Source organism: Gracilinanus agilis, chromosome 2, assembly GCF_016433145.1.
Source record: "Gracilinanus agilis isolate LMUSP501 chromosome 2, AgileGrace, whole genome shotgun sequence".
Lineage (NCBI taxonomy): Eukaryota > Metazoa > Chordata > Mammalia > Didelphimorphia > Didelphidae > Gracilinanus > Gracilinanus agilis.
In genome coordinates, this window is record NC_058131.1 from 183,339,426 (window position 1) to 183,411,514 (window position 72,089).

At 38.0% G+C, this 72,089-nt stretch overlaps 2 protein-coding genes across 4 annotated transcripts in view; one reads left to right on the plus strand and one right to left on the minus strand.

Moving 5' to 3' along the window:
• Window positions 1–12,572: 12,572 nt before the first annotated feature.
• On the plus strand, window positions 12,573–53,349 carry FDFT1 (farnesyl-diphosphate farnesyltransferase 1). Of its 2 annotated transcripts, XM_044663593.1 has the most exons (8): window positions 12,573–12,671; window positions 23,398–23,495; window positions 29,637–29,820; window positions 37,791–37,919; window positions 39,924–40,115; window positions 43,808–43,984; window positions 45,671–45,823; window positions 52,473–53,349. In XM_044663593.1, exons 1-8 carry the CDS (start codon window positions 12,573–12,575, stop codon window positions 52,692–52,694), a joined length of 1,254 nt encoding a protein of 417 aa, XP_044519528.1. In that variant the 3' UTR covers window positions 52,695–53,349. The 2 variants fall into 2 exon arrangements, with proteins under 2 accessions (XP_044519528.1, XP_044519527.1); XM_044663592.1 differs by lacking the exon at window positions 12,573–12,671 and having other exon boundaries at window positions 23,123–23,495.
• An 18,437-nt stretch (window positions 53,350–71,786) lies between these two features.
• The window catches only part of CTSB (cathepsin B), a 26,319-nt gene continuing 26,016 nt past the window's right edge, over window positions 71,787–72,089 (minus strand). For both annotated transcript variants that reach the window (XM_044663595.1, XM_044663594.1), the window contains one exon: window positions 71,787–72,089. This exon is cut by the window's right edge and continues 928 nt beyond it. The gene's annotated coding sequence lies outside the window, so the exon portion shown is untranslated.

The window sequence follows — 72,089 nt, forward strand, 5'->3', positions numbered from 1 at the left end:
TTCGAAGTTTCATTATATTGTATCCTACACATTGTATTCATCAGATTAGGAATAATGTAGCACAGGGCAGATAGAACAGTTCAGGGGGCTGCATCTGGCCCATGGGCAATAGTTTGCCCATCACTGGTCTAGGCAATGAGGGTTAAGTGACTTGCCCAGGGTCACATGACTAGGAAGTGTCTGAGGCCAGATTTGAACGTAGGACCTCCCATCTCTCCTGGCTCTCAATCCACTGAGCCAGCCAGCTGCCCCCATATGACTTGTATTCTGAAGTGACTTGTGTTCTAGTCTTGTAGCTTTGAGGTCCCTTATTCTGGAAGCCCTTTTCCTCATTTTACAATTTAATTTAATCTATATACTACTTTCTCAGAATTCTTGAATAAATGGGACAATGCATGCGAGAAGGTGAATTCTAACTAGAAGTATAATTTAACCAAGAATATATTATAAAGATTTCTTCTTGGGGCTTGCTTAGGTGGGATAAAGAAGCCTAAATAAATCTAAGCCTAAATTACTTTTTCCTGTTAGTAAGTACATAGGGCTTGGTCTTTCCAAGAATGAGAGTAAGTCTGGTTATTAAACTATACTTCCAGATGAGGCGAGAGACAGAAACAAACCAGCTCCTCTTATTAAAGATCTATTTGATAAAAAAGGTAAAGTACTGCTTAAAATCTCTGAATTCCTCATATTAATATCTGATTGTTGTCAATGAGTAATATAAATCCTTTCAATTCTTATTAAGGATATAAATGCCTTTTGAGGGATCCTACTTAAGCTTCCTAATACTGTCCTTGACAGGGGTTTACAAACCCCTAAATAATCGAGGTTTCCTTAGCTCATGCATCTGATTGTTCATCAAAACCTTTTATGAGTCCTGTATGAGAACCCTAGTTTAGGCCCTTTTCTTGCCTGTGCTATTGCAATAGTTTATCTGGTCTCTCAGCCTCAAGTCTCCACCTTTTTCAGCTGATCTTCCACTCAGCTTTCAAAGTGACTTTTCCTGAATTGTGAGTCTGACCATGCCACTCCCATTCTCAGTGAGCTCCAGTGACTCCCTGTTACTTCCAGGATCAATCATAAAGTTTTCTGTTTAGTTTTAAAGCTCTTCATAATCTGGCCTCTTTCTAGAAACCATTTCAGGCTTCTTAGATTTTACTTCTCCATAAACAACAGTCTAGTGGTCCTGGCCTAGCTTGCTATTCCTTGGACATCCCCCTCTATTTCTCATCTCATCTTTAGGCCTTTGAACCATCTGTCCCCCAGGCCAGGGATGGGCCTCTTAGTTTCCCTGATTTCCTTGAAGACTTGACTCAAATCCCACCTTCTGTAGTTGGTCTTCCCCTGCCTCCCCTCCCCCATGCTAATGCTTTCCCTCTGAGGTAATATCTTCCATCTACTCTATATACTCTATGCATCTTCATATGCATCTTCCCTATTAGAATGAGCTTTTTGAGGGAAGAGTTTTTGCCTTTGTTTCCAGCACAGTGCCATATTCCTGACTCTCTGCCACAAGACTTTGTCAAACATGCCATTGAAACCTCTTCATGGAAGTGCACTCCACTTTGACACTTCTTATATTGAAAGTTCTCTCAAAAAAAAAAAAAGAAAAAGAAAAAGATCTTCCACCCTGATTTCTTCCTCTGATTATCTGGTTCTTCCCAGGACCGTGTTTTATTTCTGGTCTCTACTACCAACTCTATTCACAATGGGTACCTAAAATTCTTTTCCCTCTCATCTTTTAAGTGTCTTCCATCATTAAAATGTACAGAGCACCAGCTTTCTACCTGTATTTGTATTCTCTGTGGTTTCCACAGATCCTGGCACATAGTAAGCATTTAATAAGTGTTTGTTCACTGACTGTGCCTGCTTTGCTGGTTACCCTGTCAGTCTCTCCATTTACTTGTTCTTTTTGGATGATAACCTATAGCACTGGGCCAATTTCCTGCTTTGTTCATATTTCCAATGTGATAGTTGTAGCTTAGGATTATTTATATACATACATATAATAAAAGGTTCATATTGATATACATATATTAAATCTCCCTTTTATAAAAGCTTTTCTTCACAATAGCCCTGTGAGGTAGTCATAGCACCCTCATTTTATAGGTGATGAACTGAGGCTACATAATTTCAACCAGTAAATGGCTGAACCTTTCCAGAATTCCTTCCACTAAATTACACTGCCTGTCCAAGTTCTCAGTTATGAAGTTATAAGTAACCTGAGTCCTTTGTGTTTTAAGTTAAAGTTTGTTAGCCTTTGTGCAATATGCTTAAAGCCCTTTAAATTGGACTCTTAGAATTTTAAAAGTCTAAAAATAGCTTTTCCTTGATCTTTCTTTGAGACCTTTTTTTCTTAACCCTTGAGGTGAGGCCACTTTCCGATGAATGTTCTCCAGATTTTCCCAAATTCAGTTACTTGGTCAACAAGCATTTTGTTAAGACCTTGATGTATTCTAGGCACTGTGCTCAGTGTTGGAGATACAAGGAAAGACAAAAACACTGTTCTTGCTCATGAGCTCATATGTAGTGGGGGAATCAATCTGTAAAAATTTGGTAAATTCAGAATATACATGGCTGTGGACTCAAATGGACATAGTGTATTCCAGGAAATATTTTTAACAAGTTCCAAAAAAAATTACCTAATTCCTGAATGTACATAAGACCACTCTTGGTTTCCATTTTGAGGTCAGGGCATAAGGCAGCATATTTGATCTGTGAAACTTGTAAAACAATATACTAACTACATTCTTTAAAAGAATTGTTACCCTCCAACCCCCTTATATCCTTTAAGGATTAGCCAACAAAATCGCCACCACATCATTGATCTTGTTAAATGCCATATATTTGAACCCCAATCACATTTTTATCTCCTTATGATTTGGAATGTTGCCCTTCCCAGGTAACAATGACAACTTTTTTATCCTTTAAAAAAACTAATTCAAAAACTCAACAGTAATTATCAGAAACATTTATACTAAGGAAACAAAAGAGCACTTATTAACTAAGTATTTGAGATACACATAGAAAGGAGATAGTTACATACTGTAAGGAACCCATTCTAATGAAGAAGTCATGTTCATGAAACTAAATTTTTTGAATAAGTAATTAACACGGGACTATGCCTTTCCCTGATATTTATACACACACACATATTAGCTAAAGAAAACAGACTAAAAAACCATGCTTCAGTCTGCATTCATATTCCTTCAGTTCTTTCTCTAGAGGTGGGTAGCTTTTTTCATCCTAAGTCCTTATAAATTGTCTTGATCATTGTATTGCTGGGAATAGTTAAGTCATTCACAGCCAATCACTTTATAATACTGCTGTTACTGGTACAGTTCTAGAGGACTTATGTCAAAGAATGCTATCCACCTCCAGAGAAGGAACTGTTGGCGTTGGAATGCAGATCAAAGCATACTCTCCTTCACATTAGTTTATTTACGGTTTTGTTTTGGGGTTTTGATTTCATATAAGTATGAAACCAAATTACAATAATGACCAATATGGAAGTATGTTTTCTTATAGTATATGAATAACACAGATCAAATTACTTACCATCTCTGAAAGGGGTGAGAGAAGGGAGGGAGGAAGACAATTTAGATCTTATGATTTTGGAAAATATGTTAAAAGTTGTTATGTGTAATTGGGAAAGTAAAATATTTTTAATAAAAAATCAAAGGTGAGATTATTAAAATTGAATGTAAGAAAACTATTGAATTAATAGGTAGGAGTTTATGGAAAAACCAACAAAACAAATTACAGGTTAATATTTTTTTAAAAGAGAAGGAAACTAAATCACTAGCATAAAAATAAAGAGGGTGAATATATCACTAATGAAGATAAAATCAAAGCAATTATTAGGAGTATTTTGCCCAATTATATGCCAACAAATTTAACAATTTGAAATGGAAGAAAACTTAAATATAAACTTGGGGGCAGCTAGATGGCTCAAAGGATTGAGAGCCAGGCCTAAAGATAGGAGGTCCTGGGTTTAAATCTGACTTCAGACACTTCCTAGGTATGTGACCTTGGGCACACACAAGTCACTTAACTCTCATTGCCTATTCCTTACCACTCTTCCTCCAAGACAGAAGAATGATAAGGAATAGGTTCCAAATTGGAATTGTTTGGTTCCAAGACAGAAGGTAAGGGTTTAATATATATAAATATATAATGCTTTATATACATATATAAACTGCCAAACTAACAGAGGAAGAAATAGAATATCTATATAAACCTATTTCAGGAAAAGAAATTGAATAGGCCATAAGTGAACTTCTAAAAAAAAAAAAAAAGCATAAAGACCAGATGGATTTACAAATTAATTCTAACAAACATTTAAAGATCAATGAATTTTATTAATTAAGTTATTTGAAATTATAGTTATAGAAGAAATCCTACCAAACTCAACAAATGTGATGTTGATACTTAAACCAAGGAAGAACAAAAACAGAAAGAAAATAATAAACTAATTTTATTAATGAAGATGGATGCAAAAATCCTAAATAAAATACCAGGTAGGAGATTATGCTATATCACAAAGATTATATATTGTGACCAGATAGGATTTATATCAGAAATGGAGGGGGGTTAATATAAGGAAAACAACATAATTGACAATAAGAAAAGTAACAAAAATCATCTGATTATATTAATTGATGCAAAAAAAGCTTTTGAGAAAATGCAACTCATTCCTTTTTAAAGCACTTGAAAGCATAGATATAAATGAATTTTTCCTAAAATGATAATCTACCTAAAATTATCAGCAAAGATTATTTATTAACAGGGATAAGCTAGAAACCTTTCCAATAAGATCAGGAGTAAAACAAGAATGTCCATTATCACCAATATTATTCAATATTATAGTAGAAATGCTAACAACAAAAAGAAATAGAGGAATCAGAATGGGTAAAGAGGTAACTATCTCTTTATAGATGATATGATGGTGTGTGTGTGTAAAACCTTAGAAATTCAACTGAAAAGTTAGTTGAAACAACAATTTTAGCAAAGTAGCAAGATATAATCCCCCCCCCCCATAAATCATTAGCATTTCTACATTTTACTAAAAAAGCCATGTAAAAGATAGTAAGAGATAACCCATTCAAAACAACTATAGGGGGTAGCTGGGTAGCTCAGAGGATTGAGAGCCAGGCCTAGAGTCAGAGGTCCTGGGTTCAAATCTGACCTCAGACACCTCCCAGCTGTGTGACCCTGGACAAGTCACTTGACCCCCATTGCCTGACCTTACCACTCTTCTGCCTTGGAGCCAATACACAGATGGAAGATAAGGGTTTTAATTTAAATACTACTACAACAACAACAACACCTATAGACAGAATAAAATACCTGGAAGTGCACTTGCCAAAACAAACCCAGGACAGAAGGTAGTTCTTGAGAGTGGTAGATAAAGTGTGTAGATGTATTTGATGTCTCGGAGATTTGCTGGAGCTAGTATATTTGACTTCTGGCTTGAGAAGGTACTCATCGTGGGTAATTCCTAGCCTGCTGATTCCTAGGCTTAACTAATAAATAATATACAGGACCAGGGACCATACAAATACTTGTACAACAAGGCTCTACTTATTCCTCAAGAATGTCCTGGGGGTTTTAGTTAATGTAGAAAGATGGGTCTGTTTAGGTTTCTGAAGCCTATGAACTTGCATCATGTGAGGAAGGGTAGATTGTGACAAACAAAGGGATTTTATTTATAATGCCTCCTTATACATTTTTTCCTTTCAGGAACTCTGGGTTCCAGCCAAACTGGCCTTGCTGTTCCTTACCAATGACATTCCTGCTTTGGCTCAAGGCCTTTGCATAAGCTGTTTCCATACTGGAATGCACTCCCTTTCAAACTCCCCTTAAGTATCTCATAGTTTCCTTCAAAGCTCTGCTCAAACATCTCCTATATGGCCTTTCCTCATCCATCTCTCAGCTAAAGGTGCCTTTCCTCCTCTCCCATTTACAAGTATTTATTTTGTGTCAGATCCATAGTAAAGCTAAAAAATGCCTAAAAAATGTTTTCTCTACATATTTGTATGTATGTATGTACAAAACTCAGCATTGGCCACTGGACTGAGAAAGATAAGTTTACATTCCAATCCTAAAGTAGGACAATGCCAAAGAATGTTCAAATTATGAACAACTGCATTCATGTCACCCACACCAGCAAGGTTATGCTTAAAATACTACAAGCAAGCTAGGCATCAGCAATATGTGAACTGAGAATTACTAGAAGAGCAGGCTGATTTTTGAAGAGGCAGAAGAACTAGAGACCAAATTGCCAACATTCGATGGAGTATGGAGAAAGTAAAGAAGTTCCAGAAAAATATCTACTTCTGCTTCATTGACTACACTAAAGCATTTGACTGTGTGAATCAACAAAATATGGCAAGTCTTTAAAGATCATCTTACTTGTCTCCTGAGGAACCTGTTATGTGGGTCAAAAAGAACTGAACATGAAATAATTAATGGGTTTTAACTTGTGAAAAGAGAAGAGGCTGTATATTGTCACCTTATTTAACTTGTATACAGAGTATGTTATTTGAAATGGCAGGCTGAATGAATCAAAAGCCAAAATTAAGGTTGTTGGAGAAATATTAACAATCTCAGATATGCAGATGATACCACACTGATGGCAAAAAGTGGAGAAGAATTAAGCCTCTTGATGAAGATGAAAGAGGAGAATGTAAAAGCTGGCTTGAAGCCTAACATTGAAAAAAACTAAAACCCTAAGATCTTAGCAACTGGTTCCACTACTTCCTGGCACATAGAGGGAGAAAAAATGGAACCAGTGTAAGGTTTTATATTTTTGGACCCAAAGATCACTGTAAATAGCAAATGCAGTCATGAAATTTAAAAAAAATAATTGCTCAAAATTGGAAAACAGAATGGGAGAGATTAGGTTTTGTTATCAAGAAGTAGGTAGTCTCTTTTAGTCTTTGGTTAAAGGGAGGATAAAGGTGAGGTATTAGGAGAAATGAAAGGGATGGCTGAATGTAGGGAAGGAATGAATGAGGTGGTATATTGGATGGTGAGGGAATAGGTGGGGTATTCAGGAGAGGCAGCTTCAAACAGGCTAGTCGCAAGAGGCTAGAGACTGAGGATATTGGGAAATAGGCTGGATCCTTCATGGCAGGAAAGGTATCTCTATGGACACAAAGAAGTTGGGCCAGTCAGAAGTGTTTGAATCTGCCTTGAGGGCTTTCTCTTGTCAGTTTCTTAAGTCTCTCAGGGAGGAGTTGAAGGGCTCCTCCCTGTCAGTGAAACTTTTAGTAGGAGGAAGTCTCCCGTAAGGACTTCCTCCCAAGATGGAGGCCCGCAGCTCCGTCAGGAAATAAAGAAGTAATTCCTTCCCTCTTCAACCCTTGCTTAAATTTTCGATACAGTGATTCACCAGAGGCTTTGAATTGGTAACAAAGGGGGGTTATTAATCTCAGGTTAATCAGAGAGAAAGAGTTCAGGATTTTCTAACTGCTGCTAGGGAGAGGGGTGATGGTGGAGGATGGGTTACAGAGAGGTTTAGACTGAGAGAGCTTGCCCTCCCAGTCGAGAGATTTGACTGCCTTTTAAGTAAAGTCTTTATCAAATCACTAAAACTAAGGGTAACTTATTTGAGGATACTCTACTTGTCTATAGAAACTAAACCCACAATGTCCAATCACTAAGCCCTCCCTTCCACCCAGGGCCCAAATGAAATTCAAAGGAAGGGGAGGGATGTAGATGGAGAGATCAGGGAGAGGTCCAGAGAAATGAGATAGGTCTAAATTTCCCCAAGAGAAGTAAGCACAGGCCAAGCCAAAAGGCCAAAGCCAACAGACTAAGCCAAAGCAAAAGCCTTCAGCCACAGCGAAAGCCAGAAGGCAAAAGCCTCATCAGTTGGAACTTCACCTCTATTTATAGCTTCAAGTTCTAAATGACTTTTTGAAGATTCTAAGACTTCTAACTGACTTTTTGTGACCATTAGAAATTACAGAAGCAAAAAGTTTCTGTTAACCACCTTGCATTACAATTTAGATCAACATCTCACACCCTACACTAAGATAAATTCAGAATGGGTGAATAACTTAAATATAAAGAAGGAAATGATAAGTAAATTAGGTGAAAATAGACTAGTATACCTGTCAGATCCATGGGAAAGGAAAGACTTTAAGACCAAGCAAGAGATAAAGAATGTTACAAGATGTAAAATGAATAATTTTGATTACATTATATTAAAAAGGTTTTGTACAAACAAAACCAGTGCAACCAAAATTAGAAGGAAAGCAACAAATTAGGAAAAAATCTTTATAACAAACCCCTGACAAAGGATTGTCAAATTTATAAGGAGCTAATTCAATTGTACAAAAAAAAAATCAAGCCATTCCCCAATTGATAAATGGCTAAAGGACATGAATAGGCAATTTTCAGATAAATCAATAAGTACATGAAAAAGTGTTCTAAATCTCTTAAAATTAGAGAAAATCAAAAACAACTTTGAGGTACCACTTCACACCTAGCAGACTGGCCAAAATGACAACAAAGGAAAGTAATAAATGTTGGAGGGGATGTGGCAAAATTGAGACATTAATGCATTGCTGGTGGAGTTGTGAATTGATTCAACCATTCCGGATGGCAATTTGGAACTATGCCCAAAGGGCTTTAAAAGACTATGCCTTTTGCTCCAGCCATATCACAGCTGGGGTTATACCCCAAAGAGAAAGTAAGGGAAGACTTGTACAAAAATATTTATAGCTGTGCTACAAAGCAAAAAATTGGAAAATGAGGGGATGCCCTTTGGGGAATGGCTGAACAATTGTGGTATCTTGTTGGTGATGGAATACTATTGTGCTCAAAGGAATAATGAACTGGAGGAATTCCATGTGAACTGGAATGACTTCCAGGAATTGATTCAATGAAAGGAGCAGAACCAGAACAACATTGTACACAGAGACTGATACACTATGGCACAATTGAACGTAATGGACTTCTCTACTAGCAGCAATGCAATAATCCAGGACAATTATGAGGGATTTATGAGAAAGAACACTATTCACATCCAGAGAAAGAACTATGGGAGTAGAAACACAGAAGAAAAACAACTGCTTGATCACATAGGTAGATGGGGACATGATTGGGAATGTAGACTCTAAGCAATCACTCTAATGCAAATATGGAAATATGTCCATATATATGCAATATATTTGCAAATATGGAAAGAGGTCTTGATCAATAACATATGTGAAACCCAGTAGAATTACTCGTTGGCTGGGGGAGGGGGAGGTGTTTGGGGGAGGAGTGGAGGGAAAGAACATGAATCATGTAACCATGGAAAAATATCCTAAATCAATTAAATAAAAATTTTTCAAAAACAAAACAAAACACTTGCTTCTTGGAAGGAAAACTATAGAAATCTGGACAACATACTCAAAAACAGATATCATCTTGCTGACAAAGGTCTATGTGGTCAAAGCTATGGTTTTTCCAGTAGCAAAGATTGGCTGTGAGAACTGGACTATAAAGAAACCTCAGTGCTGCAGAACTAAAGTTTTCAAATTATGTTGTTGGAGAAGACTTCTGAGAGTTCTTTGGGCAGGAAGGAGTTCAAATAAGTAAATACTTTAAAAAAAATTAATTCAATGCTGTCTGCCTCCAGAGAAATAACTATTAGAGTCAGAATGCAGATCAAAACATATGATTTTTCACTTTATTTAGGTTTTTATTTGGGGGTTTTGGTTTTATGAGTATTCTCTTACAAAAACAAGCAATATGGAAATGTTTTGCATGATAATACACGTATAACCCAGATCAAATGCTTAGCTGCTTTGGGAAAGGGGAGGTGAGAGAGAGGGAGACAATTTAGATCATCTAACTTCAGAAAACTTATGTGGAAAATTGTTATTATGTGTAATTGGAAAAATAAAATATTTTTACCAAAAATAATTAATTCAGACTATATAGATTGGAAGGTCAAATATTGAAGCTAAAACTGAAATACTCTGTCTACATAATGAGAAGATAGGACTCACTGGAAAAGATTCTGATGTTTGGAAAGACTGAAGGCAAGAGGATAAGGAGATGGTAGAAAATGAAATGGATAGTGTCACGGAAGCTATGAACATGAGTCTTGAACAGATTCCAGGAGATACTGAAGGATAGAAGGGCCTTAGAATGCTATGGTTCATGGAATCATTAAGACAGATATGACTGAATGGCCAAACTCAAATATATGCATGTGTAGGTACATATATACAAATTTTATTCATATATACAATTACAGATTTTAGTGTTCAAGTTGTATATGAATTTCTATATACAAATGTTTGAATGCAGATGTATATAAAATACATGTATATATAAATATATTTATAAATATGTGAAAGTGCCTTGAGGGCTAGTCTTGGAGTAAGAAAATATCTGGGTTCAAACCCTACTTCTTTTGGCAAATCACAATCTTTCTGAGTACTAGGGAACTAAGATTAGAAATTTGACCACAGTCCCTCAGTTGGGGAATGACTGAACAAATTGTGGTATATGATGGTGATAGAATATTATTGTGCTATAAGGAATGATGAACAGGATTTCAGAAAGAACTGGAAAGACCTATGTAAACTGATGCAAAGTGGAACCAGGAAAACGTATACAGTAATAGCAATATTGTGGAATGATCAAATGTGATAGACTGCTACTCTCAGCAATACTATGATCCAGAACAATTCTGAGGGACTTGGGGAAAAAAAATGCTGTCCACCTCCAGAGAAAGAAATATTGAAGTAGGAATGCAGAGGAAAGCATATGGTTTATCACTTGCTTATTTGGGTATGTTTTGGGGTTTTGGTTTTATAAGATTATTCACTTACAAAAACGAATAATATGGAAATGTATTTTGCATGATAATACAAATATAACCTGGATTGAATTGCTTGCCAGCTACAAGAGGGAGTAGAAGGTAGAGAGACAATTTAGATTATATAACTTCAGAAAACTCATGTAGAAATTTGTTATTAAAATAATTAATTTTAAAAATGAAGGGCAGGGCAGCTGGGTAGCTCAGTGGATTGAGAGTCAGGCCTAGAGTTGGGAGGTCCTAGGTTCAAATCTGGCCTCAGCCACTTCCCAGCTGTGTGACCCTGGGCAAGTCACTTGACCCCCATTGCCCACCCTTACCAATCTTCCACCTATGAGACAATACACCAAAGTACAAGGGTTTTAAAAAAAAAATGAAAGGCAAAAAAAACCCCAAAAAAGACATTTGGCAGCAGTTGACAGTGTTCACTGACAGAGGTGATATCATTTGCTGGGGATTTTCATTAAAACAAAAAATACCAAAGAACTAGGGGAAAAAAAGTGGATGTTCCTCAATTGGAGAATGATTAAATTGTGGTACATGAATGCAATGCAATTTTCTATGCTATTAGAATTGAGAGGGGCAACTAGGTGGTGTAATGTTAAGAGTGCCAGGCCTGGTGTCAGGAAGACCCGAGTTCAAATTAAGTCTCAGACACTAGCTGTGTAACCCTGGGCAAGTCACTTAATTCTTGTTTGCCTCAGTTTCCTCATCTGTATAATGAGCCCAAAAAATGGCAAACCACTCCAATATCTTTGCCAAGAAAACCCAGAATGAAGTCATAGTCAAGATATCACTGAAAGAACTGAACAAAAGAAATGTGATGAATACAGAGAGACATGTAAAGATCTCTATGAACTGATGCACAGTGAAGTAAACATAACCAAGAACACAATTAGTAACTACAACAAAAATGAAAATGCTGGTTGCTGGACCGATGGATTACGTAGAGAGTCGAGTGCTAGTGAAGCATCGTCATAGAGCAGATGCCGACGTGGGAAATCACTTCAGTGTTGGTACCTAAGCTCATCTCAGAGCGACTTTGACGAGGCCCTCTCCCGCCTTCGACCAGGGAAGAGAAGATAGTATTGGGCACTAGCTGACTCCCAACCTAAGGAGTGGAGACCTCTTTCTCCCTGTTCCTCGGGCAGCAGGGGCCAGCGATTTGCCGGGAAGAACCAAGGTACTGCTGAGGCGGGGCGAAGGAGAAGGTGTCGGAACCTAGGGCGGTGTCTCAAGTCTCAAGGCGGAATCGTCGTTACTCGCCATCCTTCATCCTGGATAGCGCTACAGTTCCAAGTACATATCGGATTCCTGCCAGTATCCCCCGCCCTCCCTTCGCCAGTCTGCGTCACGCGAGCTCGCAAACCAGAGCCCAGAGGCCAAGCCAACAGTCCAATGGGCTTCGGAAAGGCGTCCGTCACACCAGACTCTATCGGCTTGCCTATTGGCTAGCGTCTTCCTGGTCCGAGGAGCATAAGCCAATAAATACGCGTTATTCCATATGACACTCTCGGGAGGGGGTGGGACTTCGAACTTCAGGCACCGGTTGTTGGTGGTGAGATGGAAGGGGCGTGACTAACGGCTTCGAACCTCCTCCGCCCGCGGTTCCTTCCTCGGGCTCCGCCCCTTTGGCTTCACTGTATTAGTGATCCTTCAGTCGCCGAGCCGGCGTAACTAAGGAAGGCTGGGAAGCCGGCTGCTAAGCTGACTGACTGACTTGGGCAAGGAACCATTCTACATCCCCGGCATGGAATTCGTGGAGCTGCTCGGGCACCCAGAGGAGCTCTATAACCTTCTGTGGTACAAGATGGGAGGTGCCAGGAAGGTGATACCCAAGTTAGACCAGGTGAGTGGGGCGTTGCCCCTGCCCCCCACCCCACCCAGCCGACCGGGTCCGAGTCGCCCCTCCTCTCCCGCCCCCTTTCCCCCAGGTCCGGAGCTCCTCTCTGCTCTCAGGCCCGCCCCCACCTCGGAACAGGTGAATTATCAATTTCTGCTCCTCCCGAGATGCTTATTGTGTACAACCAGCAGTGCTAAAGGACAGTGTCTGCGTACACTCCCTCTCCATTCCCCACCCCCCTCCCCATCAGTCATTGTGCCTGGTGCTTAATAAATACTGATTATAGCGGAACCTAGCTTTTGTAGTTTGAAAAGAGCTTGGAGAATCATTTGACTCCAGCCCCTTCCCCCCCCCCCCAATTCCCCCACCCCATTTTGCCCAGAAAGGAAACAGGTCAACATCGTAGAGCTGGAAGGGGTTTTCAGAAATCATCTAGTCATAGGATCATAGGCCTAGAACTAGAAGGGACCCCATAATCAAGAGCCTCCAAGGTCAACCACTCTCATTTTACAGGTGAAATCACGGTCTCTAGATGTTAAGGGTCTTGACCAAGGTCACAGGGTTTGAAGCCAGGTCCTGATTTCAAGTCCAGAACTCTGGCTCTGGGTCACAGTACTAGAGGCAAAATTTATAAAGTGAAATTGGAAAAAAAAAATCAGAAGTCAAGACCTGTTTTTCTAATATAAGCTCTGAATATTAACCCTAAACCATTATTTCCTCCTCTCCAAAATAAATGGGGTGAGCCAGTTAATTTCTAAATCTTTTCTACCTCTAAATACTGTATCAGGTTCTAAACATTGTACCAGAAGGTACCAGGTTCAGTGCACTTGTCCTAATCTGGGGTAAAAAAGAATTAGAAGAAGAATTGGATCACCAGCTGTGTGATCTTGGGCAAAATCCTTTTCTCTGGGCCTTAGTTTCCTCCATGCCCCCTAAAGAAAAAGGGCACTAGATGGATATTAAAGTCTATTCCAGGTCTGACCTTCTGTGGCTTAAAACATAGTCAGATTTGAGGATGTCTAAAACTTGTCATTTGAGAGAACTTACTTTTGATGGTTAAACTTTTTTTTTTTTTAACCCTTAACTTCTGCGTATTGGCTCTAGGTGGAAGAGTGGTAAGGGTGGGCAATGGGGGTCAAGTGACTTGCCCAGGGTCACACAGCTGGGAAGTGTCTGAGGTCAGATTCGAAACTAGGACCTCCAGTCTCTAGACCTGACTCTCAATCCACTGAGCTACCCAGCTGCCCCAGAACTTACTTTTGAAAGGCAAGTGAGTCCTTTGAGCCAAGATACATTAGCTTAAATTTTTATAGGAATTTTTTTGAAAGTCTGCCATAAGTCAAATGAGCTTTAGCAGAAGATTGTTCAGAACAACCTTAGCTTTGTGAAAGAAACAAAGGAAGATACTTGCCCATTAAGACTTACCTTTTATTTGGAAAGACTGACTTACACACCAGAAACAGCCATTTGTTATTAAGACACAAGATAAGAAATTGTAAGGTTGAGTAGTAAAGATTTTATTTTGATTACTAAATTAATTAAAAGTGAAGGAAATACTGAGCTAGTTTTAGAGAGCTGAGTTTTTAGTTAGCCTTTGAAAATTGAGCAAAATTTGGACTGTTGGAGAGGAAGGCAAAGGGCATTCCATTAAGAGCATGAGAAAAGACATGGAGGTGGAATTGAACATAATCTATTTGTGGAAAGCTGTGGAGGCGCCACCTTGATTTGTGAGGAACTGGTCTTGGACCCCTGAGAAGGCTCATAGTAAGTAAAAACGTGAATGGAAGGTGAAGGATTTTGAACTTGATGAGGTAAGCAAAGCAACAAGAAGTTGCCAGCCAGGGAGTGATAGAATGAAAGCAAACTTGTCAGGTGTTAAGCACTTACTGTATACCAGGCATTGTGCAAGAATAATTTTTGTTTTTGAGGAGCTTTCGTGTTAATGGGGAAGACCACATATATAAAATATAACCCATAAGATAAATGCAGGGAGTGTGGCATGGCCAGCTGGGCACCTCCTGAAACAAGATGAGCTTGAGATGAGTCTTAAAAGAAGCCAATGATCTAAGAGTGGAAGGAGTGCATCCCCAGGCACAGGGAACAAACTGTGAAAAGTCACTGAGATAGAATTTAGAATATTATGTTCAAGGAGCTGCAAGTAGCCAAGATCAAAAGTGGAGAATGTAAGAAGATAGGAAAGATAGAGGCTGGGTAATGAAGAACTTCATGTGAGATGATCATAACTAAACTTGAGGAAATTTACTTTGGCAACTAAATGGAAAATGAATTGGAAAGGGGAAGGGACCTGAGGTAAGGATATCAATTAGCAAACTATTGTATTAGTATAGATAAAATGTATAAGAGCTTAGTCTATAGTACTAGCTTTATGAGAGGACATGGCAGAGATGTAGTGAAAGTAGAAACAAGATTTGGCAACAGATTAGGTAAATGGAGTGACTGAGAGAGGAGATGCAGATTACTAGAAACTGTGATGACCAGAAGGATGGTATTCCCTTAAATTAGTAATAGGACCGTTCAGAAGAAGAATAAAGTTTGGGATAAAAACTACTGAGTTCTGTTTTGGGACATGTTGATTTTGGGATAAAAGGCAAGAATTGAGAGTTAGTGATATTGAACTTTTTTAATGCTTTAAAAAGGAGTGCTTGTCAAGGAATCTTTGAGAAATGCTTACCTCTGGAGAGAAGTGCTAGAGAAAGGAAGATTGCAATATAAGCATTATTTCCATTGGATGATGTGTCAAAATTCTACACCTAAAAAGATTTTAGGAAATTTTTACTTTAATTACAAAAATCCTTTTCTCCAAAAGAAAAGTTTCACTTGCTGCAAAAGTCTATTAAATCATGACCACAGTTAGGCTGTTTCTTACTTTTATGCTCTCTGGATTATTGGCATAGCTAACTCATTCCACTTATGTAGTTCCAAGTGCTTCTATTTCTTCTCATCTTTTGTGGTCTTGCCCTTTTCTTCCATTTATTCAAGGTCCTGAAGGCTTTCTATTAAGTCTTAATATTTTGAAGATACTGGCGCATTATTGCCTCTAACTCTGACACTAGGAACAGGACTGCCCACCTCCTTTTCTAGTCATGATGTAGTGAAGTTTTTCATACAACTTCTTTGATGCTCTTCATTGCTATTTGGATGACCTCTTGCTTTGATTTTTCAAAAGTCTTGGTGTTTCTTGATTTTCAGCTAATTCATCACTGGGAGGATTATTGGAATTAGAAAGATAAGCTTTGGTGGCCACAATGGTATCCTTGAGTATATTTCACAGTTTCCAAATGCAGGCCAACTTGTTCTTCTCTGGTTCATTAAGGGCCTATTTGCAATCCCTGCCCAAAGATAAATATATTGTTGTTTTCCTATCCAATATGTCATCATCTGGGCAGTATCTATTTCTTTTGCACTTTGTTTTTTATATGTGGATTACCATGCCAACTTCTTGAATGGTTGTGGATCCCATTGAAGAATCTCCCTAATGTTCTGGGACTCTGGTGCAATCAATATAGTATTGTCTTTTAAAAGGAGCATGTTATTCATCCCTATTGGATTTTAAATATCCTCTTCATACAAAATTTTTAGAATTACGTTCAGCGTGCCATCTACATATTTAAGCAGGAACTCTTAATAAGAGGGGTCTTTTGCTTTTTATTTTCTGATAGATTACAGAAATCTTGTCTGACAATGTATACACTATTTGGGCCTACATAAGTTCCCCGTCTCTCTGCACTGAAGTTGTAGATTTGTTTTATTATCTGTAATAGGATCTACCTCAGAGTTGTGAGGATCAACTTAGATAACATGTTAAGTATTTTGTAAATTTTAACATCCTCTGTTAATTCTAGCTGCTATCTTCAGCTTCTGTTTTCAGGGACCTACTGTTTTGCCACATACTCAATCCTAATTTTCTTTTAGTGATTTTTTTATATTGTTGTAGCTATTCTATATATTGGTGGGGTTTTTGGGTACTCCTTATTTTGCTCTTTGTTGTTTCTTACAGATCTTTTCATGTTTCTTTAAATTTCTCACATTTGTCATTTCTTGATGTACAAATATATTCATTTATATTCGTATATGTCCTCCTTTTGTTAGCTATTCCTTAGGCAATGAGCACTTTTAGGGGTGTTTTTTTTTCAGTTGTCTAAAAAACTGCTTTTATGATTATTTTAGCATATCAAGTACTTTTCTCTTTGACTTTGATCCTTTTGGGAGTATGTGCTCTGTAGTGGAATCACTAGGTAAAAGGGTCGGAATGGTTTAGTGATTTTTCTCTCATAGTTTTGGTTTTTCTTTCTAGAATGTTTAGACTTATTTCACAGCTCCACCAACAGTGCATTAATATAACTGTTTTGCTGTGGTCCCTCCAAGACACATCATTTTTCATTTTTATCAGCTTTGCTGATCTCATGTGTAATAAATGGAACCTCAGAGTTGCATTAATTTTTATTTTTTAATTGCTTATGATTTGGAGCATTTTTATTGCATGTCTTCTGAAAGTTGCCTGTCCATTTATCAATTAGAAAATGTCTCTTATACATTTGAATCAGTTCCCCATATATTTTGGAAATAAGATTTTATCAGAGAAAATTGCTGCAGAGGTTTTTTCTGTTAACTTATTTTCTTTTCTAATATTAGCTACATTGGATTTGTTTTTATTCTTATCCAGCCCTAATAACTTCTCTTCTAACCTCTGCTCTTGCATCTCTCCGCTGTTTGTTTGACATCTTGAACTAGATGTTCCATAGACAGCTTAAACTCAGCATGTTTAAAATTGAACTCACTTTTTGTCTCAAACCTTCTCTACAAAGCTTTGTTATTACTGTTAAAGGTACCATCACTTTCCTAATAACCCAGCCTCGAAATGTGTTATCCTTGACTCTCTTTTATCCCCCATATCCAATGTGTTACCAAAGGCCTGTCATTTTTTTTTTTTTAATTTTTTTTTTAAGCCCTTAACTTCTGTGTATTGGCTTATAGGTGGAAGAGTGGTAAGGGTGGGCAATGGGGGTCAAGTGACTTGCCCAGGGTCACACAGCTGGGAAGTGTCTGAGGCCAGATTTGAACCTAGGACCTCCTATCTCTAGGCCCGACTCTCAATCCACTGAGCTACCCAGCTGGCCCCAGGCCTGTCAATTTTATCTTTGAAACTTCTCTTCTATATACTCTCTCCTCTCCTCTGACATTGCCACTATCTAGTTCAGGCCCTCATCATCTTGTACCTATACTATTAAAATAGCTTTCTGATTGATCTTTGTGCTTCAATTCTCTTCCTATTCCAGGCCATCCATCATTTAGCTACCCAAGAAATCCTCCTTACCATGTCACTCCCTTTCCTTCCATTACTCAGTAAATTCTTTTGGCTCCCTATCACCACTAGATATCAAATCAAAAGGATCAAATAGAAAATCTTCCATTTGGAGTTCACAGCACTTTATAACCTCTCCACTTTTCTAATCTTCTTATACTTTACTCTTGACATACTCTAAAATCCAGTGACATTGATGTCCTTCCTTGCTGTTTCTCTCATAAAACACTCCATATCCCAACTCTGGGCATTTTTCACTCCTGTCTTTTCCTTCTCCCCAAACACCTGGGAATCTCTCCCTCCTCATCTCCCGGCTTCCTATGACTCTAAGACCTAGCTAAAATCCTACCTTTTGCAAAAACCCTTTCCTGACCTCTTCTAATACTAGTGCCTTTCCTTTGTTGATTATCTTTTTTTTTTGCCTCTTTTTGCAACCCCAGCCCTTAACACAGTGGACAATAACAGGAACTTAAATGTATATTGACTGACTATTCAAATATTAAAAAATTTTATACTATTGGAATAGTCCATTTTATTTTTGTGATCTATCAGTTACTTAATTATGAACTTTCCCTTTTCCCACAGATCCAAAAGGTAATTTTCTTCCTTGCTCCTTTAGTTTATTTATGTTAGGATCTTTTATATTTGTCATGTATCCCTTTGGAGTTTATCTTGGTATTTGGTATTAGCAAATCTAAATCTAATGGTCTAAACCAGTGGATCCCAAACTTTTTTGGCCTACCATCCCCTTTCCAGAAAAAATATTACTTAGCCCCCTGGAAATTAATTTTTTTTAATTTTAATAGTAATTAATAGGAAAGATAAATGCAGCTGTGGCCATCACCGCCTCCCTGAATCTCTGCAACACCCACCAGGGGGTGGTAGCACCTACTTTGGGAATCATTAGTCTAAACCTAATGTCTGCCAAACTGCTGCCCAATTTTCTCAGCAGTTTTTATGAGATAAATAAGTCTTTCCTCTAGAAACTAGCAACTTTCAGTTTATTTATTTATCTAATATCTTGTTACTTTGCTAAAATTATTGTTTCAACTAACTTTTTTGTTGGATTTTTAGGGTTTCCACATATACCATCATATCATCTGCAGAAAGAGAGAGTTTTATTATCTCTGCCCATTCTGATTCCTTTATTTTTTTTCCTTTTCTTTTTGCTATTGCTAGCATTTCCAGTGCAATATTAAATAGTACTGGTGTTAATGGGCATCTTGTTTTACTCCTGATCTGATTGGGAAGGCTTCTAGCTTATCCCCGTTACAAACAGTGTTTGCAGGTAGATGTTTCTTATTTTAAGAAAAAGATCATTTGTACCTTTGCTTTCCAATGTTTTTAATAGGAATGAGTGTTGTATTTGTCAAAAGTTTTCTCTGCAGCTATTGATATGGTTTTTGTCACTTTTGTTGCTGATATAATAATCATTTAGGTTGATAGTTTCTCTTCTGTTAAATCATCCCTGAATTCCAGGTATAAATCCTGTTTGGTCACAATGTTATAATCTTTGTGATATATTGTTGTATTCTCCTAACTGATATTTTAGGATTTTTGCTTTCATATTAATTTAATTGGTCTATAATTTCCTTTATCAATTTTTACTCTTCCTGGTTTAGGTATTAGCATCATATTTATTTCATAAAAAGAGTTTAGTTGGACTCATTTCTTTACCTGTTATTTCAAATAATTTATTTAACCATTGGAATTAGTTGATCTTTAAATATTTGGTAGAATTCACTTGAAAGGTATTTCAATACTATACTACTTTTTGTTTGCTTATATATACTGTGTACCTTTTTTGTTCCACTGATCAATCTTTTAAAAAATGAGTACCAAATCTTTTTTATCTTTTTTGGTACACTTTGAAATCTAGTATACTGATATAGCCCCTTCCTTCCTACTTTCATCACAATTACCCTTGATATTCATGACTTTCCTCCATATAGATTTCATCATTGTTTTTTCTAGCTCTATAAAATATTCCTTTGGTAGTTTGATTGGTACTGTACTGAATAAACAAATAAATTTAGGTATGCCATCAAATCTTTGGTTAAGGGAAGAATTGGGGGGGTGGTTTTTATTTTATATTTTTACTTTTTTTTAAAATAATTACATGTAATAAATTTCCACCAAAGTTTTCCTAAGTTATATGATTGAATTTATTTCCCTCCCTTTCCTTCCCCCTCCTGGTGTTAATAGGCAATTCAATCTGGACTATACATGTATTATCATACAAAACATAACTGCATTCTGAAAAATCCAATACTTTTATACAGCATTCTGACTCCAACAGATATTTCTCTGGAGGTGGATAGCATTCTTTGTCATAAGTTTAAGGGAAGAATTTGTGACCAAATGAGATAACAAGAGAGCATCATAGATGTAAAATGGATAATTTTGATTATACTGAATTTAAAAGTTTTTGCACAAACAAGTTTAGGAGAAAAGCAGAAAACTGGAGTGAAAATTTTACATCAGGATCTCTCATAAAGGCCTTTTTTTCTCAAGTACAGAAAGAACTAAGTCAAATTTATAAGAATACAAGGTGTTCCCCAATTGATAAATGTTCAAAGGTTATGAACAGGCAGTTTTGTGATAAAGAAATCCAGGCTTTCTGCTGTGGTCACATAAAAAGATGCTCAAATCATGCATAATTAGAGAAATACAAATTAAAACAATTCTGAGGTACCATCTCACACCTGTCAGATTGGCTAATATAACCAAAAAAAATATCAGAGGGGATGTAGGAAAATTTCTGCACTGCATTGTTGGTGGAGTTGTGAACTGATCAACTATTGTGAGAGATTTTGAACTATGTATTCCCAAAGGCGCTTTAAAACTGTGTAGTTGATCCAGCAACATTAGGTCTGTATCCCAAAGGGGGGGGGGGAGAAAGGGGGTAGAGGAGGACTTTTTTGTACCCAGATATTTATAGCAGCTCTTTTTGTGGTGGCAAAAAAATGAAATTTGAGGGAATGTCCATCAATTGGAGAATAGCTGAACAATTTGTGATATAGGATTCCAATGGAATATTATTGTGCCAGAAGAAATGATGAGAAGGATTTTAGAAAAACTGGAAAGACTTATGTAATCTGATGCAGAGTGAAGTGAGCAGACCATAGTAGCAACAATATTATATGATGAACAATTGTAAACGACTTGGCTATTCTTAGCAATGATCCAAGATAATATCCTGGGACTCACAATGAAAAATGCAGTCTGCCTCCAGAGGGAGAACTAATGGAGTCTGAGTGCATATTGAAACATACTATATTTCACTTTTTTCAGTTTTTTTAGTCTGAGTGCTCTTCCACAAGAGAACTGATATGGAAAAATGTTTTAAATTATTGCACATGTAAAATTTTTATCAGGTTACTCTCTTTCTCAAGAGGGGGGAGAGCAGGAAGGGGAGGAGTAGTAATGTGGCTCAAATTTTTAAAAAACAAAGGTAAAAAATCATTTTTAAATATAATTGAAGGAAAAAAATTACTAAAAAATTTCTGCAAAGAATGTTTTGTAGTTTGGGTTCATATAGTTCCTGAGAAAATCTTGGTAGATAACATTCCCAATTAATTTATAGCTTCTGTAAGTTGTTGTCAGCTCTATGTTAATCAGTGTTTTCAAATCATCTCCTTCATAAGATATTAAAGAGGGGCAGTTAGATGCCTCATGGATAGTTAGGCCTGGAGATAAGGGGTCCTGGGTTCAAATCCAGCCTTAGACATTTCCTAGGTGTGAGACCCTGGACAAGTTACTTACCTCCAATTGTCTGTCCATCTCTTTTTTGCCATATATATATATATTCATATATATATATATAGTTTATTATATATTTAGCAAAGAACTGGAAACTCAAGAAATGTCTATCAATTGGGGATTGGCTAACAAGTTGTATATAATTGTAATGGAATACTCTGATGCCATAAGAAATGACAAGTTGATCACAAAAACCTGCAAAGACTTATATGAAGGTGATGCAAAGTGAACTAGGAGAACAGTGTACACAGTAACAAGAATAATGTATGATGCTTCACTGAGAATGACTTGACTATGATCAACAAGGCAAGAATCCAGGACAACTTTAAGGGACTTATGACAAAAAAGGATATCCACCACCATGGAAGGAACAGAGTCTGAATGCATATTAAAACATAGCATTCTTCATTTTATTTCTTCCAATGAATTTTTTTCTAGTGTAAATAGTATGTCTTGTTGCATAATATGATGTACATGGAAATATGTATTATATTGATAATATATATTCAACCTGTGTCATATTACCTGCCCTCTGGAGGAGGGAGGAGGGAGAGAAGATGGATTGCAAAATATCTGAAAACAAATATTTAAAATTATATCAACATGTAATCTGGGGGGGGAATGTAAAAAGTTATCAACAGATTACCCTCCCCCTCGATCAGAAAATGTGGTAGAAGATGTTTTTCCCCCTTTTTACAACTTGCCATTATTTCTTTTGTTTAGGAAGGGTAGTCTGGTGAGCTGTGGCTCAGCTGAAAGACCAGCCTACATTGTAGTTAAAAAGGGAAGTTAACCAGGTAGTATAAAAGGAATATTCTAGCTTTCCAATAAGTTCAAGTCTAATTTTGTGGGGAGTGGCAGCTGTAATAGCTGGTTTAAAGAATGGTGAGATAGACATTTTAATTTTTCAATAAATACAGAATTTTTTGAGAATAACATTTGGGGTACCGTAGAATTTTGGTTTGGAGTCATGAGACTTGAGACCCTCAGCAAAAAGTCCCTCACCTGTTCCAGTTCTCAGTATCCTCTTCTGTAAAAATGAGGAGGTTTGACTAGATAACTTTTAAGGACCATTCAGCTCTCTAAACCTGTAAATAGCTAATAAAGTAAGAGTTCAAGTTCAAGTTAAAGGAATCTGGAGTGCTGGGCTCTTCTGTGGGTTTTAAGGGGTTAAGGAAGTGGGCACTTGTTATTCCATGTGTGGGGGCGGAGCATGTAGTGGAAGTGGGTGTCCCAGGGCCCTTTGGCTGTTTGTCCAGCAGAAATTAGGGAGTGTGTATTTGTTTGGGGGCTGGGTGGTCAATACCGCCTTCCTGGGAGTCTGTCGATATTCTCCCTCAGGCTATGGAAACGAACTCCTGACTGGCTCAGCACTGAACCCCGCCTCCCATGGCTGCTGCTGGCTGCTCCAAGGCCGGGGCCCTTTTCAAGCTCACTCTGGGGCTTACTCCTGCAGCAGCACCCAGGGCTTCTGGGATAGGGGTCGGGAACTCCCAGCGCTGTTGTGTCTTTGCCTTCTACCCCTGGACTAGGGATTGCTGCAGAGGGGAAGGAATGTGTTATTGGCCTCCTGCTATGTCTCACCTACCCCAGTCCCGAGCCTCCTCAGCTTCTACTTCTACCTCTACCTGTTTTCTCTGTCCACAGGACACTCTCAGCGATAGCCTGAAAACTTGTTTCAAGTACTTGAACCAGACTAGCCGAAGCTTTGCAGCAGTCATCCAGGCACTCGATAGTGGTCTGCGGTGAGTACGATTAGCTGCTGTTTACTCCTCGAAGGAGAGGCTCCTTTATGGGGTAGTTGTCCCATCTGATTTATGTAAGATGAAACTGAGATTGCTGGGAAGAATTGACTTGAATGCAGTATACTGTTCCTTCTTTTCTGCAAGGTGTCTCGTCCAAATATATAAAAGTGTCCAAGTTGAAATTTCCACACTTTTTTACTCCATAGTGGTGACAACCAGCTGTTACAGTTTGTTATAATCATTATTACCTGAGTAAGGAAAACTAATACAGGTGCAGTTAATTGTGAAGAAAATTTTAGGTGGATTGTTAATTTTCATGCGATAATCAAGGAAGGGAGCTGTATTCCAGGAAATACTCATGACCTTGACTATGTGACATCCAAAGTATATTTATCTTTTGTTGAATTTGGACTCTTTGTAATTTGATTCTTACTTTATGGAATCTGCTGAGTGGTAAACTAAACACAGCTCATGAAGAGGAAAGTTCACTGTTGATGAAAGACTTAACTGCTTTTTCTTTTCTTATAAACCCTTACCTTTTGCCTTAGAATCTTTATTAAGTATCTACTAAAGCAGAAGAGTTGAAAGGGCTAGGCAGTGGAGTTAAGTGATTTGCTTAGGATTACATAGCTCGGAAGTGTCTGACGCCAGCTCCACCTAAGCTCCACTCCAGGCCTGGTGGCTCTCTGTCCACTGTGACCTAGCTGCCTCTAACTGCTTTTTCAAGGGGGTCTTCTTTTTGTGAATTGTCTTTGAGCCTTTTGAGTATGTTTCTTAAATATTGGCTTGTGTTTGAAAACTGTCAAATTCCTTCCTTCTTAATCTAAAATCTAAAATCTAAAATGATTAAGAAATTAATTAAATTTGGCAGACATTATCAAGTGAGTACTATGTGGAAAGCACTCTGTCTACTCTGAGGTTGAAAAAGAAAATAGAGCTTCTGGGGGCAGCTGGGTAGCTCAGTAGATTGAGAGCCAGGCCTAGAGACAGGAGGTCCTAGGTTCAAATCCGGCCTCAGACACTTCCCAGCTGTGTGACCCTGGGCAAGTCACTGGACCCCCATTGCCTACCCTTACCAATCTTCCACCTATAAGTCAATACACAAAAGTTAAGGGTTTAAAATTAAAAAAAGAAAAAGAAAAAGAAAGAAAATAGAGCTTCCTTTTTTTTTTTTTTTTTTTTAAACTCTTGCCCTTCTGTCTATTCCAAGACAAAAGATGAGTAAGGGCTAGGCAGTTGAGGTTAAGTGACTTGTTCAGAGTCACACAGGAAGGTGCCTGAGGTTGTATTTGAACCCAGGACCTTCTGTCTCCAGGCCTAGGTCTCTATCCATTGAGCCACATGCTACCCCAACAGATCCTGTCTTAAAAGGAGTTTACATTTTAATTAATATTTTCGTTAGCTAAAAGTTGTCAAAACCTACCATACATACATAGATTATTGTTAGAATTTAATATATAATATGGGTGTATTATATAATTAGCAGTTATTCAAGATGAACATTAGTGAATCCTAGTTTCAGAAGGTACTTCAAGAATTTCTCAGTACCTTATCATCTGCTTGAACTAATACAATAGGCTCCTAAAAGATACTCCCACTTTTATCTTCTCCCCTTTCCAACCATTCCTTCATATCTACCAGACTACTTTCCTTTTGCGTAGATTTTTTTTTTTTTTTTTGGCTCAAAGCTAACTACTATTGAGTAAAACATAAACTCCTTTCTCAAGCATTCAAAGCCCTAGTCTGGCTTTCTCTTACATTTATAGACATTTCTTTTTTGTTTACTTGTTTTGCTTTACTCTTGATCCTCTCTTTTGAAATTTTAATGAATATACTTTGTTTTAACCTTATTGGTTATTACCTTTATTACCATAATATCCCATCTCTTCCTCTCCAGAGAATAATTCCTTGTAACAAAGAATTTAAAAAAAAGAGGGCAAAGTTGGACAAAACTAGAGCGTTTATTTAATCTGAAAGTATACACAATGTTCCACTCCCATATAGTGTCCACTTTTGCAAAAAGGCATATATCCCTTTTTCTATCTCTTTTCCTGAAAATGTCTAGTGATTATAAGATACTTCTGTTGAAGTTTTTTGTGGTTCTTTCCATTTTCATTATTTAGTCATTTTGTTCATTGTTTTCCTGGCTCTGTTAATTTCACATTGTGTGGTACATATCAGTTCTCCCATGCTTTTCCACATTCTGTGTATTCAGCCTTAATTCATAGTATACTGTTCTAATCTTCTTTATGTTTTAGTCAGACTGGACTACCTCTCCTCTAGACACCCTGTACTTCCCCACCTTGATAACTTCTGTTTGCTCTAGTTCTTATTTGTTCTCCCTTCCTTGAAAGCCCAATTCATGGTGTTTGCAGCCAAAAAAAAAAAAAAAAAAGTAAGAGATGAGAGCAGGGATATAAGGACAAATTTCAGAAAGTATCTCATCCCAAGCAAACTTGCTTGTAAGTGGTAAAGCAGCCTCTCACAAGAATGTTCTCTACTGGAATGATCAAAAAAAGTACCACTAGGGCAGCTGGGTAGCTCAGTGGATTGAGAGCCAAGCCTAGCGACGGGAGGTCCTGGGTTCAAATCTGGCCTCAGACACTTCCCAGCTCTGTGACCCTGGGCAAGTCACTTGACCCCCATTGCCTACCCTTACCACTCTTCTGCCCTGGGGCCAATACACAGTACTGACTCCAAGACGGAAGGTAAGGGTTAAAAAAAAAAAAAAAGTATCACTAGGGGCAGCTGGGTAGCTCAGTGGATTGAGAGTCAGGCCTAGAGTTGGGAGGTCCTAGGTTCAAATCTGGCCTCAGACACTTCCCAGCTCTGTGACCCTGGGCAAGTCACTTGACTCCCATTGCCTACACTTACCACTCTTCTGCCTAGGAGCCAATACACACAAATTAATGGTTAAAAAAAAGAAAGAAAGAAAGAAAGAAAGAAAGAAAGAAAGAAAGAAAGAAAGAAAGAAAGAAAGAAAAGGATCACTACACATTGGGTCCTGTTATTTTTCAGTGGAGTTAGGCATTATCAAAAGTCCCACTGAATTTAAGATTAGTAAACTTTGGGGCAGCTAGGTGGCTTAGTGGATAGAGAGCAAGGAGATGGGAGATGGTGGGTTCAGATTTGACTTTAGAACTTCCTATCTATGTGACCCTGGGCAAGTCATTTAACCTTACCTGTCCAGCTGTTACAGCTCTTCTGCCTTGGAACTAACACTATCAATTCTAAGACAGAGTAGGTAAGAATTTTAAAAAATTAATAAACTTTCCTTCCAGTGAAATTGTTCACTTCCATGATATTCTTCAGGACTTCAAAACAAATCACCTCTTCCAGAGTACAATAGTTTGTGCTTTATAGGAGGTGCACAATGTTTGAGGATACTAATCTATGTATTTTCCACATACAACCTGTCACAATCGTGCCAAAAGACAGACAGCCAGCACATAGCATATAGGAAGTGCTTTAACTCCTCTGTGTAGAAACATTCTTCATTCTCAAAACAAGAAAAAAAAACACTCCTTCAGGTTATTGGTGGTTTTGAATATTAGATATTTTCTTCAGTGGGGTCAAAAGGTACCTAAGCATAGGATTGTGGTTGGGGGGGGAAAAGAGGGCTAGAAATCAGATATTTGCAAGTTTTTTCCATTTTTATTTATGTGTGAATTTTGAATATGCATTTTGAGGACCTATACCATTAATGCAATTTAAAAAATGATTCCATGAACAAGTTTCAATTTTAGAACAATTATAAATAAACTTGTTGAATTTTTCTGGACAATGCCAGCTTCTGGAATTTTTTTAAGCAAGTACATTTCTTGTTAATGGCTCGAGAATGTTTGTAACATTTTTATTGTACAGCAGATTCTATCCATTTACTATACTTTTCTGAGTTCTACCTGCCAATGAGTGCATGTTTTTAATATTGCCATGCCATTCCTGTAAGTTTGCTGTTAAAATACATTAAACTCTAAAAAAGGAAAGCCTAATTCTTATGCTACTCTTCCATAAAACCTTCCCAGATTTCTCTAGTTAGTAACAACCTTTAACTCCCTCAGATCTTATATAGCCCTCGGCATTTCTATGAACTTATGTTGTTTACTGTTCCTTTTTTTAAAAAAACCCTTTCTTTCCTAGTGACAACTCAAGACAGAAGGGTAAGGGCTATGTAAATGGGCTTTAAATGAATTGCTCAGAAGTGTCTGAAGCTAGATTTCACTCTACAGCCTTCCATCTCTAGACCTGGTGCTCTATCCACTGAACCACTACCTGTCTCCCTTTCTTAACAACGCACTTCTTATTCCATTGCATTCATATACTATTTAGCTATTTCTCAATTAATAAGCACCCACTTTGTTTCCAGTCTTTTGCTATCACAAAAAGTGCTGCTGTGACTATTTTGGAATGTATGTATTTGTTAGTTCTGTCTTTGATTGCTTTGGATATATAGCCATTAGTGAAATCACTGAATCAGAGAATATGACAGCATCTAGGTGGAAAAGTAGACAGAATGCTGTACCTGGAGTTAAGAAGACCTGAGGTCAAATCTAGCTCAGATATTTACTAGCTATATAACTTTGGGCAAATCACTTAAAGTTTATTTACCTCAGTTTTCTCAGCTACAAATTAGGGTAATAATAGCACTTACCTCCCAGCATTCTTGTGAGGATCAAAAAAGATAATATTTGTAAAGCACTTGGCATAGTGCCTAGGGCTAATGAGTTCAATGTGTTTGCTGTTAGCTATGGTTAAAATGAAGTTAATCACTTTCTTACATTCACCATATTTTTTAGGGGCTTTGGAGCAGTTTATAGCTTTACCAACACAAGTATGGGTGTTTATATTTCTCCCACATCTCCACATTGACAATTTGCCTTTCATTTTCTTTGCCTATTTAAATATAAAGTGAAATCTGAGTGTTGTTTTATTTGCTTTCTGCCTTCCACCCTCTCCCAAAAAAACCTACAGATTTTTATTGTTTTTTTTTTTCACATTGTTCATATTTCTCCAGAGACCAATCCTTAAAACAAAGAATTATTTTAAAATTAAGGCTCGGGAAGGGGGTGTGGGAGGTGGGGAATGGGGAAAAAAAATCATTCGACACATCTTAAAAATCTGACACATGTAAAGTCCACACCTGTGAACAACCCACCTCTACAAAGAAGTGGACAGAAATGTCTTACATATTTCCTTTGGAGCCAACCTTGTTCTTTAATCATTTCACAGCATTTATCTTCATTTTTTTTAGTGGTTCCATTTTGCCATTTGTATGGTTGTCGTGTATATTTTTTTCCTATCTCTGCTTACTTCACTTGGCATTAGTTCATGTAAGTCTTTCCATGCTTTATTCATCATGCTTGTCATTCTTGTCATTTCCATTATTATCAATTTGCATTATATTTTAAATTTTGTTGATCATTTGCTTCTCTTTGGTTGAAAATTGTTTGTAACCTTTGATTACTTATCTATTGGGGAATGACTTTTTCTTAGATGAATTTGTGTCAATCATTTATACATCTTTTGCAAAGGTATTTGATACACAGGTTTTTTGGGGGGGGTTGTTCACACAGCAGTTTTTCACAGTCTGATTTTGTCTTTTAAATTATTTTGAATAACCCAATAGAATTGCTCATTGGCTATGGAAGTGGGGTGGGAGGAGGGGAGGGAAAGAATATAAATCATGTAACCATGAAAAAATACCTAAATTAAATAAAATTTTTCAAATCACAAAAAATGTATATACATAAAAATAAAAAATTTATTTTGAATAAACTGCCTGTATATATATCAGAAATATAAAAGGTAGAATGTTGAATATTGTGTGAAAAATCTTGGCTATTTTAAGCTTTCTTGTTGTTTGAAGAGTATGTCATTGAAATATTTTGTAGCTTGTGGATTACCCTAGTACAGGGGTCGGCAACGTATGGCTCTTTCTGCAGGAGCCATAAAGGCAATTTTTTTTCAGGTGCTATTACAGGAGCGGCACTGTGAGCACTGTACGGCTCTCACGAAATTACATTTTAAAAAATGTGGCGTTTATGGCTCTCACGGCCAAAAAGGTTGCCGACCCCTAGGCTAGTAGACAAATTTATTCAGTCAATGCCTTGAGACCTAAATATTGCTTCTTCTCTTTTTCAGCAATGCTGTGTGCATATTTTATCTGGTTCTTCGAGCTCTGGACACTGTGGAAGATGACATGACAATTAGTATGGAAAAAAAGGTCACAATGTTGAAAAATTTTCATTCCTACTTGTACCAGCCAGATTGGAGTTACATGGAAAGCAATGAAAAGGATCGGCAAGTCTTAGAAGACTTCTCAACGGTATTAGAATTTTCTTTTTAAACCCTTACCTTCCATCTTAGAATCAGTACTGTGTGTTGGTTCCAAGGCAGAAGAGTGGTAAGGGCTAGGCAGTGGGGGTTAAGCGACTTGCCCAGAGTCACATAGCTAGGAAGTGTCTGAGGCTAGATTTGAACCCAGGAGCCAAACTGATAAGGGCATGATTCTAGAGAGATGTGCTGAATACTTACATAGTATTCTTAACAAACCATCATCAACCAATGCTAAAGCCATTGATTAGCTACCTCAGGTTGAAATGAATCTTTCTCTAGCAAAACTTCTAGCTGAAGAAGAGATTTTGAATGTTTTCTGACTCTTCTTGTGTGGCAAAATGTCTGGTACTGATTCCATTCCAGCAAAAATGTATAAGGCAGGGGATCTTTTGCTCATACAAAAGTTGAAGTCATCTGGATTATATGGCAAGAGGAGATTTCCCCCAAGAGATATCAACGATGCCTCCATTGTCTCTTTCTATAAAAGAAAGGAAATAGTCCTGTGACAATGAGAGTAGGCTTCAGAAGAGGCCAAGGAACAGTCAGTATAGGTGTGCTGCCTCACAGCTCCAGGAGTAAAACAGAGGCCTGTATACAACATTCATCAATTTGACAAAGGCCTTGGATGATGCCAGTCATGAGAGTATTGTGGCAAAATGTGGTTGCCCAGAGAAGTTCATCATTATTGTATTCCTGCTCCATGATGGCATGTTTGCATGAGTTCTGAATAATGGGTGGTGCTCTGAAGTTTTCCCAGTTACCAATGGAAGTTTATGCGCTTGCTCCCATATGTTTTAGCACGATGTTTTCAGAAATGTTGTTAGATGCCTTCAATGAGGATGAAAACAGCATCAGGGTCAGCTATAACGCTGATAATAAATTATTTAACTTGAAAAGGCTGCAGATCAAAACTAAAGTGAAGGGGAGAGTTGGTGCATTAATTTTTGCTCTTGGATGATTCTGCATTCAGTGCAGCCTCTGAGACTGAGATGCAACAGAGCATGGATTGTTTCTCCACTGCTTGTGCCGATTTTGGCCTGGCAACTAACATGAACAACACAGGTTCTTCATCAGCTAGTACCACACCATCTCTATGTGTAACTATTGGTTACAGCAAATGGAGACATTTTAAATATTGTGTCTAAGTTCAGTTACCTTGGCAGTATACTTTCCAGACATCACATAGATGATGAGGTTGATGCATGTAATGCCAGAGCTAGCTCAGTGTTGGGGAGGTCACTGAAGGAAAGTATGGGAGAGAAGAGGTATTGGGCTGCCTATAGCAAACTGAAAGTCTACAGAACTGCTGTGCTGACCTCATTTGTTGTATGTGTAAGAAATTAAATTTAGGGGTTTAACTATGTGAGAATTCTAAAATAATTTTGTGGTCACCAATTTAAAATATTATAGCCCAAGTCAAAATGACTTTTAATAGCTTTTATTTACAAAAGAGGGTGGAAAGCATGAAAGTAGAGAAATAAAAAAGAGGGTAGAGAAGATGTCTGTTCTATTACACTAAATATTGCTCTGGTGCTTGGCTCAGCCCTGCAGGGCTTGTTAACCGTCCACCGACCGGAGGACCCAGAGTTCCACCCACAAGGCCTCCTCCAAGAAGGAAAGGTCTCTCCGAAACTAATCTCTCTCCAGACACCAGGAAAGGAAGGCCAGCTACTCACTCATGCAAGAGGCAGTCCAAAGCCTAAGTTACCTCCAAGAGGCAGGTCATCAGTCAAGATGACTACCAAAGACAATGACAACCCTCAGCCAAAGAAGTTCAGGACTTTTATAGCCCTTTCTTGTCCCTTCCCCTCTTCACAGGGGCCAATCACAGCTTCCAAATTGCCTAGCACTGTTGAGGTGGGGGGGTGGGGGGGGCAGGGCAGGCAGTGTCTGTGGGGTTAAAAGGGTGGAGCTTTCCAAGTAAGAGACTAGTGAATTCTCTTACTTGATGGCTTACAAAGTGTTAAGTAGGGGTGTTTTCAGTTTTGATTGATCAGTTTAAAAATTGCTGATGCTAGACAAAGAGAGTCTGATTCACATTTCACATATGCCTTGAAACCTGGACTGTCTATCAGCACCATGCCAGGAAACTGAATTGTTTCCACTTGAACTGTCTAAGGAAGATTCTGAATCTCTGACAAGACAAGGTAGTAGATACCGAGGTCCTTTTTGGAGCTTGAACTGCCAAGCATTCCAAACTCTGCTCTGCTGTAGAGAGCACAATTCTATTGGGGGGTGGGGGGGAACACTGAATACCAAACATGTTTGCCTAATACTATTTTACAGAGAACTCACCCAAGGCAACTCACACATAACTTATTTTGTCATTCTCCAATTTGATTAACATCTCCACAAAAAAAGATGCTATAAATATTTTTTGTACTTGTAGGTTTGTTTCCTTTTTTTAAAATTTCCTTGGGGTACAGATCTAGTAATGGTATTACTGAGTCAAATGGTATAGTTTTATATATCCCTTTGGGCAGATTGTTCTCTAAACATAATTAACTGCAGTTCAGTTCATCTATTTTTTTAATTCAATTTTGCCCCCCAACTATCTTCCAATGTCAGTGTTCATTTTTTAATTTAATGCCTTCTTGTGGCATTAAATAAATGTAAGACTTGAAAAATTATTGTCAAAATATGTTAAAGAGCATTTCCAAACAACTACCAAAGTGTTAGGAAAATCTAACACAGAGGTTTGACCGTGTCACCCTCTTAGCTCACACAATCAAACATAAACTCCTCTCTTTGGCTTTTAAAGTTCATTATAATCTGGTGGTAACATACTTTTTTAATCTTGTGGTTTAACATGGTTCTCTTTTGTCCTTCAAAACTGGCCTTCTTACTCTCACTCATATGTGGTGCTTCATCTCCTCTCTCCATATCTTTGTACTGACTATCCCCGTCTGGAATGTACTTCCCTCCTCACTTTCACTTCTCTGGTCTCATCTCCTTATTTTATAGAACTCTTTCTATATTTTATGTTTAAAAGACATCCCACTCTATTCTCACTCTCTTCTTAACCTCTTATAATCTATCTAGCTTCCTCTCTCATCATTCCGTGGAAACTGTTGTCTCCAAAGTTACTAATTATCTCTTAATTGCCCAAATTTGCCTCAGCATCTCTTCAGTCTGTTGATCACTTTCTCCTTGATATTCTTTTATCTCTAGGTTTTCAGGACCTTACTCCCTCCTGGTTCTCCTAACTGTTAGACCACTTGTTGGGCTTATTTACTGGATTCTTGTCAGCATTAGGCCCTTTAACTATCAGTGTCCCCCAAGGTTCTGTTAGGCCCTCTTCTCTTCAACTTGGAGATCTCATTACCTCCCATAGATTTAATTATCATCTCTGTGCTATTGATATTCATAGATTTACCAGTCCTGCCCTAATTTTCTGCTGTCTTCTCTCTTATCTCCAACTACTTGTCTTTCATCTTGAATTGGTGGTCTACGAAACACCTTAAACTCAGCATGTCCAAAACTGAACTCATCTTGTCCCTGAAACCTTCCTCCCGCTATTACTATTGGGGACACCGCCATTTTCCCAGTCCTATAAGGCTTACTAACTAGGTATCATCTCAATTTCTCACTTTTTCTCACTTCCATATCCAATTTGTTGCCAAGAACTATCTACTCACTATTTGTGGCACCTTTGTGGCACCATATTCCTTGAATATGCCCCTTTCTCTTCTCTGATACTGTTACTTCCCTGATCCCATCTCTCATCACCTCATGTGTTGACTGCCTGCCTGCCTTAAATCTCTTCCCATTCCAAACCATTCTCCAACTACTAAGTTGTTTTCCTAAAGCATAGGTCAGACCATATCACCCCCTTCCCTGACTTTAATAATTCCTTATATCTTTAAGATCAAATCAAATACATTTATTTCAAGTCTTCTTTTACCTTACTCTTAAACATGAATTCTTTGACCCAGTGACACTGATCTCCTTGCCGCTCTGCTACCAGAACAAGAAGGTCTTTCATATTTTTCTGGTTCTCCCCTATATCTCTTCCTTTGGCTTCCTTTAAATTCCAACTAAAATCCTATTTTATACAGGAAGCCTTTCCTAATCCCTTTTAATTCTAGTAGTAATTCTATTTTAGTTAATTTAGTTATTAAAATTTAGTTATTAAAATAGTAATTCTATTTTAGTTATTAAAATTTAGTTATTAAAATAGTAATTCTATTTTAATTATTTCCTAAATTTCTGATATAGCTTTTGTGTACATATTTATTTGTGTCTCCTCCATGAAACTATGTACTCCTTGAGGTCAGGGTCTTTTGCTTCTTTTTGAACCACCAGCTCTTAGCACAATTCCTGGCATAAAATAGATGCTTAATAAATGTTTTACTGACTGGTTGTCCTAAAGTGCTAGTTCCCACTTTCACCTCCTCCCCCCCAGTAATCTCATATATTTTCCATATGTTTGTATATGGACACATTTATCTTTTTTTAGTTAGACTGTATTTTATGCAATATATCTGGAAGGTTGGGGCTCTTTCTATCTCCAGTATGTGGCACATAGTAGGTGATTGATTTATTTTATATAGTTTTTTTGGTTTTGGTTTTCTTTCTTGTAAACTCCTACCTTCTGTCTTAGAATTGATACTGAGTGTGGGTTCCAAGGCAGAAGAGTGGTAATTGCTAGGCACTTTGGGTTACATGATTTGCCTAGGATCACACAACTTGGTAGTGTTTGAGGCTAGATTTTAACCCAGGATTTTGTGTTTCCAGACCTGATGCTATATATCACATGAGGTAACTAGCTGCCCCTATTTTATATAGTGTTTTAAAATGTCTAAACTGCTTTCCTCAAAATTGTGAGAGGCAAACTACACAAGTATTGCCTTGATTTTAAAGTTGAAGAAATTTGAGAGCTTGTGATTTGGCTAGTCATATATGCCTTGCAAGTGATAGATTTGGGACTTGAAGTTCACTTTTCTTTATACTAAATTAATTGCCCTTCTAAGCATTCTAAGAATTTTCTTTGTAGAATGACATAAGGAGATCTAAAATGAGAGGGTTGATTCTGGAAGGCAATTTAGAAATATGCCAAAGGGCTTTAAAAAGACTGTTTGCTCTTTGATCCCTGGCATCATTTCCCATTCTTTCTTCCAGCATTTAATAATGGGGTGGCTGCATGTGCCTTTGGTCTTGTCCCCCTTCATCTTCTCCAGCAGATTCCTTCTCAGATATCCTTTTCTCTCTCTAGTCTGTAGCATCCCTCTATCTACTAATTCTTTTTCTGCTGACTTCAAATCTTCCTGTGTCCCCTATCTTTAAGAAAGCACTCTTCACTTGACTTTATCATTGCCTCAGATTATTATCTTTTCTTTCACTCCTTCCTTCCTTTGAGAAATACCCAGGAAAAGCTATTGATTCTCCTTGTTTCCACCTTCTCTCCTGACACTTCTTGTTGCTATTGGTGGTAATGGGGAGGTGGATTAGGTATTTGTTCAGGAGTTGATTTCTATTACAGCAACAAGGGCCACATTAGAAGTAGGGCCAATAATGTGTCTGGATGGTCTTCCAGGATGAGGAGGAGTTTATATTTCTTCTTCTTCTTTTTTTTTTTTAATTTTTTTTAAACCCTTAACTTCTGTGTATTTGCTCCTAGGTGGAAGAGCGGTAAGGGTGGGCAATGGGGGTCAAGTGACTTGCCCAGGGTCACACAGCTGGGAAGTGTCTGAGGCCGGATTTGAACCCAGGACCTCCTGTCTCTAGGCCTGACTCTCAATCCACTGAGCTACCCAGGTGCCCCCTATATTTCTTTTAGAAGCAGTAGGGAGCCATGCTGATCAGTGAATGACATTGTGAGACCTATGCTTTAGGACCTGCATTGAGGACAGATTAGAGAAGGAGGAGTCTGGAAGCCTGGTGTCCCATTAGAAGTGCCAAGGAGTGAAGAGGGTATGAACTAGTACAGTAACTATGTGAATTGAGAAAAGGGAATAAATGGGATATAATTTTTGGAGGTAAAATTGATAAGATTTGACAACTTCCTGGTTATATGGGTGTGACTGGGGGGGTGGTAGTCTAGAGGTGTCGTGAGAGGAAGAAGAGTCAATAATCAGTAAATATTGTTTATGTGCCTTCTTTATACCAGGTCCTTTGCTAAGCACAAATGATCCCCAGTTTTACAGTTGAAGAAACTAAAGCAGACAGAGGTTAAGTGACCTTAATGAGCTTACAGACTAGTGGGTAAAGAGAGTATACAAATGGAAGCCAAAAAGAGGGCTGGACCACCAGAAGTTACCTAGTACAGGGCAGTGTCCCTGGAGTGTACAGGCAGAGCAGCTGAGAATTGATGTGTCTGAGAGCTCATCTACCTGCCTCGAGCCCCAGGTGTCTGAGCCTCTCCTAAGGCAGACATTGGGAAGAGTTAATCATTCTATTCTCTAGCCCTCTAATCAGTTGTTAAGTGGTTTTCCAGGTGGGTCTTACTCTTATTTTACAGATAAGGAAACTAAGGAAAACAGAGGTGACTTGCCCATGGTCACATAGCTAGTAGGCATCTAAGCAGGATTCAAATCTTCAAGTCAAAGGAGAGGAGTTAACTGAACAATATATAGTAACTACCTCTCAGGCCTGCCTGAGAGTAATGAGATGGGCCTACTTAAAAGTTGCTTGTGTTAAAGACATCAGCAAATGAAAACAACTCTTTAAATATTAACCAAGGTAGAATCATTGGGAATGTACCTATGAAGAAAGTGTTATGATACTTTAGCCTATTGTGTAGTGTGTGGCCTTTCCCTAAGATTACAGGTCATCTTCTCATTTATATATGTGAAATCTGCAGGAACTAATTTAAGCTTACTTCGAATTGCTGTTGGAATATAATGTAAACGAGAGGTTATGCATATGAAATGAAGACTGATGCTAGTCTTGTGTATATTTAAGGGATTCTTCATCATCTCACTCTGGTCGAATTGAAATTTCTAGAGTAAAAAAGCAATCTCAATTATTCTTCTCAAGTTATGTTTTGTATATAATAGATGCTTATCAAAATTTTACTGAATTACATATAAGTAGCTAAAAGGGGATAATGTAAGGAAAGGCTTACTTTCAGGAATGAGTGAAAGAAAACCCTTTCTCCTATGGACTTTTTCATTCCTATAAATAGACCTGTCTTGGTCAGAAAAAAACCAAAGGAGGAACATAGTTGAAAGAAAAATCAGTGAACCCAACAGACCTATTTTATTCCCCTGGGTGGTAAGAGCCAGCACTGGAGTCTAGCTTGATATACTTATCTCTGAAAGATTAAATAAATTGAGCTGGTTCTTGATCAGTTCGGAGTTTTCAGTTGAAAGTTGTAACAAAAAACCTTTTCCTATAGGCATGGTCCAAACATCCACATGTTATTTCTTAATTAGGGTCTATTTATGATTTTCTAATTTGGATAAATAATCTGTAATTGTTTTTACTATTTCATGTAAATTTTCATGTTGCTATTGTGCAAGTTTATGCTATGTGCAAGTTCGGCTCTGTTTTTAATGTCTGAAGTAGCCACAAACCAACCTAGATCAGCACCAGAAACATTAAATTATTCATCCATCAGAACATATACCAACCTAGAAAGAAGGATGTTTGGTGTGCCCTACAGTCAAGTGGATTTTTTTAAATCAGGATGGGTAAAGAATTCAAAATTTTAGTTAGTTGGAAAATATTTTGCCATGCTTAATGGTATTTAAGTATGAGAATCAGTAACGTGTGGCCTGGTTTCAGTTATAGAAAAAGGCTTTCTTTTTTAAGTTGCGTATGTATATCTGAAGTTGTCATTTATAATTCTTTACGTTGGAGAAATTGGAGAAATCATAAGTATTTGTTTGAGAGTCAATGTGTAGAAACTTTTTAGGCAGAGCCAAATTGAACTCTTAATAATTGTTCTGATTTCAAAAAGTAATTTTTCCTAACATCATGTTGGTTCTCTTCTGTCTTTTATGGATTCTGTTACAGGTCTCCTTGGAGTTTCGAAACCTGAAGGAGAGCTATCAAGTGGTGATTCATGAAATATGTCAAAAAATGGGTAATGGAATGGCAGAGTTTTTGGGAAAGAAAGTGAACTCCGTGCAGGAATGGGATATGGTTAGTGCTATTTTAAATGTGTTAGGGGGCATTTTGTAGAATAGTGATTATTATTCAGTGCTGACGACTAGAAACAGAACTGATGGCTCCTGTCTTTTAGATGCCTGTTTTATAATGTGCATGCACACATGTGTGTTTTATATGTATCTGCATGTATGTGTATACATATATACTAACCATCAATTGTAACATCTCAGAGATGTATTTCTGCATGTTGTTCATGTCCTGAGGATACTATATATTTATTTGATCAAACTTTTTTTTTTGGTCAGTCAAATTAAAAAAAGATTAATACTAGGTATCCGTTCTAAGGCAGAAATGTTGAAAGGTCTAGGCAATTGGGGTTAGGTGACTTGCCCCCAGCATCATATAACTAAGAGAAGTGTCTGAGGCCAGAATTGAACCTATTTCCTCCCAACTCCAAGCCTGTACTTGGTCAGACTTGATGCAAATTAGCTTGGTTCATTTGTCTAAGCATTTGACTGTAGAAGAGCTATATAGAAGTCTTTACTACTGGGTTGAGCTACTGTTAATTTATGGGTTGGTGGTGTTTGGTAAATTGCTTTTTGCCTCAGTCTCTTAATCTGTGGTGTTAGGTTATAATGGTGAGGGTACTGGAACCAGCTTTAAGCTATTAGCTTTAGAAGAATAGATTCAAATACTAATCCTTTTGTGCAACAAGTGTTTTCCTGGCTCTCAACAGAGAACTAAAGGAATGAGAAATAAGCCAACTTGCATATTGCATGGAGCAACTAGAACTTCCGGCTTTCTTCTGTTCTGTCATCCCCTTCTCCTTTTATTTTCTGCTAAAATCTTATAAAGGGAGTGGCAAAAAGTGGCTACAGAAGTCGGTATTAAAGGACAAGGAGAGAGTTATGGTTTTAATAGACTCCATTAAGAGGAAGGGGAGGCAGAGGAAGTTGTTTTAGAATAAGGGAAATGTCAACTTAGGTGATATAATCATAGCTTGTTACATTACATGGGGTTAGCTTTGATGAGCACTTAAATAAACAAGATGTTGAATGAGTGTTTTTTTTATGTAGTAAAGTTCACAGGTATGAAAGATTTGCAAAACTCAATCTTGTAGGATAACACATGGTGAACTGAAGTAGCTTTTAGAAGTTTGAGGTATGTACATGTATATGTTTTATTTATTCTTATGTAACTCAGTTCAGCTGAGTGCAGTTTCTCTGTTCACCCAAAGTTTCTTGTAGGCAAAGTATACATAGATAGTTGTGGGAAAGTGTTACATTCAAAATGTTACCTAACATATTAATTGCGTTAGAATAAATTTACATGTACAAAACAAGCATTATAGAAGAACTGACTGTACTTTTCTCCTTTCTATATTGTCAGAGCCACATGGATAGTTATAGTCCAATTTTTTCTATATTCCATATGGATATAGGCAGCTTTACTTCTAATTTCCATAGTACTCTCTAATTTTAGCACACTTTTAACTTTTTCCTACGTCACTTCACTCTTAGATGCCATGCCTGTGTTATAATCTGTTGCTCTTGCTCCTTCTAATAAGTGTTCTCTCCAGGTTCGTGTTTAGTGTCAGCCAGAGAGACTGTTGTTTGCCCTTTGCCTGACTTACTGGCTTTATTTATTTCCTAGATTTATTGTGGGAGGGAGAGGGGGAGGGATAAAGAAGAAGGGGAGAGAGAGGGAGAGGGAGAGAGGATAGTAGTTGTCCCACAGTTTTGGGGGGGAAAAGACTTTTTAATCAACTCTGTCTTCACAAATAAGATTTTTCATCACTTAGCCTTTATTTAAAATAGAAATCTGTTAATTGATACTTCCTTGTTCTCTCCTTTATAGTGATTTTGACTGAAGCCACTGTTAAACCTCGAAATGATTTTGTGAACTCATTAAAGATGTAATGAAACTTAGTATAATTTAGTTTCTACTAAGAATAATATTTGATCATAACATTGCATTTATTGACAATGCTGAATGATAAAGAATTTATTGTAACTCTTTAAAAATAATCTTTTACAGTATTGTCACTATGTTGCTGGACTAGTGGGAATTGGCCTTTCTCGTCTGTTCTTGGCTTCAGAGTTAGAAGATCCCATTATTGGAAAAGACTTGGAGCTTGCCAATTCTATGGGTTTGTTCCTACAGAAGATAAACATCATTAGAGATTATCTAGAAGATACGATGGAAGGGAGAGAATTTTGGCCCCAAGAGGTAACAGATATTAGGAGCTATGAGAGAAAACATTCTAAAGACTTTTAAAAAAAAAAAAAAAAGGACAGGTAGTTGCTCTTATTTTAAAAAAAATAATAGAAAAAAGATCAAAAGAGTTTTTGTTTGTTCATTTATTTGTTACTTTGAGGTTCCAGGGTGTCTCCCTCCTTCCCTTCCTTCCCTGCACAAGAGAAGGCATCATTCGACAAAAAATACATAAGTATATATAAAACCATGTCTTGTAGAATTCTTTCTCTGGGCATTCATAGTTATTCTTCAAACAATATGTTTGTTGCCGTATACAATGTTCTCTTGGTTCTGTTCCTTTTGCTTTTCATAATTTCATATAGATCTTCCGAAGTATTTTTTCCCATGCATTTTAAAAATTAAATTGTTTATCAGTTCTTACCAAGCCAGTAATTTCTTCACAATCATATGCCATGACTAGTTTAGCCATTCCCCAGGTGGGCATCCCCTCAAGTTCTAGTCCTTCGCCACCAAAGGACTCCTATAATAAATATTTTTGGAACATAGAAATTCTTTTTTTTTTCCCTTGATCTCCTTGGGAAACATACATACTAGTGGTATTGCTGGGTCAAAGGGTATACATAGTTTTATAAGTCTTTGAGCATAATTTCAGATTGCTTTCCAGAATGGTTGTATATCATTTCCCAGTTCCACTAATAGTGTATTGGTATCCCCATTTTTATATAGACCTTTCAACAATTTGTTATTCTCCCCTTTTTATTGTTTTAGTCAATCTGTTAAATATACAAGATGATCTCTCAGTTCTTTTGATTTGCATTTCTCTAATCAGTAGATTTAGAGAATTCAAAGCATTTTTTTCATATGGCTATAAGTAGCTTTGATTTCTTCATTCAAAAACTGTCTATTCATATTATTTGGCTCTTTTATCAATTTGGGAATGGCTCATATTCTTATAAATTCATAGAGTAATCTATATATTTGAGATATGAGATCTCTGTGATAAAAATTGTTTCTCAGTTTTCTGTTTTCTTTCTAATCTTAGCTTACCTTAGTTTTATTTCTATAAAATCCTTTTAATGTAATCAAAAATATCTATTTTATATTTTCCAGTGCTCTTTCTTGGTTATTCATGAATTATTCTCCAATCCATAAATCTGATAGGTAATGAGTTCCCTGTTCTGATTTATGGCATCTCCTTTTATAACTGGGCCCTGTATCCATTTTTTTTAAATCCTTACCTTCTGTCTTAGAATCAATGCTGTATATTGATTCCAAGACGCTAAGGCAAACAGGATTAAGTGACTTGCTCAGGGTCACATAGCTAGAAAGTATCTAAGGCTAGAGCCTCCCATCTCTGGGCCTAGCTCTCAATCCATTGAGCCATGTATCCATTTTGATCTTATCTTGATAAATGGTGTTAGATATTGGTCTATACTTTGTTTCTGCCAGATTGCTTTCCAGCTTTCTCAACAATTTTTACCAAATAGTGAATTCTTATTCCCAAAGGTTAAATCTTTACATTTGTCAAACAAAAGGTTACTATAATCTTTTACTACTGTTTATTGTATTATATCTATTCTGACCTATTGTATCTATGTTCACTGACCTATTTTTCTCTTTCTTGGCCAGTTTTGATATTACTGCTTTATAATAACAGTTCATAATATTTTGCTGTGTAGGAGTAAAAATGAATAAATACTCCTAGTATTTAAAAATATATAGGATTTTAATAATAATCAAAAAAGAGAAGGAAAAGAAAAGGATTCTTTCAGTCAAGTGAGCAGAGCAAATAGAACCAGAGACTCACACCTGCAGTACTTTACCAAAGCAAAGCCCAAAAAGCAAGCCTCTGTACGTCAAATGAGGATGTACTTAAAAGGATACTGGGAATGTAGCTCAGGTGTGGCAAATTTTCCACCTGGATAGCTGATAGTTCTTTTTTCTTTACTTTTTATTCATTCTTTTGATATTTTGATATTGATATTTGATCTTTTGTTCTTCTAAAAGAATTTTGTTATAATTTTTCCTAACTTTATAAAGTAATTTTTTGGTAATTTAATTGGTATGGCATTGGATTTTTTTAAAAAAAACCATTGTTCCTTGGTTTGTTTTGTCAGGTATTCTCAGATATTTTATTCTGGCCATGGTTATTTTCAATGAGGTATCTCTTACTGTCTCTTCTTGCAGCACCTTATTAGTGATATATAGAAATGCTAATGATTTATGTGGGTTAATTTTATTTCCTGCTTATGGAATTCAAAGTAGTCTTTAAATGTAAATTAACAGGATTAGATAGATCTGAATTCATATGGTAAAATTGAATAAGGGTGAATGTTTATAAAGGCCTTAATGTTTGGTTTAAAAACAATACCATAATTGCACAGATTCAATTTTCATTTCAGATTTACTGGAGAATTACTAAGATTTCCTTTACTAAGGTTTCTGGGGAGATTTAAATAATAGGATAGAAAAGACTCAAATACTATTTTATTTATATTGTATACTTACATATATTATGAGGTCGTAAGTTGATTTCATATTATCAGTGGAAAATATTTTCATAGAGAAGGTCTGATTTCTAATGCCTACATGTTTGACATATTATATTACCTTGAGAAAATCTGAATTGACATGTTGATGATTGTTTACACTTTGCCAATTTTAGTGAAACTGTTTTCTAGGTGGCATTGTTTTGTTTTCATATGCAGTACTAATTTAGTAATTGCTGCTCTTTTAAAAAATTATTTTCCCAACTGCATATTATAACAATTTTCTTTTTTTCTTTATTGTCATACAAAACACACTTCCATATTGGTCACTGTTGCAAGGAAAAACTCATACATAACCAGATCCCTAAAATAAAACCATTAATACACTGATATGAAAGATGACTCCAACAGTTCTTTTCTCTTGGGGTGTGGATAGCATTCCCCATCTTAGGTCTTTTAGGATTGTCCAAGATCATTACACATTGCATTGCAGAGGATAGCCAAGACTTTCACAGTTGATAATCGTACAGTATTGCTGTTACTCTGTATAATGTTCTCCTGGTTCTGCTCACTTTACTCTGAATCAGTTCATGTAGGTCTTTTCAGTTTTGTTTTGTTTTTTAATCATCCTGGTCATCATTTCTTATAATGCAATAGTATTCCATCACACTCATATACCACAATTTGTTCAGCCATTCCCTAATTGATGGACAACCCCTCAATTACCAGTTCTTTGTCACCACAAAAAGAGCTGGTATAAATATTTTTGTAAAAATGGATCCTTTCTTCTTCCCCTGCTTTTTGTGAATCTCTTTGGGATATAGGCCTAGTAGTAATATTACTAGATGAAGAGGAATAATTGCTAATTTTGAGTATTTTTTTCAGCCAGTCTTAGGAATTGGCTAATCTTTAGGTAACAGGTTACTTTTAGAAGTTGCATTTCTACTTATAATGCACAATATGCCAAATAAGTAACTTAATAATGTTGTGATATCTAGAAGTAGTTATACACATTCTCAAGGTGCCTACATTACTTGTTAGGACCTAGTCTACTCCAGAATCTAATCCATTGAGCATCAACCTTGTCTAGCTTTTAGATAGCTTTGTGAAAATGGACAGACTTGAGTGTAAACTTATTCAGTATTATTACATAGATTCTTTAACTCTTTAAATTTTCACTTGTGTAATGGTAGCTTTTGTATCATTTGTCTCTAGGTTTGGAGTAGGTATGCCAAGAAGTTGTCTGATTTCACCAAACCAGAGAATATTGACTTGGCTGTCCATTGTCTCAATGAACTGATTACTAATGCTTTACAGCACATCCCAGATATCCTCACCTTTCTTTCCCGACTAAGAAATCAAAGTGTGTTCAACTTTTGTGCTATTCCACAGGTATGCATGGGGTCTATCTTTAGTTGGTGGTTGGAGATAGTCTAAACTGCTCAGCTTCTAAACTTCAGAACACTTATCTGGGGATTAATTTTTTCACCTTTTGAATCAGAAGCAAAGCAAATATTAAGTCATTTTTGAGTTAAAATAATCAGAGCATATTTTCCATACTAAAGTACTTCACTATTCTTTTTCTCAAGACAGAAACCTGTCCCTATAGAGTGATCTTAATTTTGCTTTGTAAGAATTGAAAATAAGATAAATTTTATCTTAAGCAGATAATCAGGTAGAAGATTGTGCTTATTTGCAATAAGGGACTTTTAAGACTGATTCCTTGAAATTTATATTTTGTTTTATTAAATACTTTACTCTTGGGTATTAACTAGGTGATAAGAGGGACAGAAGTTGCCTGTTTGGCAACTTTAGCATTTGTTTGCTTTTGGTTGTTTCAGATGACAAGGTGGGGATAGAGTAGAGCAGTGGTTCCCATACTTTTTTGGCCTACTGCCCCCTTTCCAGAAAAAATATTACTTATTGCGCCCTGGAAATTATGAAACTATTTATTGAACTCAGAATAGAATGTAATGCAAAAAAAGTGTGGCCATCACCGCCTACCTGGATTGCTGCAGCACCCACCAGGGGGCTGTAAGAGGGAAAATTTATAGATATTTATAGATATATATTTAAAGTGTGGCCGCCAGGAATCAACAATTCAGGTTGATTCCATAATTAAATCAGACCCAAGTCAGCATGGGGTTGAGGCAAGTTTATTTGCAATCAGGAAGGTAAAGTATAGGCATAAAGAGAAAGGGAGAGGCTAGTCCAGGCCTTTGGCCTGAACGGAGAGAGATGGTTAAAAGGCTAAATAAATGAAGCTGTAAGCCACAAGGCCCAACAGCCAGATAGGCAGAGTTTGGAAGAGCGGCCTCGCTAGGCCAAGGAAGTCGGCCTAACTTACCCACATGACAATACAGAGTGTAAGCTGTCTGTGGTCTCAGGAGATCCTTTAGCACCAAGTTCAAGGCGGGAACTGCCTCAACAGGAAGTGACTAACCTACTTAAAGGGATAGTGTCTTTCGTCACTTCCTGTGGGTCCACCTCCAATTCAAATGGACAAATGGCAGTCTCTACATTGATTTGGACTGCCCCTTGTTCTTGATTTGCTACTTATTGTCATGTGTGGGTAACTCGTCTCCCCTCCCCACTAAGGAGGGTGAGGGTGACATCATTTCTACGCCTAGGATGGGTAAATTTTTGACTATGAATGGGCTAGATTTAATTCCATTTACACAGGGCGGTAGCACCTACTTTGGGAATCACTAGAGTAGAGGGTAGAGATGATAAAAATTGTATACCTGCCTCCATTTTCCATTTACTCTGGACACACACATGTTGCATGTATGTATACACATATATATACATAAATATTTGTCTCTGTGCTATGTACTTGGTTTTAGAATAAGCTTGATTCCACATCCTTTCTAGGGCAAGTTGAATGGGAAAGAAAAGGGATAGATCATGATGAATATTTGATTTTGCTTCCATTGTTCTCTTGACACTTATCTTTTCTCTAGAGATTTGAACTACTCTTTCAGTAGTAATGGCTACATTGACCTTTCTTGCTTTCTTGGATCTGAATTACAAGATTGATTAAGAAACTTCTGGCTGTTGTTTTTTATTTATCTATAGGTGATGGGTATCGCTACTCTGGCTGCCTGTTATAACAACCAACAAGTGTTCAAGGGAAAAGTAAAGATTCGGAAGGGGCAAGCAGTAACACTTATGATGGAAGCCACCAACATGCCAGCTGTCAAAGCTATCATGTACCAATATATGGAGGAGGTAAATTTTGTTTCAGATGCCTTGGATAACTTTTAGTTGGGGGGGGGGGGTATATGTGTATATAATTAAAAATAGAGAAGTTTTAGAGCAACAGAACAAATTAAAGTTCATCTTAAATAGGTAGACATATACAAAAATTAAAAAGTTATAATCTGCTACTTGATAGGCTTAAATTGAGTATTTTCTTGATTTATCCTACCCTATAGGCTAATTCAGGCCTTTTACAGCTTTTCTCATTGGTGGTAATAATGCTTTAAATTTCTTTAGTCTTTTGTTGTAGATAAAGCAATTTCTTTTTTAAAGCATTTACAAAATGTTATTCTACGTTCCACTTTCTCCCTCATTTTTTTTTAATAGTAGTGAAACATGATGCGTGGAGGGCTAGCCTTGGAGCTAGAAAAAACAAGGTCTCAACTTTTGCTTATATCCTGGCTGTGTGACTCTGAAAAAGGTGCTTACACTTTCAGTAATACAGAAGCTTTTCTGAGGCTCAAGTGGCTAAAAAGAAGCTGAGCTACATTAGTAGAGGATGTTTCCTATGCTAGAGAATAATAGGTCCAATCCCTACCCTTTTCCCTTTTAAAAACACACACATGAACTATAAGATTATCAAGGAACATGAATATTTTCAGACAAAAAGTCCAGAAAATAGATTATATGGAACTTGAAATGTACTATATATAACTTTTATTTCAGTATATATTATATTTAACATCGTAGTACTGACATCGTCCTGAACTTATCTGGATTCCCCTCAAGTCTTCTTCATCTATTTTAAATTATAATTTCATTTAAACTCTTTGATCTCTTCCTTTTTTTGAAAATCACTATAATTCCCCTTCTCGCTCTTCCCTTTTCCCCTCCCTAAACCCTCAGTTAAAACATTTTACTACATTTATCTCATTTGATCATGGTAGCCTTCACATTTTCCAAATACGTTTCTGTAACACATTGGACCTGGCTTCGCTTCTTGAGCCACACTCCAGAATTGCCTTGGACTAAAAATAGTCTGGATTCCTGTGAGCTGATTAGAAAGTAACCAGCTGTTTGAAAACACAAACCCTTAGACACAAGGCCAGAAACCTTGTTTTACATTTTTTTTTTTCAGCCAAACTCAGATCTTCAAAATAAAGGGCTTTTGCATGATTTTAGAAGAAATACCGTCATAGATCTTCTGATCCCTCATGTTGGGTTGGTGCTGACCTTTACTTCGCAAAGTTTTTGCCAGCAAAGTATAAGCTATGGCAGATCCTACCCAACTGGAAAGATTTTCAGTACAGGCCCAGTGATGGGCTGTGGCCAAAGACCAGCTGAGTTGATATCCAGTCATATTTATCACCAGAAAGTTGGCCATGAGGTAATGAATCTTTTTGGCCATACCAACTGATGAAAGAAACTATTTACTAAGGTGTGGAGAGGGACTCCAGTCTGCTAAGGTAAAGGGAGTACCCACACAAATTTAAACATCTATTGAAGATCTGTATAAAGATATATTAAAGGATTCAGTCAACAAGTATTTAAGTACTTTCTTTTTGCCAGGCATTCTGCTAAGTGCTAAGGATACAAATGCAAAAACACTATCTTTTCAAAGAGCTTACATTCTTATTAGTGAGACATATGTGAACAACTGTGTATATATACGTAATGTAAATGAAAAGTCTAATTGGAAGGTAGTCTTACTGGGAAGAATTCTGGGGAGCAACTAGGAGTTGAAGTGAATAGGGAGAACATTCTAGTCTTGGAAAACAGAGTGTAAATGCAGTCAAGAGAGTGAGAGTTATGGTGAATAGGCAATTCCCCTAGAAAGTGTGTGGAAGCAAGTATTGTATTAAAACTAAAAAGATAGGACAATTAGTGGTGGCATAGAGCTTTAAACACCAACCAGAGAATTTTATATTTAAAAATAGAAGTAATAGGAAACAGGCATTTTAGGCAGGAAGTGTGGACCCAGGAATGAAAACATGATCCAAACTTTTTAAAGTTTCACTTTGGCAGTTGAGTGGAGAGTGTATCAGAGAGATGTTGCAAAGGTGAAATTAATAGGCCTTGGCAACAGATTGGATATGGGAAGTGAGAGATAGTGAGGAAGGGTCCAATGTGACTCACTCTTAAGTTGCAAGCTTCAGAAACTGGGAGAAAAGATGTTGTTGCCTTTCACAGAAATAGAGGAAGTAGGGAGATGGTTGGGGGGGAGGGGAGATAGGGTGCGTAGGGGATAAAATTAATATGGTTTGACTAAATATAAGAAAATGTGGTCGCCGATATAACTCGGGTCAAAATGACGTTTTATTTAGCAGCTTTTATTTACAAAATAGAAGGAAAGAGTAAAGTAGAGAGATGTGAAAGAGGGTAGAGTAAGCAGTCTAGTTTATCACCCTAAATGTTTTGCTCTGGTGCCTGGCTCAACTCAGGCTAGGCTAATGAGCCCTCCACTGGAGGACCCTCAGCCAGAGGCACTGTTTAGCTGGAGGGCCCAGTAGTGAATAACCATGTGACCTCCTCCAGAAACTAATCTCTCCAGACACTAGGAAAGGAGTCTTTCACTCATCCACGTTGTAGCATAAAAGGAAAAATCCAAGAACTGCCTTACCAAATGCTAGAGTCCCAGGTCCATGCTGAGGAAGGTCCTCCTCCAGAGCCTCAAAAGAGCTCAAAGACCTCGTGACAGGAAGTTTCAGCCACTTTTAAAGACCCTTCTTTACAGCACTTCCTGTTCCTTCCTCTACTTCCTCTACCAATTTTCTTTAAATTTGCTTAGAACTGTCCCGGGGGCAGTTACTTGCTTCTGGAAGTGAAAACCATTTTAGTGGGCGGTTTGTGACCTTCTCTACTAAAGTATGGGTGTCTTTGCTTTTGGTTGATTAATCTTCACAGGTGAGAGATTTAGGGGGAAAGATAACAAGTTCTGATTTAGACATGATGACTTTAAGATGTCTTCTACACATCTAATTTGACATCTGAAAAGCAGTTGAAGATGTGAGATTGGAGTTCTGCAGAAAGTTTGGGGCAGGATAGGTAGATTTGAACATCAGCATAGAGATAGTAATTAAATTTATGGAAGCTCATGAAGTGAAGTAGCATGGGGGAGACAAAAAGGGGATCCAGGATAGAACCTTGGAAAAGAATATAAAGGAGAGTGATCAAAAATGTCTCAAAGACTGCACAGAGGTCAGGAATGAGAAAAGAGGAAAAATCTGTTGTATTTGGTAGCTAAGAGATGATGAGTAACTCTGGAAAGAGCAGTTTTGGTAGAATGATAAACTCAGAAGCCAGGTTACAAGAGTGAGAGTGGAGAAAGTAGAGGCACCTGTTATAGTTGGATGTTTTTAGGCAGTAAGAAATGAGTCAGTACTGACAGAGGGAATGAAAAGTTAAAATAGCGGGGATGACATGGGGGTGCCATTCTGTTGGATAGAATGGATCATTTGAGCAAATAGAGGAGTTAGGTTATCTTTAGAACAGAATAAGGCTATTTTATCATGTGGCACAAGTGAAAGAGGATAGTGGCATAAGGTACCTAAATGATCAGAGATGATGAAGAGGAGAGAAGAGGGAGTTTACAATGAATGACCTCAATTTTTCCTGTAAAGTGAAGCACAAGGTTCTCAGCCAAGAGAATGGGGAGAAGGGAATCCCTGGGAGGCTAGAGGAAGGGTGAAAAGGTTTGAAAGAGCCACTGTGGACAGTGGGATAGTGCATTGATAAAGAAAGTATAATAGGATTGCCTAGCAGCAGTGAAGGTTCAATTGAACAAATTTGTAATGGACCTAGTCAGAATGGTAGGATTTTCTCCATCTTCATCAGTAGCATGTGTATAGGAGTGAAGGCAGTAAATGCTGGGAGTGATTCAAGGCCAAGACTTGACTGGGTATAATCAGCAACATAATAAGTGGGGCTAGAGATTCAGGAAAGAACAACAGTGTGGTAGGTGGAAGAGAAAGCCATGGGAAATGAATAGGTTTAGGAACTGAGTGGTTAGGATGTTGGTGGTTGTTCAGTGTCTTAAAATTTTCTTGGCAGAAATACTAGAGTGGTTCATCATTTCCCTTCTCCAGCTCATTTTATTTTGTTTTATTGTTTTTAATTGCCCTGAGAAATACTATTGTACTATAAGGAATGATGAACAGGATGATTTCAGAAAGAGCCTGAAAGACCTACATGAACTGATATAGAATGTAGAATGATCAAATGTGAAAGTCTTTGCTACTCCCAGCAATACAATTATCCAGGAAGATTCTGACAGACATAAGACAAAGAATGTTATCCATTTCCAGAGAATGAACCTTTGGAGTAGGAATGCAGATGAAAGCATATGATTTATCATTTGTTTATCTGAGTATATGTTTGGGATTTTGGTTTTATAAGTCACAAAAATGAATAACCTGGAAATATGTTTTGTGTGATGATATATAACCCAGATTGAATTGTTTGCCTGCTTCAGGATGAGGAAGGGAAGAACAAAAGGAGACGATTTTGATCATATAACTTTAAAAAAAAATGTTTACCCCAAAACACCTTAACTTCTGTCTTAGAATCAGTGCTGCATAGAAGAGCAGTTAAGGCGAGGCGATGGGGGTTAAGTGACTTGTCCATGGTCACACAACTGGGAAGTGTCTTAAGGCCAGATTTGAACCCAGGACCTCCTGTCACTGGGTCTTGCCCTCAATTCACTGAGCCACCCAACTGCTCCCTAACTTCAGAAACTTATGTGGAAATTTGTTAATTGCCCCAAACCTGGGCAGATCAAAACAGTTTATTTCAGCATTTAGCATCATCTCAGCCATCAAAAATAAACTCTTGCCATTAAAAGATGAAAGGAAAATTTCTCTGCTGCATAATTAGGTGGGCTTATGTCTGAAGGCCCAGGGCACCACAGACAGAAAAGGATAGTGGTTACTTATTCATCCAATAAATTAAGTAGCACAGAATTTAGGGGGCTGATGGCTCATTTCTAGGCTGACATAAGATCATCCATGCACTGTGCCTACTTCAAATGCTTCTCCATCTCTATGAGCAGTTTCACACAATCCACCATCATCTGCACCAGCACCGACTCTGTGAACCTCAGTTGGTCAGCATTGGAGATGTCAGAGATAGCTCCCACAGCTACTGTGTCCAGACCCCCTGACCCTTCTTCTGCAGCCTCAGCTTCTCCAGCCCCTTCAGCCCCTCCCCACGCTTCTCATGTTTGCGCAGATGGGGAAGTTTGATGTGGGCAGTTTCACATAGACCAGTGATTCCCAAGGGGGGGGGGGGGGGCATGATGGCCACAGGTGCATTTATCTTTCCTATTAATTGCTATTAAAATTTTTAAAAAAATTAATTTCCAGGGCACTAAGTAATATTTTTTCTGGAAAGGGGGCGGTAGGCCAAAAAAGTTTGGGAACCACTGATTTAGACTGTGGCCAGGTTGAAGGAGTATGTCAGGATATAGCCCAGGACTTGGCCTTGAAAAGGGTTTCAAGCTGTGTGAGTCCTGTGCAGAAATGGGAACACTTCCTCCACGTTACCTCCTCCCATATGGAGATGGTCCTCGGGATCTTCCTCATTGATCCTCACCAGAAAAGTCATCTTGTCATTGGGCCAGTCAGGGTCATGTCACCTGCCAAGGGTGGGGGGAGACTGGCTTGTAGAAGAGGAAGTGGTCATGAATCTGCTGTTCTGCTCAGTCATGTTCTTCTAGGCATAGTACCTCCCCTCGAGGGCACCCCCCAGGCTGGCCAGAGCTTCCCAAAAAGCTTTTCTATGGCACAGCAATAGCCTGGCTACAGTGGGAGGATGCTCAGGCTTGTTCAAATGTGAGGACTCGGTGCCTAGGATTCATCAATATAGTGCAGATTGGGGGGCAGCTGGGTAGCTCAGTGGAATGAGAGTCAGGCCTAGAGATGGGAGGTCCTGGGTTCAAATCTGGCCTCAGCCACTTCTCAGCTGTGTGACCCTGGGCAAGTCACTTGACCCCCATTGCCTACCCTTACCACTCTTCTGCCTTTGAGCCAATACACAGTATTGACTCCAAGACAGAAGGTAAGGGTTTAAAAAAAAAATACACAAAAAAAAAACATAGTGCAGATTGTCAGTACGAAGTCACTTGATCTGTTTCTTCAACTGGAAAATCAGATTCATGATGGCATCTACCTCCCCAGTAGTTGTGAGGATCAAATGAAATATTTCTATTTGCCAAGCACAATGCTTGGTACCTCATAGGTGCTTTGTGTTGACTATTGTTCTTGTTATGAAAGGATGTGTCTAGATCCTCTTGCATTTTTTAGTCACAGATTTGCATAGGTTCACAGGGCTAAGTGAGGAACAGAACAAAATCTTGAGCAGAGCTCTTGGCTCCAACTTCAGTTCCACTCTCTGCAGTGTTTGTAGTGGGGACTCTTGCTGTGCCTTAGGTTTTTGTGTTTTTGTTTCCAGGATAGTTAGAGTACTCGTTTCACAGTGCCAGATTTGTTGTTTATAACTGCATACATCTCATATAAATGAAGGTATGCTATGCTAGGTAGCTATGCCTAACGGGTATACCTGATCATATTTTGATTCACATTTCCAAAGGAACATAGTTTTAGGAGAAGGGTCACTTAGTTTATCCTTTTAAAATTCAGCTTCATGTTTTGTGATTTCTTTTTTTTTTTCTTTCCTCTGACAGATTTATCAAAGAATTCCAAACTCGGACCCATCTTCCAGCAAGACAAAGCAGATTATCTCCTCTGTCCGGAAACAGAATTTTCCCAGTTGTCAGCTAGTCTCACGGAACCACTATTCTCCCATTTACCTCTCCTGTGCCATGCTTTTGGTTGCATTAAGCTGGCAATATCTTAGCACCATGTCCCAGGCCACAGAAGACTATGTTCAGACTGGAGAACACTGATTCAGAAGTCAATCCAAGTTCAATATTCAATGGAATATTTTTAAAGTTTCTTTTATCCTTTTTAAAACTCTACCATGGCATAAATCCTCAGAAACTGAAATGCTATTGAGAAGAGTGTAAAATAAAAAGAGGATGACCCGATCTCTTATTCTACTTAGCTGGCAGGATTTCTACAACAAATGATTACACACGACTGCCAGAGATTTGTTTTCATAGGAATCCTTCCTTATAGGATCATAATGAAATATATTTAACTGGAAGTGACCCTAGTGCTTGGAATTTTGGACATTTAGTCTAGTAAAAGATTCCTATGTTGTGTCTCTGTGTGCATGTGTGCATACATGCATTTGTTTCTCTATTTGTTTTCTGGATGTATAGTAGACTTTTTTTCTCATCAGTCTCTTTGCTGAACATAGAATGAATGTCACTGTTTATTAAGAATAAGAACTCTTCATTGCATGAGTTTCCGAGGTTAATCTGTGAGTCTTCCTGATTTTTTTTTTTTGATGGAATTTTGTTTCAAAAGAAAAATAACTGGCTAATTCCTATATATTACCCTGACCCCATTTTAGGAGGTGAAGGAAAACCTGCTTGCCTCTAATAAAGGCTAAAATTTGTAAATGTTTCTACAATAAATATTTTTAATATTCTGTGATTTTGTGAAAAGTAAAAATTAAAGATTAGGATCTTGCAATGGCACTTAAAATTTTAGACTTTCACAACAAAATTGAGATTCAGGAATGAAATTGTAATGTACCTTATTTTTGTTTTCTCAGAGCCAGCCAGGCACTAAAGAATAGAATATACTGATTATAAAAATCTTTATACTCCTTGTGATCTGAGGATGCCTGTAGAGCAGTACTATTTTGACAAAGGGCTTTTTCTTTTCTAGCTCATTTGACAGATGAAGAAATTGAGTCAAATGTGTTAAGTGACTTGCCAAGGGTCACAAAGCTAGGAAGTGTTTAACAGCTTTCAAGGATCCAGAGTTGTTATACACACTTGGACAGCATCTGGAACGTCAGACCAAGCATAAAGAATAGGAAACACCTGTGATTTCCCCATGAAATCACTAATGGTTCTGCCCTCTGGAGCCAAAAAAAAACCTTTCTAAGAATCATTTATGTAATGCTTCAATGTTTGTGAAATACTTTATATTTGATTCTCACTGTGAGATAGATGCTGTTATCTCGCATCTTAAAAATGAGAAAATGGAGGCTGAGAAGGTAAAGGGATTCGGAGAGCTAGTAAACGTCTGAGGCAGAATTTGAATTTGGGTCTTTCTGACTCCAGGTCTAATGCCAACCACAGAAATGCCTGGCTGTTTGCATGTAACCATATGAAAACATGAAATATCTAATTTGTTCATTGTACTACAATGACTGACCAAGCAAGGGTAAGCCATGCCTCACAGAAGAGCTAGTAAAAATCTGATGCTCTTGGGGGCAGCTGGGTGGCCCTGTGGATTGAGAGTTCAAATGTGATCTCAGATACCTCCTAGCTGTGTGACCCTGGGCAAGTCACTTAACCCCCCCACTGCCTAGCCCTTACCACTCCCTGCTGTGGAACCAATCCAATACACAGTATTAATTCTAAATCAAAGATAAGGGTTTAAAAAGAAAAATCTAATCTCACCATCCTTCACAAAGAACAATTTCCATCTTTTCTATGTGCCCTTCTACTCTAACATTTTTTCCTTCAGTTTCTCACACTACATCTTGACATTTTAGAAGTATAGGACGGCAGGCAGCTAGGCAGCACAGTGATTAAAAGCTCCAGCCCAGAATCAGGAAGACATCTTTCTGAGTTTGAATCTGACCTCAGACACTAGCTGTAGAACCCCAGGCAAGTCACCTAAGCCCATTTGCCTCGCTTTCCCCATCTGCAAAGTAAGCCGGAGAAGGAAATAACGAACCAAAACCCACAAGAGATCAGGGAGAGTTGGACAGAGCCGAGGTGGCAGTAGACCCATACGTGACTGCTTGCTAGTTTCATCTGTCTGTAGGGGAAGGTGGTAAACTTTAGTTCTTGGCAAAATAATCTGTCACGTAAATGGAAAGAACAGTAAAGCAAAGAGTTAAAAGATCTCCCTCCTGCTCCCCTGTCAGATTTGGTAGAGAACAGACAATGGTGCTGTTTTTCTTGCTGTGTCTTCATGAAGCCACCAAGCAGCTCCCCAGTGCCAGTTTTAGGTCCTGTGGGGCCTTGGGCAAGTCACTTAACTTTGGCATCTGCTTCCTCAGCTGAAACATGAGCAGGTCACATTCTAGAGCATTCTCACTAGATTTCTAACCCTACACATAGCACCAGGAACTTGTGGTTCATGAGGATTTGCAGGAACAAATTATCCCATAAGGGTAAAGACTAAGGATATAAAAGCATTATTCTGGGAGTAGGTACCTAGGTAAGGTGATGTTTCAAAACAAAACACTGCGCTATTTTGTTTAAAAGCAGAATTCTGAGAGGAATACTTGGGTTTCAGATTCCATTAACCTTTAGTCAAGCTAAGTAACCTTTAATAGAAAGGGACTATGTTTCACTTAAGTTTGGGGAGAAACTTCCCATTCCAACAGGAAAAAAAAGGGGGTGCCAGTGGATGTACACAGACCCATCTGATTCCTACCAGATCTCCCTTCACAAAGCTTTAATACCTCAAAACAAATTCTGGGACAGCATAACCCCAAAAAAGGCAAGGGGAAGCAATTTTTCAGCCCACAACTTAGAAGGCCAGCAGGAGGGATCTAGTAGACTCCAAGGAAACAACGTGGGCACAACTGCAGCTGCAGCCAAAGCTTCCGGAATTCTCAGAGATGATGGGGGTTGGGGGGAGGGGGTTGAGACAAGGGCTCAGGAGAGCACAGGGGTCCCTTTGCTGGGTCTGGCTGCAAACTCACATGGCCCATAGGCAGAACCGGGTCAGCCCCGTGGTGCAGGGGCTCCTGCTCACAGTTCCAAGGGGTGACAAGAGCACAGACACAGAATATTAACACCTCTCCTTACATCATACCATCTTAGAAGACCTGAAAGCAGAGATCCCCAGAGCAGGGTCTGAAAGTGGCTGCACAAAGAACCTGAAGATTGGAACAGTGCACCTTTCATCATAATAGCAAAACTCAACCTTAACAGTTTTTTAAACTAGAAGAGAAGAAAAAAGGCATGAAAAATATGAAAACAGCAAATAAAAGAACCTCAATATAAAGTTATTTTGATGACAGGGTAGGGTCAAACTCATAAGAACTAATATTTCTGATTCCAAAGTCAACATTTATGCTTCCAAAACCTATGAGAAAAATATTAATTGCTCAAGTCTAAAAAGAATAAATGGAAGAACTCAAAAAGGATTTCAAAAAACAAGAGCAGAATTGACCAAATGGGAAAGGATATACAAAAATGCATTAAAGAGAAAAACTTACTCAAAGACAAAAAGGGCTCTCTGGTACAAAAATTCACTTCGGAAAAGAACTCTTTACAAAGTAGAATTGGCAAATGGAAAATTGGCAAATGGAAAAAGGGGTACACAAAAGCTTAAGAAAATCTAAAACTTAAAACTGGGCAAATGGAAACTCCTAATTTCATGAGACATCAAGAAACAATCAAACCACGTCAATGAATGAAAAAATAGAATGTGAAATATCTCATGGGTAAAACAACTGACCTGGAATAAATCCAGGAGCGAAAAATCCAAGAATTATTGGATTACCTAAAAGCCATGACCCAAAAAAAAAAAAAAAAAAAAAGAGTTTACACATCATCTTTCAAGAAATCAAGGAAAACTGCCCTGATATTCTAGAACCAGAGGAAAAAATGGAAACTGAAAGAGGTCCCAAAAAGTTAACTCATTATAGGCAAATTAAAAAACTCCCAGGTCAAGGAGAATATATTGCTAGCATGATCCTTCAAGGGGGAAAATGATTATTCATGAAATAGAGGACTTTCAAACATTTCTGACAAAAAGCCCAGAGCCGAATGGAAATTGACTCTCAAATATAAGATGCAAAGAGAATCATAAAAAGGTAAACAAAAAAGAAATCAAAAGACATTCGATAAAGTTAAACTGTGTACACCCCTACATAGGGAAATTATTTTGTAACAAAACACTAAATAATTTTATCATTTGATCAGTTAGGAGAATACAGCTGGAAGTTGAGGATGAGTTAAATATGGTGATACAAAAAATAAAATTAGATTAAGACATGAAAAAAATGGATTTGGAGGAATGGAATGGGCTAAATTACTGCACATAAAGGAGGGATGAAAGAGCTTTCATGGTGGAAAGGAAGATGGGGGAGTAGGGAGGGAATTTTATGAATCTTAATCTCATCCAAATTGGCTCACGGAAGGAAGAACATGCATAATCAAGTAGGGATAGAAAACTATCTTACCTTGTAGGAAAGTTGGAGTGGAAGGGGATGAGAAGGGGGGGTGGGGCTTATAGAAAAGAGGGTAAATTGGGGGAGATACATGTTGAGTAATACTGTTAAAGAAGTTTTCTTAATCTCTCCCCCTGTCCCTTTAAGAGACAGAGGAGCAGAAACATTTCTCAGTAAGAGTCAGTTAACTGACAGCCTCTGTGAAAGGGAGCTGGAGGTTCTGTTACCTAGGAGACAGAGGAGATAAATAAAAGTGTTGGCTGGCAGGAGTCTGTCTCTGTGTCTCAGAGACTGGCAGTTGGAGTTTTCTGATAGAAGAAGGAAAGAAAACGGATTGAAGGGAGTTGGAGTTTGATTAATGCTTATTAATTAGCTTAGGTAGTTAGATAGCAAATAAATTCTTAGGTAGTCAGTGTAGGTAGATAGGTCGGGCCTGGCCCAGCAGAAGAAACTGCCTTCAAAGGCAGATAGATTTAGGGTTTTTTAGAAATGTTAGGATTGGGATTTTAGGTAGTTATAAGATTACTCTCACCCTCCTATCTCCTGTATGAACTTTCCTTGAAATGAACTAATTGTGTTGTGTCTTATCAAACTACTCTCCTGACCTTTATTCAAACTCCTACCAAAATTTTTAGCCCTTCGCAAGACCCAGTAATCAAAATGTTGCAAAATTGTTTACAAGTCTCTCTAATAAAGGCCTCCTTTCTCAAATACAGAGAAATGAATTGACTATAAGAATACAAGTCATTCCCCAATTGATAAATGGTCAAAGGACTGAACAGGTGGCTCTCAAATTAAAGCTCTCATTAGTCATGCAAAAAATGTTCTAACTCATTATTTAGAGAAATGCAAATTAAAACACTTCTGGGGTACCCACCCCAAACCTGTTAGATTGGCTATCATGACAGAAAAGGAAAATGACATAACTTGAAGAGGATATTGGAAAGCTGGGGAACTGAATGAATTGTTGGGGAAAGCTGTGAACTGACTTATTGAGAAGATCAATTTGGACCCATGGCCAAAGGGTTATAAAATAATATATACCCTTTGGCTCAGTAATACCATTACTAGATTTGTGTCCCAAAGAAACAAAAAAATAAAAAGGAGAAGGACAAATATGTACAAAAATATTTAAGGCAGCTCTTTTGGACAATATTGAGGACTATATGGAACAAATGATGGCTTCTATAAAAATCTTTGCAAAGTGTTTAAAAAGAAGAAAATGAAAAACAAGAAAACTCCAGCATAAGAGAGACATTTCTCCATACCTCCTCCTCATCAAAGTCTTTATCCCACTCTGACTGTTCCTCCCACTACTCCATGGGACCCTCCCCCAGTCACTGCTGCTGACTCAAACCCTCAAACAGGGAACCTAGAGGCAGAAACAGAAAATGATGCAGTCCAAAGCTTATTCCCTCTAAGGGAAGTACCTACCTTCAATAAAGATGTGAACGTGGTGTCTATAATACACTACACACCCTTCAATCCTCAAGATTTAGCTAGATTCAATGAAAATGTGCCTACTTTTGAGAAAGAACCAATCTTAATTGTAAAAAAATTAGAGAATATATTCCGAACTTATGACCCCAGTTGGTAGGATGTTGAAAATATATTAGATGAGTTATGACAACCGGTGAAAAAGATAGAATCATTTCTCTGGCCAATCACAAAAATGGTAAGGAAGGACCTAAATGGCCCCTCCAGGATCTGAACTGGAATTACAATTCTGTCCCAGACCACAACAAATTATGCAATGGCAGAGATGCATTATTGTCAGCCATAAAAGCTTGTGCTGATACACTTGACAGCTGGTCAAAATTCGAGGAAACCAAACAATATGCTGTTATCAAAAAGTAGGTAATCTGAGTGGGTCTCAAAGGCAATTTGGGTATGAGGAAAGATAATGGGGGTATAGGTGATTATAAGGTGATTGGGGAAGGAATGAAGGCAGAGGTCAGCAACCTTTTTGGCCGTGAGAGCCATAAACGCCACATTTTTTAAAGTGTAATTTCGTGAGAGCCATACAGTGCTCACAGTGCACCTCCTGTAACAGCGCCTGAAAAAAAATTGACTTTATGGCTCCTGCAGAAAGAGCCATACATTGCTGACCCCTGAATGAAGGTAAGGGAAGGAATATAGTAGATAAGGGAAATGGGGTATGAAGGAAAGGGCAGCTCAAACAGGTTTATTCACAGGAGGCTAGAGACTGAGGATATTGGGAAATAGGCTGGATCCTTCAAGGCAGGAACGGTATCTCTATGGACACAAAGGAGTTGGGCCAGTCAGAAGTGTTTAAATCTGTGTTGAGGGCTTTCTCTTGTCAGTTTCTCAAGTCCCTTGAGGGAGGAGTTGAAAGGCTCCTCCCTGTCAGTGAAACTTTTAGTAGGAGGAAGTCTCAGGTAAGGACTTCCTCCCAAGATGAATGCAGCTCCCTCAAGGAAATAAAGAAGTAATTCCTTCCCTCTTCAACCCTTGCCTAAATTTTCAATACAATGATTCACCAGAGGCTTTGAATTAGTAACAACGGGGTTTATTAATCTCAGATTAATCAGAGGGAAAAAGGTTCAGGGTTTTCTAACTGCTGCTAGGGAGAGGGGTGATGGTGAGGGATGGGTCACAGAGAGGTTTAGACTGAGAGCCTGCTCTCCCAGTCAGGAAGATTTGACTGCCTTTTAAGTAAAGACCTCATCAAATCACTAAAACTAGGGGTAACTTATTTGAGGATACTCTATTTGTCTATAGAAACTAAACCCACAATGTCCAATCACCAAGCCCTGCCTTCCACCCAGGGCCCAAAGGAAATTCAGGGGAAGGGGAGGGATGTAGATGGAGAGATCAGGGAGAGGTCCAGAGAAATGAGATAGGTCTAAATTTCCCCAAGACAAAAAAAGCACAGGCCAAGGCCAAAGCAATTAGGCCAGAGCCAACAGACTAAGCCAAAGCAAAAGCCTCCAGCCACAGTGAAAGCCAGAAGGCAAAAGCCTTGTCAGATGGAACTTCACCTCTATTTATAGCTTCAAGTTCCAATTGACTTTCTGAAGATTCTAAGACTTCTGACTTTTTGCGACCATTAGAAATTACAGAAGCAAAAAGTTTCTGTTATCCACCTCGCATTACAATACCAATGAAACTCCCACCCATTTTATGGACAGGCTGTTTGAGGTGGGAGACATACATATGGACCTTGATTTGACAAGGGAACGAGATATTAGACATGTACATAGGCAATTCGTTGAGAATTCTTGCAGAGTAGTCAATACTACTTTAAAACTAACTGCCCAAAATGGGAATCTATGAATCTTGAGGAATTGAGAAGAGTAGCATCTTATGTTTTTAAGGGCCATGCACAAGGATGTGAAGAAAATAGTGATTCAGTAAAGGATTTAAAGGCAAAAGTTAAAATACTAAGAGAAATACTAAGAGAAAAACTGAAAAGACAGGGAGATCCTCTCATAGATCCTCTCAGAGAATCTAACTCTCAATTCCTTACCAGCCACTTCTGTGAGAAGGACCACACAATGATGAACTGTAGGAATTTGTTAAGAGTAATCAGAAATAACACCCAGTCCAATAATAACTATAGAAATGATGATAGGAATAATAATAATAATGATCTCAGGAATTGCAACTTTAGGAGTGATAAATATGCTAGGAATAAAAATCAGGAAGATGGGGGGGGGGGGGAGGCTGGGTAGCTCAGTGGATTGAGAGTCAGGCCTAGAGATGGGAGGTCCTAAGTTCAAATCCAACCTCAGACGCTTCCCAGCTGTGTGACCCTGGGCAAGTCACTTGACCCCCATTGCCTACCCTTACCACTCTTCCACCTATGAGCCAATACACAGAAGTCAAGGGTTTAAAAAGAAAGAAAGAAAGAAAGAATCAGGAAGATGATAACTCATACCAAATGACCCTGCAACAGTATATCTTAAGTGGAACTTGCCCCCGAACTACTCAGGATGCTAATGCCCCTCAGTGGGGGGCCCAAGGAGCCAAAGCATCTTTATGAAGGGGGGGAAAGGGCCTTGGAATCAAAAAGGGAAAACTTTGACTTTCCAGACCCTGATGCTTTAATGCCAATTATCCCCATTAATTCCCCCCCAAATAATAAGGAACCTCACATAACCCTAAAAGTGGGAAATTCATATTATAATTGTCTTTTAGATACAGGAGCATCTAGATCAGTCCTGGTGAGCAAACCAGATGAAAACTGTAATTCTATTGGCTCTCTAAATGTAATAGGGTTATCAGGAACACCTCAAAAGGTCCCAAAACTTTCTCCTTGCCTGGTAAGTGTAGGATCCCTAACTGTGGAACATTCCTTTCTTTTAATGCCTGGGTCCCCCAAAAATTTGCTGGGAAGGGATCTACTATGTAAACAAAGCCACAATAATTTGCAATCCAGATGGCTCTATGTCATTAGAATTGCCGGATGTAAGAAGTTGGGGTTTGAGTCCTGGAGTCCCAGTCTTTTCTAAAACTTTAGAGGACGTGGGTCCCCTCGACTTAGATTCCTAGAAAGCACCTAAGATTGGTTAATTATTTGGCTCACTTCCCTGAAAAGCTGATGATAAGTCAGATCAGAGAGAGACATTTTCCTTTAGTCCTGGCCCTGAATGGGTAATTGCACACTGCTAAATTCACTTTAATTAGACCTTCATTCAAAGGTCTAAGTTTATTTTCCCCAGATTTTTGCACATTTCATTCACAAATTAATTTTTTTTCTTCTTTTTTCTTGAATTTTATTCTTTGTATTTTGCCATCCTTAGCTGACCTGAGGTACTTTTTTTTTTTAGAAAAAAGGTGTGTTTAAGATTTACCTCACGGGGATATCTGTTAAGTTGTTTTTTAAAATTCGATAATGTAAAAATATATGTATATTTAACTCTTTTAGGAGTAATTTCACGGGGAATTGAATATTAAATTGTATAAAATCTTAGAAGAAAATGTATGTTTTGTAATCTATAATGTAAAGTTTAAATTCTTTTGAGAATAATTTCGGGATAAGGATCTTGCCATCTCCCCAGAATCCAGACGACGAACTTGTTTTGGTGAAGACACCATGAAGATGTCTGAAAAGCCTTCACTGTACCATGAAGACCAAACTTTGAACTTTGGGGTGCAGTTGATTGAACTATGGGGAGTTGAAATTGAGTTGTATGTATTGTTTTTAATTGTACACTGTTATGCCAGTGGGGGACAGCCCCCAAATTGATTTTTTGTCAATGCGGCTAATTTAACCATTTGTTCATCTATTTCTTTTATCCCCAAAATTCCTGAAAAACTTAGAAGTTGTTTATTTTTACAGGTCCAGCGAAGAAAAAAGGACTAACCTTTTTTTTTGCCGGACCTCACGGGGAATTGTAAAAGTGAAAATTGGGAAAGGCCATCTAAAAGTGTATATATATTTCTATGGACAAGGGAAATGTATCAAAACTACATTTCCCGTGATCCAACATGGTCCAACTGATTTCCGTTTCCGACGTCTTGACGCAGGGGAGAGCTTAAATCTCCTGGGTTAGGAGGGAGTGGTCTCTTTGCGAGTAGGCGCTTGGCTAGGAGGCAGTAATGGAGGCGGCAGTTTTGAATGCTTACAAGCGTGTGGTCTGATAACTTTATCTATCAACATGGCTTTAATTAAAATACTAATTTATATATTTATACCAGCCTTTATCATTTTTAATATTTACACGGAGGACTCTTTAAATTTGCTCCCTGTACTTCTCTCAGAGAGTCAGGAAGTAAAAAAGCCTCCCACCTTTGAAATCCCAGATGATATCCCTAAGTCTCTGTGGGCCACATCTTCTTCTGATGTAGCCCTACTTGAATCAGCTGTTCCTGTTCAGATTACAACAAGAGGAGGGCCAGCTCCCTCCATTCCTCAATACCCCTTATCAAAAGAAGCTATTGATGGAATTGCCCCAGTAATAAATTCATTAATTGAGCAAGGAATAATAATCCCATGTGAATCAGAATATAATACACCTATTTTATCTGTTCAGAAGCCAAAAATAGGCCCCGATGGAAAAGCCCATTATCTATTTGTTCAAGATTTAAGGGCTGTAAACAATCATGCCATAAAGAGACATCCTGTGGTTTCAAACCCAAACACAATTATTTCCTCTATTCCCAGTACAGCCACTTACTTTACAGTAGTGGACATGTGTTCAGCCTTTTTCTCTATTACTATTCATGGGGATTCCAAACATATATTTGCCTTTACCTGGAAAAATTCTTAAGTGGACATGGTCTTGTTTGTCACAAGGGTACGCAGAAAGCCCCACCCTTTTTTGCACAGATTTTGAGCCAAGACACAGATATAACATTTAAAAACAGTAAGTTAATTAAATATGTGGATGATTTGCTCTTGGCTTAATCAGATGCTGAAACATGTCAAGAAGATAGTAAAGATCTTCTTTTAGAATTGCATAAAAGAGGCCACAAGATCTCAAAGGAAAAGGTTCAGTGGTGTCTCTCCAAAGTGGAATATTTAGGGTTCATTTTAACTGCTGGTGCCCGCTATATTTCTCCTAAGCGTATTGAAAATATTAAAAAATTGAGTGATCCTACCACTAAAAACACTTACGAGCAATCTTAGGTGCAACAGGCTTTTGTAGACAATGGATCCCTTGCTATGGGGAAATTACTAAACCCCTTATAGCACTAACAAAAAATTCAGTCCCTGAACTGCTTAAATTAGAGCCAGAACAATGGTTAGCTCTGTCAAATCTAAAACAAGCTATGCAGTCTTCCCCTGCTCTAGGCATCCCAGATTATAACAAACCATTTACTTTATGTGTACATGAGCGTAGAGGGGTAGCTTCAGGTGTTTTAACTCAAACTTTCGGACCTTATCAGCATTCAGTTGCTTATTATTCAGTCCAGCTGGACCCAGTAGCTGCAGGAGCACCACCATGTCTTTGAGGTGTAGCTGCCACAGCTTTGTTAGTAACAAAAACTGTTGATCTAGTATTGGGATGCCCATTAACAATTACGTGCCCATGTGAAGTAGAAGCATTAATGCTAAGACATAGAACACAGGCATTTTCTGATCAGAGAATTACAAGGTATGAAATAACCTTACTAAATAATGAAAACATTACTTTAAAACTTTGTACAACTCCTAATCCTGCAACCTTGCTTCCTGATTTACCAGTCTCAGAAGAACCATTACATAATTGTGAAACACTAGTGTCCATGGCTGAAAAGCCTTGAGAAAATCTTCTAGACACTCCTTTAGACAATCCAGATATAGTCTTATTTACTGATGGTTCTTCTTTTACGAAGGATGGCATACGCTACACTGGAGCTGCTGTAGTCACAGAATTTGACACTGTATGGTCAGCTTCACTGTCCTCATATCTAAGTGCTCAAGGTGCAGAACTTATAGCCCTAAAACATGCATGTATAATTGCCAAAGATAAAAAGGCAACAATTTATACAGAATCCAGATATGCTTTTGGAATTTGCCACTCAGTGGGTATGTTATGGCTTCAGAGAGGATTTTTAACCTCAGCTGGAAAATCTATAGCTAATGCAAAAATTATTAATGAAGTTCTTTCTGCTCTCCATCTACTCAAAACCCTCTGTAGTTCACTGCTCTGCCCATACAGGTGGCACTGACCCTGTCTCTAGGGGAAATGACTGGGCAGGTCCTGCTGTAAAGCTAGCAGCCATAGAAGGGCCTGAATTTATTTTAACATTGACAGCTACTGATGACTTAAATTTATCACTTTCCTATGAGAAGGAAGTGAAAAATAGAAGCAGAACTTTAAAGCTAAACAAATGAATGGAGTATGGGTGTCCTCTAAAGGAAAACCCCTGCTCCCTAGACATTTTATCAACAAATTTACCAATCTATTCATAAAAATGGTCATTTTGGTACCCAGGGCAACGTGGACTCTGTAAAAGGGTATGGATAGCTCCTGGCATAACCACTATAACCTCTAAAGTGTGTGCAGATTGCCCTACCTGCCAAGCATATAACCAACATGCCTTTCGTGGCAAAGCTTATGGTGGGCGTCCTCTGGCTTACACACCTTTTGAGCACCTGCAAATTGATTTCATAACAATGCCAAAGGCTGGACAAAATAAATTTTGCTTAGTCATAGTGGATCAACTGACCAGATGGCCAGAAGCATTTCCTACTGCCTGAGCCCACAGCGGCTTTTGTTGCCAAGGTGCTTTTAAAAGAAATCATTCCTCATTTTGGCCTGTCTGCACGTATTAACTCGGACAGGGGAAGTCACTTACTAATTCAGTTTTATCTGAAATATATTCCTGTTTGGGGATAACTCCCAAATTCCATGTACCATATCACCCCCAGAGCTCAGGCCAAGTTGAAAGGATGAACAGAGAACGTAAAACTATGATTGGCGAATTATGCACTGAGATACATTTGAAATGGCCTGAAATTCTCCCTCTAGCTCTATTTTATCTTAGAAGCAGGCCCAGGGGAGATCTATATATCTCACCATATGAGATGCTTTTTGGACATCCCCCTGTATAGGCTAAGTCTTTTTCTCCTGCCTATACATCACTATTAGGAGGAGATACTTCTATTGCTTCCTATATACAGGAATTGCAACACAAACTGTGTGAACTCCATGAATCTGGAGCTGCAGTACAAGTAGGACCAATAGACTTTTCACTTCATGACCTTAACCCAGGAGACAAGGTGTATATAAAGAATTTCCAGCTCACTGGAGCAACTCAGCCTTCATGGGAAGGGCCATTCCAAATAGTATTAACCACTCCAACAGCTACAAAAATTGGAGAAAAGGACTCGGGTTCATTGCTCACATGTAAAGAGAGCATCTTTTATTGAAACTGAATGACTGTTTCTTGTTACATGCATTGGAGATAACAGTTCATAGACAAATGGATGCTGTTTTTTTTTTAATCACATTGTATTTTTTTCTTTCCCTGAATTTATTTTTAACTTTCTTATTGCTTTTCCTATTATCTTTTAATAGAATAATTGATTTTTCCCTTTTTCTCATTTCTTGTACTTAAAGTACATATAATCACTATTAATCTTTTTATTTTTTTGCAGATATAATTTTAGTATATACATTTCCTGTAATATTATTGCTTACTCACAAGGTTTTAGACTTTGGGAACCTGCCATGTATTGTTAAATGTTATGGGACTGTGATTAATGCTTCTGTCTGATTCTAGGAGAAGGGAACAGAAGAGCCATTAAAAAGTGCTAAGAAGGCACAAGGTCATAGAGACCAACCCACCAATCCCAATGGGATTTATGAGAAAAAATGCACAGTGTCAAGGAGCACAAGGTCAAAAAGACCATACAAATACAGATGAGATTGAGGAACTCCCATGCCAACACTAAGGACTTGAACTCAGTATAAGACTCAAAGTTGCGACACTTAACATGTTAAGAAATAGGACTCTTTGAACTACAGTGCCAGTCAGGTACCAAAGGTTGGCCATCATCTTGGCTCACCTATATATTACTGAGAGTGAAGGTAAATCAGTCCAGGGAATGACAGACACTTCCCTTGCATATAAATTTGGTCCTTTTTTCTCTCTTATAGAATGGCAACTTCCTGTAGTCTTGGCTACCAATGAGTAAGTGCAGTATTACTGCATTTTGTTCTACAGACTAGTAGGATGGAAATTATATTAACTGGACCCTAATACAAGGGCCTGTTATGAATTTATTTTTATTCAGAAATTTTATGTACATGGATTTTGATATTTTGATTCTGATTTTAAATGTTTTCTTTCTCCCAAAGTTTCATTTTTCTTCTATTTGATTTTTTGTTTTTTCTTTTGAATTTACTCATACAACTCCATAACTCAACCATGTATCCTGAGCTGATCTGGGTATTTCTTTTTTAAATACCCTTGTCAAGGGGAGGGGTTGTATTTTTATAAAATCCAAGATTTAATTTTTTGTTCGAGAAAAAAAATTCTCAGGGAAAGAAGCTTGCTGATTCCTTAATCCAGAGAATGAACTGTTTGCAGAAAGATGCCTGAAGAATCTACATTGCATCAAGAGATCCAGAATGAGCTTTGGGGTACAATTGATTGAAATGATGGTGAATGTACATTTTATGCCAACAGGGGACTACCCCCAATTGGTTTCTTGTCAATGCGCTTAGCAAAACATTGGTTTTGCAGTTCTCTCTCTTCCATTCCCCTCTTATCTCTTAACTATTATAGTTAGAAGACCTTTGTGGGTGTAAGATGATTATGTAAAATGATCACTTGGGGTGACTTAGGCACCCAATGATCATCAGGGGGGATTGTGTAAATGGAATTAGCTCATCCTCATTTCGCAGTTAGACTCTAGCCATCAGAGATAATGTCATCCCACCTCCCTGACAATAAGTAACAAATCAAGAACAAGGGACTGCCCTTTGGGCAGTCCAAAACAGTGTTGAGCCTGCCATTTGTCCACTTGAATTAGAGGAAGTGACTAAAGATGCTATCTTTTAAATATGATGGTAATTTCCTATTGAGCAGTTGGCACTTTGAACTTGGTGCTGAAGGATCTCTGCTGAGACCTCAGGCAGCTTCCCTCTGAATTGTCACGTGGGTAAGTTAGGCTGACTCCCTTTCACCTCCCTTGGCATTTCTAGAGTCTCTACCCTCAAGGAGGCTTCTTTGCTTCTCCAATTGTCAAAGGCCTTGTGGCTAGTAGCCTTGTTTAACCTCTAAATCCTCATCCAGGCCAGATCTCTGATCCGGCTGGAGTTTCTCTAATTCCCTACCTTTAACCTTCCTAATTGTAGACTTGGGTCTATTTTTAAATATGTAATCAAGCTAATCTGATTGATTCCTGGTGACCATACCTTAAATATTTTAAATTCCCCTCTTACAAATCTCCTTAATGAACATAGATGCAAAGATGGTTTAATATTAGGAAAACTATCCACATAATTGACCATATCAACAACCAAACCAACATAAATCACAATTATCAATAGATGAACAAAAGGCCTTTGACAAAATACAACACTCATTTTTATTGAAAGCACCAGAAAGTATAGGAATAGAAGGACCTTTCCTAAAAACAATAAACAGTATATATCTAAAACTATGAAGAAGCATCATCTGCAATGGGAATAAATTAGAAGCATTCCCAATGTTATGATTAAAAATGATAAAGACTGATAAAATGAGGGAAATTAGTAGTAATTAAAGCCATGGCCATGTCGATAAGATATATAATTTGACCATGCGTCTGACAAAATCTCTTCAAAGATACCGCCAGTGCCGCCGTAGCCAACCAAGAGAGAATGTCTCAAGCCCGACCTCTGAATTTTAAAAACTGGAAACTGGAAACCCATTGGTTCATGGGGAATGTAGTCTTAAAGTCCCCCTGTGTCCACAGGAAATTTGTAAGATACTTTTAAATGGCACCTCCCTAAATTCCAAACACACACCAATAAGAGAGATAGTCTACGTGGTGAGTCTTCCAGCTCTCCCTTGGGGCTGATTATACAGCGAGACTTTAAGGGGGTATCACACACCAAAACTGGGTGACTTGGATGGTCGTGCTACCCCTGAGGAGTTGGGGGCAAGGCTTCCCTACAAGAGTTATGTGGCATGATTGGGGATGTAGACTCGAAACTACCACACCAATGCAACTATCAATAATATGGAAATAGGTCTTGATCAATGACACATGTTAAAACCAGTGGAAATATGCATCAGCCATGGGAGAGGGTAGGGGGGAGCTTGGGGGGATGAAGGGGAAAAGTAAGAGCATGAATTATGTAACCATGTTAACTTTTCCAAAAAACTAATAAACGTTTAAAAAAAGGCAGGAAAAACAAACAAAAAAGAGGTATGTGGTACCCCAATCTGATCCTCAATAAGGACGGGGTTCACAGAAACCTCCCCCTAGTCAGTTAATTTCACAATGAGTAGTCTGGCTTCAAGATGGAGGCAGCCAGACCAAGCTGTGGTTCCCCTCTCTCATTGTCTCTCAGGCACTCTGGAATGCTCTCTGTTGAATCATTTTATTATTCGCAATTCAGGGTTTGGGGAAAGGGGTGAAGGGCAGAGATTTTGGGGTGCCCTCTTCGCTATTGCTATAGACTGTCACTTTAGTGGGATCCTTAGTGGTCCCCACACCCAAGTTTCTTCCCCACCTTTCTATTTCTATCCTTTTCCATGATTGTTTTTTTTTTTTTTAAACCCTTACCTTCCATCTTGGAGTCAATACTATGTACTGGCTCCAAGGCAGAAGAGTGGTAAGGGTAGGCAATGGGGGTCAAGTGAGTTGCCCAGGGTCACACAGCTGGGAAGTGTCAGAGGCCAGCTTTGAACCTAGGACCTCTCAATCCACAAAGCCACTCAGCTGCCCCTCTATAATTGTAAGTTTTGACTGAAAGAGGGTCTCTCAGCAAGGTTGAGTAATGGGAGGAGACTAGGAGATCGCTCCCAAAATGGAGTCCAAAAACTTAGCTAACTCGATGTTTTGAAGTCTTGATCAGCGAGATGCAATGGAATGGCTTTGATCAGGGAATCAGGGTTTCAATTTCCAAAGAAAGATGCTCAGGAAGCCTTCAGGACTGGATCTGACCTGGGATATCCTCCTCTTCTCTCCCAGTCCTGCACCAGAAGACCTCTCCTCTCCTTCCTCCTCTCCGGAGCATTTCCCAGATTTCTCTGGTCTCAACTGTCAGCAACTGTCTATGGCTCCTTTTGTCCCATCCCCTTTGCACAAATCTCATCCTTCCATGGTCAAACTTTTTAAAAGAGGGGGCACCAAAGGAAAGGAAATGCTCATCTGTCAGTCGGTTTCTAAAGGCAACTCATTGTATTGTATCCTACTCATTGTATTCGTCAGATTAGGAATAATGTCCCAGGGCCACATCTGGCCCACAGGCCATAGTTTGCCCATCACTGCCTTAGACAGTATAAAATATTTAACAATCTATTTGCCAAGACAAACAGGAATTATATGAACACAACTACAAAACACTTTCCACACAATTAAAATTAGTCTAAACAATTGGAAAAACATTAATTGCTCATGGGCAGGATGAGCTAACATAATAAAATGGCAATCCTACCCCAAACTAATTTATTTATTTAGTGCCATAACCAAACTACCAAGAAACTTTTTTTACTGAATTAGAAAATAACAAAGTTCATTTGGAAGAACAAAAGATCAAGAATATCAAGGGAAATAATGAAAAAAAAAGTGAATGATGGGGGCCTAGCAGTACCAGATCTTAAACTGTACCTATAAGGCAGTATGGTCATCAAAACAATATGGTACTGGCTAAGAGACAGAAGGGAGGATCAATGGAATAGACTTGGGGTAAATGACTTCAGCAAGACAGTGTATGATAAACACAAAGATCCCAGCTTCTCAGACAAAACCAATTTGACAAAAATTGCTGGGAAAATTAGAAAACAGTATGGGAGAGATTGGGTTTAGATCAACATCTCACACCCTACACAAAGATAAATTCAGAATGGGTGAAATAACAAACATAAAGAAGGAAATAAGTAAATTAGGTGAAATTAGACTAGTATACCCGTCAGATCCATGGGAAAGGAAAGACTTTAAGACAGAGCAAGAGATAAAGAATGTTACAAGATGTAAAATAAATTAATTTTGATTACATTAAAAAGGTTTTGTACAAAACCAATGCAACCAAAATTAGAAGGAAAATAGGAATATAACAAACCTCTGATGAAGGATTGTCAAATTTATAAAGAGCTAAATCAATTGCACAAAAAAAAAAATCAAGCCATTTCCCAATTGATAAATGGGTAAAGGACATGAACAGGCAGTTTTCAGATAAGGAAATCAAATCAATAAGCACATGTAGAAGTGTTCTAAATCTCTCACAATTAGAGAAATGCAAATCAATAACAACTCAACAACCTAGCAGACTGGCCAATATGATAGCAAAGGAAAGTAATAAATGTTGGAGGGGTTGTGGCAAAATTGGGACATTAATGCATTGCTGGTGGAGTTGTGAACTGATCCAACCATTCTGGATGGCAATTTGGAACTATGCCCAAAGGGCTTTAAAAGACTGCCCTTTTATCCAGCCATACCACTGCTGGGTTTGTATCCCAGAGATAAGGAAAAAGATTTGTAAAAAAATATTTATAGCTGCACTCTTTGTGGTGGCAAAAAAATTGGAAAATGAGGGGGTGCCCTTTGATTGGGGAATGGCTGAACAAATTATAGTATCTATTGGTGATGGAATACTATTTTGCTATAAGGAACAATGAACTGGAGGAATTCCATGTGAACTGGAATGACTTCCAGGAATTGATGCAGAGTGAAAGGAGCAGAATCAGGAGACTGATAACACTGTGGCACAATTGAATGTAATGGACTTCTCTACTAGAAGCACTGTAATGACTCAGGACAATTCTGAGGGACTTATGAGAAAACACTACTCACAAATCCAGAGAAAGAACTGTGGGAGTGGAAACAGAGAAGAAAATCAGTAACTGCTTGATCACATGGTGTAATGGGGATGTAGACTCTAAATCATCACCCTAATGCAGATATTAATATGGAAATAGGCCTTGATCAATGACACATGTAAAATCCAGTGGAATTGCTTGTTGAATACAGGAGGGGGGGTGGGAAGAGGGGAGGGAAAGAACATGAATCATGTAACCATGGAAAAATACACTAAATTAATTAAACTGTCAAATTTTACATGCAATTTGGGGAAATAAAAAATATAAAAAAATCGAAAATCAAAAACAAAAGTATTTAAGAGAAATCTTTTATTGGCACAAGGGTTCTGGGTTTCATTTAGTCACTAAAACAATGGGATTAAATTGCATGACAGGGTAAAGCAGTGATTTTCCAAGAACAATAAAATCTCCTGTGGACAGCACCATAATCCTGCTCCTTCTCTACTGTCCTCCAAGATCAGGAGAAGGATTACTGCTTTCCTTTTAAAACCATAGGCACAGGTTTCTATTGAGTAAAAGGGATCCTGGCAACTTTTTTTTATGATCAACCAAGGTACATTAAACAAAAATAGAGAAATCTATTTTTTTTTTTTTA

Excerpts from the sequence above, each read along its gene's own strand:
- FDFT1 (XM_044663592.1), top strand. The coding sequence starts at position 23,140 with ATGGCTGCTGCTGGCTGCTCCAAGGCCGGGGCCCTTTTCAAGCTCACT. Across the intron at positions 23,496-29,636 it reads GCACTCGATAGTGGTCTGCG|CAATGCTGTGTGCATATTTT; the intron begins GTGAGTACGATT and ends TCTCTTTTTCAG. Across the intron at positions 45,824-52,472 it reads TGTACCAATATATGGAGGAG|ATTTATCAAAGAATTCCAAA; the intron begins GTAAATTTTGTT and ends TTCCTCTGACAG.